The sequence below is a fragment of the Eleutherodactylus coqui genome, chromosome 2, assembly GCF_035609145.1.
Source record: "Eleutherodactylus coqui strain aEleCoq1 chromosome 2, aEleCoq1.hap1, whole genome shotgun sequence".
NCBI classification, from domain to species: Eukaryota; Metazoa; Chordata; class Amphibia; order Anura; family Eleutherodactylidae; genus Eleutherodactylus; species Eleutherodactylus coqui.
The window spans coordinates 5,599,791-5,671,879 of NC_089838.1; positions in this window are offsets into that span (position 1 = coordinate 5,599,791).

Genomic DNA, 72,089 nt, shown 5'->3' on the forward strand with positions numbered 1-72,089 from the left:
GTACATAAATCTGCATAGATTGCCCTATATTTATTTAGATGGATTGCCTCACAATTAGAGCATATAGATATCCTAGAGGTGGTTCCAACATCAGGAACCTCCTCTATCAACCAGTTCCGAAAGTCATGGCCGAAGCCAGCCCAACATGACGGCCCTTTTTAGCTAGGAATTCCAATAATTGAGCCAGGTTCATGGCTGATTTCAGAGCTGTCCAAGGTTCTGATGGGAAAGAATCCAATGCTTCATTTGATAACACTATTTAGCGCACCCTAGATAATATTTCTATGAGGGACTCAAGTGTTAACGTTTTTAAAGTGGCAGTCCTCAACATTGGCATTTATGGCATAGTCACTAGGTATGCTATAAATGTCTGATAGATGCGGGTCCCACCATAGGATTTGGACCTAAGAGTCTAGCAAAAGGCCCCAACTTTAATTCTCCATTCTCCACCTAGATATGGTGGTTGGCAGCTCGCTCACCGGGCTGGTCAAGAGGCCCCATTTTTAACATAGATGCGAGTCTCAAAGTGGGACCAGCATCTATCAAACATTTATAGCCTTATATATCCAGGTTTGGATACCCCTTTAAACTTTTTAACACCCTTACCTTAAAGTGACCCTTCGGTTTTGGGACAAAGTTCTGTTTTGGGGTTGGGGGTACATTACCAGCAGTTGTTCTCTCCTGCCATCCTTTGGGTCGGCTAGTTCTGGGCCCATCTTTGGCTGTCCAAGCTGGCTACATTTTTTTAACTACCTAATGCACACTATGCATTGCTCTCTGGTTGGCCAGTGCTGATCATGTGAACATCTCGGGCCAATCAGAGAGTACATATAGTGTATTGATAGTCTAACGCTACCTACAGGATTAGTTAATCTAAAGATTGCATTGGCCATATTGGATGGCCAAAAACGGAACCCAGAACTGGTGGATTAAAACGAAGGACAACAACAGCTGCTGCAGGTAATATACCCTTCCTTCCCTCCCTCTTTGGTCCTGGGGCAGAATTTTGCCCCAACACCAGACGGTCACTTTAACACTTTAGTATTCTTTCCCCTTCGCTGGTCTGCTCAGTCTCCCCCACACTGTTAATGACCCCACATGATATCATAAGCCATGACTACATGTATTCTGACAGTAGTTGGTGAAGCTTCATCGCAGCTGCTGTCAGTAGACCTCATAACATGTCTTGATATAGGATTGTCCTGAGTAGCGAGGGACTAAAGAAAAGTATGGGGTCTTCCTAGTGTTATAGAAAGACTGTGCTGTAGCTCAATACAATATCTCCCACCAGCTGTTCTTTTTCCCCTATCACAGCATAGACTCTCACACATATTGATGGAGAGTTACTGCAGCTGCATCTCCCTCCTCTCCCCTCTTCGATATTTTCTGCTTGCTGCTGTACCTTAGATGGATTTAGTTTACTGATTGAGGAGGTTTATGACATCATTTCCTGAGTTTATTCCTATTTAATTAACCCCTCTTTGGCTGTATAATGAAGTAGTGTTTGATTCCAAGGGACACTCCGTGAAGTCCCCACTTCTTGTCCTTCATATAACAAGTCTACATCGATTCAAGGTCCCTGCTCTTTGTGGTTTAGAAGTTCTATGAATGGATCTCTCTTTCACCATTGTCGGAAGGCTGAACCGTATCACTCTGCCGTTGGCGCCCTCTATTTTTTCAGAACTTTATTTGTAAAGTGATCCTGACACCCTTTCCCCACTGCCTGAACTCATCCATTCATCACTTGTGTCATCATCAATTTTTGCCGAATCCCAATTGAAATCTAAATTTTTAAATTATTGTATCTGCATTTCATTTGGTTTGGCATTTAGAGAGTTTGGTTCTTCAATTACAAAGATTCTGTGGGAAAACTCAGCACCTTGTCAAATACTGTACAGAGAAGACCTAAATGGAGATGTATGGGGGAATATCGGCTTCTAGTCTGAAATATGAGATCTTCCCGTTTCTGAGATTTTCACAGGGCCGTCTGTTTCTGCAAAATGCTCAGTAAAGACCAGTTTAAAGCGGTTGTCCATCTACCGGTCACAATCCCTTTTATAGGGCCCCCTGTAGTAAGATAATAAAGTACTTACCTCTCTGCTACCACCAGGGTCTGAATCCCCACACTGGTCCTGGCGTTTGTGTGACAGCTGATATCACAGGAAGTCAGGTTACCACTGCAATGTCACTGCTTGACCTCCTGGCATCGGGGCGCACATCCTGAGCGCCATGATGCCAGACGTTCGGGAACATGACGCTGCAACCTCTGATTGGCTGCAGTTATCACCTGACTTCTATTGATGTCAGCTGCCACAGCCAGCATTGGGACCAGAGTGGGGCTGCAGGGCTGGATCATGGCGGCAGTGGAGAGGTAAGTACTGCTCAGTTTATTGTTTAACTAAAGGGGTCCAATTAAAGGAATATTGTCCATTAACTGGGAAAACCCCTTTAAATTGGTGGGACAGGATTAAAATCAGGATTGTTTTTTAACTAATTCAAGAAACGGCACCACTTTAGTCCAGTGGTTGTACATGGTATTACAGCTCAGACCATTTATGTGAACTACAATACTAGACATAACTAGCAAAAGTGCAAGTCACTTTTACCTACAATTGTGTTTTTGAGCTGAAAATCTCTCTAAATTGCTGGCCACTATGGGTCTTCCTTTTAATTTGCTGTCTACTGCCTGTGTTAAAGTGGTGCCTGTCACTAGCAATAGACACTAAGACTGATTACAGGAAGTCAAGACGGGGTGGGGTCGGACATGTTGTTGTCCAATGCTGCCCATAGACGTCTATGAGAAGAAGAAGGGAGACTCACACAGATGCTACAACTAATAGTAACTGTTTACTGTTTCACAGCTACTGGAATCACATCTACACTGCTCAGTACTGCTATTCAATATTCTTCATGCTACTGTTACTTATGAAGGTGTGCTACAGAGAAATAGAGAAGAGATCCTGCATGTGTGCAGTATATGGAGACATCATAGCAGCTACCCGCTGTCACTTGTCTCATCGGACTTGGGCTCATATAACGAGCAGAGGTGTAGTTTGAATGTCTTAGAACCCAATGCATAAGATTTATCGGGGTCTACAACCTACCCCATGTGATGACCTATTGGGGAGCAGCATTAGTCAATTTATTGGTGATGGATTCTAAGGGCAAAATAAGGACAAGTTGCTAAAATACATACCCTCTCAATATGCTCTATTAGGGCCAATGGGCAACATAGAGGTTGGTTGCCTCTGGCTATTGGCCACAGCAGTGTTTTCCAACTTCAGTGTTGCACAGGTGATGTAATTATTGTCGGGCCCTCAGACATTGCTGCAGTTGTTCTTACAATAGGAGATCCTGAAAACATGACCTGTTGGGGGTCCCTGAGGACTGGAGTTGGGAAACACTGGGCCAGAGCCCAGCCATTAACAGTGTGCAGATTTTGCTGTGACAATGATGGCCACCTATTGTTGTATGTTCCTCTTTTCCACATCCCTCCCCATTATGATTGATGTGAGCCTCATGCCTTTTCAAAAGGTGCAGAAATATTAGGAAACCGGCCTGAGGGTCACACCATATTACTCTCTAGAACGGTAGAAATGGTGATGTAGGGTGGTGGCATGAACTAGCCCAACACAGGGACCCAATTTTGGATTTTGCCTGCCTCTATGTATGCTTCTGGTGATAACTTCTGATATGATGATGATTTTCATTTGAAATCACAGTGAGTCACCCTACACATTGGCTGTTTCATTTGATGCATACAAATCAATAGAGATGGCACCTACCATACCGCAATTAGGTAAAATGAGCCACTGTCCACTGATTTCTGGCTTGTATTTTGCTCATTGCAGTCCCAGACTCCAAACTTTCATCTAGAGAGGTCTGTGTTACCCGGTCACAGAGAGCGGCACCTTCAACGAATGGTCTTAGAATAGATTTTACTTGTTCCTCGCCCATCACATTGACCTTCCGCACTGAACCATTGAGAGATTGTGCAGCACTTGGCGGCCAGTCTCATTGTGTTTTCCCCGTAGCCTCCAGAACACTGTTCTCCTCATGTCATTTTCTTATGGCGATACAAGCTTCTATCCAGTTACATGTTCTGCTAATAAAGCATTGATAGTAAAAGGAAATGTGGTGACATCTTCCTTGTTCATCTACTGGCCATCCAAAGGTCCGCGATGCCTGCAACAGTTGGGCGTTCTGTGCGAGTCAGCATCCACAAGGTTCTCCTCCCATGATAGTGAGTTGCTGCGGTCTGTTCCGGTATCACTCAGTTTATACAAAGAGACGATCCAAATTCACACTCCATGTCTGTACCTCCTCGAATTATCCAGGCGCAGAGTTACTTGGACTTCATATAAATAATAGTCCCTGCTCACTCATCTTCTGTCACTTTAGTCATAGAATCACCCAGGCTTCATACAAATGCACAGTTCTCTCCTTCATTCTCCAATTATTTAGTCACAGAGCTACATTATCCTATCAAAAGTATTTAGACCACCCTATCAGTAGAATGGATCATTGTTACGTTGGTGGGGGCAACAAAGCAAGGGGCCCACACAAACGTGACCCAAGGACACAGGATAGGGAAACTGACCTTATGCTGTAGGGAAGATGACTAAGCCCTACCTACAGGTGGAGCAATCACCGCGATAAAGGCGGCCCCACACTGGAACCTTGGCCCTGGCTCTCCTACAATAGGTGGTACATGGAACCAGGTCAAGTACAGACAAACCCAATGTACAAACTGGTAACTGGCAGATGATAAACACTCTTACCACTCAACCTCGCACACTAAAGCAGATGGTAAAGCTGAATATAAAAATGAGAGATTAGTTTGTACATTGGCCAATGAACTTAAGCCGCAAGGCCGCAATCAAGGCTCCTCATGTCTTGCGGTCCCTACTCTAGCAAGACACAAAACAGGTAGCACAGGACACAAAACACCCAGCAAGCTACAAGCTGACTAGGCACTAACACAGGCAGACAAGACTGAGGAAATACAGCTGCCTCTTGCAGAGGGGCTGGGGTATATATCTACCCCCAAGTCCAGGGGATTGGCTGACCAGAACCAACATACCCAGCCAGATCAATTAACCCCTGCCTGTGAAAGTATACTCCTGGAACCCTGAAATACAACACAGAGTCCAGCAGCACAACCTAACAATCATGTCTTATCATAATGTCATGTCCTATATCATGCTACATAAGATGCGGACCTTTGAAGGTGCCAAATATAATTTGTGATGGAAGCTGCACACTATTGGATATAAGGGTTATGTTGCTGCACACAAGCCGTCCACGATGAAGCGCAATGCATCGGCCCATCTACAGAGGTGCAAGGATGATAGTCATTGGATATTTGAGCAATGGAAGAATGTTCTAGAGTGAAAATCACATTACTCTATCTTCACATCAGATGGCTGTACCCGGATGTGGAGGAGCTTGGGGAATGCTGCCTGCCTGAGTTTGGAGCCAACAGTTAAGTACGGTGGGGGTTCCGTTGTGGTCTGGGGATGTGTTATGTGGCATGGTCTCAGTCTGTTGGTTGTAGTGACAAAAACCATGAATATGGGGGTGTAGCCTGACATTCTAGATAATAATGTGCTGCTGACAATGTGGTAATACTCTGGGAATGGTCGGCCATACTTCCAACAAGACAACGCGCCTTGTCACAAATCAACACTGTTTTGCATTGAGGATACGGATGTTCCACAATTTGACCGACCTGCACAGAGTCCAGAACTGAACATCTTTGGGAAGAACTGGAACGTCGGGTCAGGAAATATGAACAGTATCCATCCTGTTTGAGAGAACTGGCCAGATGTTTGCAGGATGAATGGAGGGAAATACCAGCTGAAGTGTATCAGGCGTTACTACAAGGCATGCCACGGAGACTATCCAATGTTATTAAGGCCAAAGGAGCCCCACAAAGTACTAACCTGTGGGAATAAATACTTCTGATTCTTGCTCAGGTGTCCAATTGCTTTTGGAAGGACGGTGTAGTTTTGATAATGAAGATTCGGCTCCAAAAGAAGTTTCATGAAGGGGTTAAATGTGATCCTATTGCTGCTCCCTTAAGTGCATTACATAACTGAAGGTAAAGCCTTTCCACTTGTTGCCCTGTAGACCAGAAGACCCGATGAGTATCTGGCATGGGGGCGGCCGCTGTATTAGTTGGCTGTACTGCAGAGGACTCCTTCATGACAGGCATGGGTTAGATGGGCAGATCCTCACCGCACGAAGTCTAAACAATCTCCTCAACTCTTGGTGGCTTTCCTACTGTTTGCAATGCCAAAAATGTGCAGCTGCTTCTGTATTTGATCTCTTGAGTGCCACTGAACTCTATCCATGGAAGCCCCTTCTTTATTATGTGGGTGATAACCAGCCTGCAGACAATGAACAAAAGCCCAGCTGAGCTTAAAAGGATTAAAAAAAGAGCCCAGGACCTCAAAAATGTCAGAACTTTTTTTTTTTATTCTTATCGGAACTTTTGTTTTTGTTTTTTTTTACTGAAAAATTTTTAATTAATAAGAAAATTTTCTAGAATTTTTTTAACCACATTTTTGGAAATTCCCCTTTAGATTTTTTTCCTCACACCTGTTTTTTTGAAGTGCCAACTTTTTGACTTCCATTTCAGCACCTATAGGTCTTCTGGGTTTTCTAGATCCAAATTGGCCTTGTTGTAAAGTGGAGTCCAGAGACGTATTGTTTTGTTTTTTAGACTTCCCAGCCTCCTCATTCCAGCACTTTCAGCTCTGGATGTTGGCGCAGGGCGGTACAGTAAACTCAACCCTGCAGGGTGTGCAACCACTCCCATCGTTCTCTATGGGCGTGCGCAGGCTGCAGAGATGAATCCACTGCAATGTCCATGTGACGGCTCGGCAATGGTGAGCCCGCTATGTCTAGAATATTCCACGCAACCCGCCGTATGAGCAGCATAATTTAGTTTAAGGCGCTTATTCCTTTTAAATCCAAGGGTTCACTTACTTTTTCTCCCTACAATAAAAGACATGCAAGAGCACAACTGTTGTGTTATTAGTTACACTGTGTTTGCCAATAAGGCTGTATTCACATAGGAGCTGTATACACAAAACAGAAGGGTATTTTTTAACCCTTTCCAATCCAATTTGTATCCTGGTTTTCCTAGGGGGCTTACTCTTTTTCTGCCGTTATTCAACAGCGCTATCTGCTGGCTAAAGCCAGTACTGCATGAGGTGACACATTGGATAGGCTCCGACAGCAGATAGGCTGGCAATATACAGTAAGAGAACCCCGACAGACGTCTTCCAACATCAGAGCTGTACAGCCTTAAATCATAATGTCTTTAGACGTCAGACAGTGGATTGGAAATGGTTAATAGAGTCCATTTGCAAAGTTGCTTTACTTTTCATTAGAGATGCATTGGAGCCAGAAAAAAATAAGAGTTACTTTAATAAGTCCAGGTGTAAAAGGCTACTGTGAGAAACATTGGTGCAATTTGTCTAATAAAATGAGGTGGACTCCCGTTTTGGTGGAGTCCATGGTATTCACCCATCATATCATGGCAGTGCCCTTTGTTACATGCACAGCCCAGCACCTGGCAGTTGCAGTTACTTACTGGCACAGTGCAGTAGATACCAGGATGACTGGTAGGAGAAGCAACAATAATACTCGCACTGTTGCTGACTTCCAGTTACGCCGTACACTGTTGACCCTTGTGGTGTGAGACAAAAGACCATTTTGGTACAAGTTCATTTTGAGAAAAGGTCTAAGAATCCCCCAAGGATCACATACCCCGAGAGTTTATAATTGTAGGGATTTTCGCATTAAATGTTGCATTACAGACAAGAGGTTTAAGGATTGGATTTCGCTCTGACCACTGAGGGCTTCAATTCCGGGGGGTTGAGTGTGCTCCCCGGTGACTAGTGATAATTACAGAAGCAAGTCTTGGCATCTACTTGAATTCTGATCACAATCTTCAGAAGGAGCTGTGGCTTTCTCTAATGACATGTCTGCTCTGTTGTGTTTATAAGCTACTATCTATTGCAGGATGGGATCAACTGACCTAAATCAAACACACATGGCAGGTTTCGGCTTCTCTCCCTGTATATTATCAGCTTTGTTTTATAATGCTGAAGGACGCAGATAAAAAAATCTACCTATACAACAGACTCTGGGGCAGCATTGAAGCACGTGATGGGTGAGGACCACTAATGGTCGCAACTATTGCAACGTTCATAGGACTGATTGCAGCTTCAAACTGACTTGCTGTTCTACCAGTAGTTTTGGTATTCTGCTCATGAATATGCAAAATATTATATATGTCAGTCTTCTGGAATTCTTGAAAGTGGAGGCTTTTCTCCTCGATGACCTTGAGTGGATGGAGGTTCAGTGGTGGCAGCAGAGGACAGCATTTATTTGTGCTGCCGTCACTAAACCGTCAATGGCGTCATGACCACTAGAGAAGCGGTATTGCCAATGGTGGATTAAGTAGGCCCTGGGCTGTTATCGGGACTTATCCCACCCCTTCCTCACCACCACCACAGGTGGACAGTTATGTGAGGCAAGAGGGAAAGCTGAACACAGCAGCCTCAGGAGGGAATATATGGTGGAGAAAGTGGGCTATTTTGCTTTGATTTGAGAGAGTGCGGGGTAGGTACTGCCAGTCCAGTTTACTGATCAACCGAAGGTCATGTTAGCGTTGGATGTGGTAATGAAGGAGGCTGAAAAAAAAAAAGAGACGGAGGCATCGGCTGGAACGGTTTGTAAGTATCGACTTCAAAAGAATGAAGCCGAACAAGTTAATTAATATGGACTTTATTAATGCAGGTAATGCATTTAGAAAGTTCACAGACCTGTTCCTCAGATGGCTAAATAAGTATGAGATTATATGTTAAAGGGGTTGTCCCGCGGCAGCAAGTGGGGTTCAGCACTTCTGTATGGCCATATTAATGCACTTTGTAATATACATCGTGCATTAATTATGAGCCATACAGAAGTTATTCACTTACCTTCCCTGCGCTGGCGTCCCCGTCTCCATGGTGCCGTCTAACTTCAGCGTCTAATTGCCCGATTAGACGCGCATGCGCAGATGGGTCTTTTCCCTTCGGCTCGGCAGCAGCGGCGTTCTGGCTCCGCCCCCTGTACGCGTCATTGCGTAGCTCCGCCCCCGTCACATGTGCCGATTCCAGCCAATCAGGAGGCTGGAATCGGCACACGCCATGGGGCGGAGCTACGCGATGACGCCTACAGGGGGCGGAGCCAGAACACTGCTGCTGCCGAGCCGAGCCGAAGGGAAAAGACCCATCTGCGCAAGCGCGTCTAATCGGGCAATTAGACGCTGAAGTTAGACGGCACCATGGCGACGGGGACGCCAGCGCAGGGAAGGTAAGTGAATAACTTCTGTATGGCTCATATTTAATGCACGATGTACATTACAAAGTGCATTAATATGGCCATACAGAAGTGCTGAACCCCACTTGCTGCCGCAGGACAACCCCTTTAATTCATCGTGGTCAGATATGCCAAGGCAGCAAAACCTTTGGTGGTCAGCGGTGATAAGATAGCAGCCAAGGGCAATATAGTACTAGCACAATACTGTTAGGATATCAAGGTCTAGAAAAGATGCTCCAAAATTTACTAGTTATCAAAGGTGATGATTTCTCTATTTGTGGATGTTCTCTTACCTTTTTTCTTCTCCAGCTGGCCCAGACCACCATGACAATTTCTCCTGATGATGGCATATTTCCTGCCAAGATATCTTTGTCCCCTCATTTCTGCAAGCCATTTCAAGCCTGCATTCCTTATTGTGGGTGGCATGGTTATGTTTTCAGAGACATTTGGGAGTGTGGTTTGCATATTAAGGGGAGTTGGGTCTTTTTGGAACCATTTTACCATCTAAAGCCAAATTTAACATCGGGTGCTTGTAGAGAGAGGGCCCAGTCTTAGTTGGTCCCATTCCATTTGTTATTGGGTGCGAAAACTGTGCAAGACTCCTCTTTCCAGAGGAAGGGCAGGGTTTCCAAATAGTAGGGAGTGGATTTAGCTCAACAGTCATGCAGAGGGTGTAGAGGGAAAAAAACACCCCACTTTTCAGTCCTAGATAGCAAAACATGGCCTCCTAAAGGAGCACATCTTGATTGTTGCCTGTTAACTTCTGTATGCACTGCTGTAACCATACACACCATTGACCACACCTATTTAAAGGAGATGTCTCGAGGAAGCAGTTAATTTTTTTTTTTGCCCAGTCCCCCTTATTCAGCATACAAAACTAAGCACCCGTTTAAATGACTTTTAAAGCCGGTTTCTACTCACTGTTCCAGCGTTTCAGCAACTTTTAAAAACTTTTCCAAAGATGGCCGCCGGTTCTTCTCCCAAAGTGTACAGCCCTTGCTTCAGCCCGACGTGCGCGCTCCCGAGACGCCGCCAGCTGTGTCTCCATGGCAACCGGACGCATCGCAGCCGCCGACCAGACGCCCACCGCCAGGCAGCAGGTAAGCGGCGCTAGCCCCCGGCTCCCCAGCGCTAGTTCCCCCGGCGCAGCGACAGCCCCCCCGGCCTAGCGCTAGCTCCCCCGGCGCAGCGGCAGCCCCCCCGGCCTAGCGACAGCCCCCCCCCATCGCAGCGACAGCCCCCCCGGCCTAGCGACAGCCCCCCCGGCCTAGCGACAGCCCCCCCGGCCTAGCGCTAGCTCCCCCGGCGCAGCGGCAGCCCCCCCGGCCTAGCGCTAGCTCCCCCGGCGCAGCGGCAGCCCCCCCGGCCTAGCGACAGCCCCCCCCATCGCAGCGACAGCCCCCCCGGCCTAGCGCTAGCTCCCCCGGCGCAGCGGCAGCCCCCCCGGCCTAGCGACAGCCCCCCCCATCGCAGCGACAGCCCCCCCGGCCTAGCGACAGCCCCCCCGGCCTAGCGCTAGCTCCCCCGGCGCAGCGGCAGCCCCCCCGGCCTAGCGACAGCCCCCCCCGGCGCAGCGGCAGCCCCCCCCGGCGCAGCGGCAGCCCCCCCCCGACCCATCACTTACCTGGGAGGCTTCTCGGGGCGGCTGGGCTGGGCTGGTCTTCTCCGCTGGGCAGCTCCAGTTTCTGCACCTTCCTCTAACAGAGGATGGTGCAGAATGGCCGCTTCAGCGCGCTCCCGAGCAGTGACAGCTCGTCTGCGCATGCGCAGAAGAGCTGTAGCGGGGAGCACACTGAAGCGGCTCGTGCTGAATGGAGAAGACCGGACTGCGCAAGCGCGTCTAAAAAAGCAAGCTGCCAGCGAATTTAGACGGAACCATGGAGACGAGGACGCTAGCAACGGAACAGGTAAGTGGAATAACTTCTGTATGGCTCATATTTAATGCACAATGTACATTACAAAGTGCATTAATATGGCCATACGGAAGTGTATAACCCCACTTGGTTTCGCGAGACCACCCCTTTAAGCATGTTTCAGCCAATTAGCATGTAGACATTAATTAATATCCAAACAATATTGGGATGGCAAAACTGAACAAAGTGACAGGAAGCCTTGCTATAGGGTACAGGAGAGAGAATGCTTTAGGCCATGAACCATGGGTGATGGCTTAAGCATTAGATGTGGTCACTTGACTTTCCTATACTGGCCTCAGCCTTCAAGGAGAGACTTGCTATACATTAAAGGTGCCAAGGCCAGTAACATACAGAGCCCTTGTATCATAGCATTATGTATCTGCCTCATCATGGTTTATTTTCACTCTCTGTCTCCTGGTATTAACGATCCCCTTCTTGTGGCTTCTTAGAAGGAAATCTCAGAAGGAGAACAATTCGGTCAGTTTACTTAAAGGTATTTCATCTCCTTCAGTATAAGAGACATAAAGACATTGGCGGAGTGCAGAAACTTCTGAGCACTTTGGTTACTCAGGAAACCTTTAAATATTTGTAAAGATTTACTTGTCTGACTTCTGTCAACCGCAAGTACGGGGAATTAATTAATGGAACAGAGGGAGCTCATTAATATAAGTCATGTCCCCAAGCGCTCCTTGAGAACATCGTGGCCTAAAGAACATAAGTAATGAGAATCTATAGATAAGCAAGAGATGAGATTTGATCTTATTTCTATCTCTCTACGGTGATACATACATACAGTAGATGTAAAAACTCTACACCCCTGTTATAATGCCAGGTTATGGTCATGTTACGAAATCACTTATGAACAGTTCCAAATATCAGTCCAATTTGGCACAAAGAGCTGAAGATGAGGAGGAATTTCATCTTACAGCATGACAACGACCCAAAGCAGACGAATAAATCACTAAGATAATGGCTTCACCAGAGGAAGATCAGAGTTTTGGAACGGCCCATCCAGAGCCCAGACCTGAATCCCAGTGAAGGTCTGTGGGTGACCTGAAGAGGGCGCTACACGCAAGATACCCCCACAATCTGATAGATTTGGAGCGCATCTGCAAGGAAGAGTGGGCAAGGATTGCCAAGTCAGATGTGCCATGGTGATAGACACCGACCCAAAAAGACTGTCAAAGGGTGCATCAGCAAAGTGTTAGTTTTAGGGTGTGATGAGTTATGCAACCGCATTATTTTAGTTTTGGGGTTTTTTTCTACCCTAAAATATTACAGTTTGTTTTTCAGTGGAAGTGCAAAGAGAACGGGTCAGATTGAAAGTGGAAATGTCTATCAAATATCTATTTACCTATCTATCTCCTATCTCTCTATCTATCTATCTCATATCTATCTATCTCATATCTATCTATCTATCTATCTATCTCATATCAATCATTTATCTATCTATCTGTCTCATATCTATCTATCTGTCTCATATCTATCTATCTATCTCATATCTATCTATCTATCTATCTATCTCCTATCTATCTATCTATCTCCTATCTATCTATCTATCTATCTCCTATCTCTCTATTTCATATCTATCTATCTCCTATCTATCTATCTATCTCCTATCTATCTCCTATCTATCTATCTATCTATCTATCTCCTATCTATCTCCTATCTCTCTATCTCCTATCTATCTCCTATCTATCTCCTATCTATCTATCTATCTATCTATCTATCTATCTATCTATCTATCTATCTATCTATCTATCTATCTCATATCTCTCTATCTCATATCTCTCTATCTCATATCTATCCATCTCCTATCTATCTATCTATCTATCTATCTCATATCAATCTCTCTCATATCTCTCTATCTCATATCTATCTATCTCTCTCATATCTATCTATCTATCTCCTATCTATCTATCTATCTATCTATCTATCTATCTATCTATCTATCTATCTCCTATCTATCTATCTATCTCCCATCTATCTATCTATCTCCTATCTATCTATCTATCTCCTATGTATCTATCATCTATCTATCTCCTATCTATCTATCTATCTATCTATCTATCTATCTATCTATCTCCTATCTATCTCCTATCTCTCTATCTCATATCTATCTATCTATCTATCTCCTATCTATCTATCTATCTATCTATCTATCTATCTATCTCATATCAATCTCTCTCATATCTATCTATCTACCTCATATCTATCTTTCTAGATATCTCTCTATCTCATGTCTATCTATCTACCTCATATCTATCTATCTAGATATCTCTCTATCTCATATCTATCTATCTATCTATCTCATATCTCTCTATCTCATATCTATCTATCTATCTCCTATCTATCTATCTATCTATCTCATATCTCTCTATCTCATATCTCTCTATCTCATATCTCTCTATCTCATATCTATCTCATATCTATCTATCTCATATCAATCTCTCTATCTCATATCTATCTATCTATCTATCTCTCTCATATCTATCTATCTCTCTCCTATCTATCTCCTATCTATCTATCTATCTATCTCCTATCTATCTATCTATCTATCTATCTATCTATCTCCTATCTATCTATCATCTATCTATCATCTATCTATCTCCTATCTATCTCCTATCTATCTCCTATCTATCTATCTATCTATCTCCTATCTATCTCCTATCTCTCTATCTCATATCTATCTATCTATCTATCTATCTCCTATCTATCTCCTATCTATCTATCTATCTCATATCAATCTCTCTCATATCTATCTATCTACCTCATATCTATCTTTCTAGATATCTCTCTATCTCATATCTATCTATCTACCTCATATCTATCTATCTAGATATCTCTATCTCATATCTATCTATCTATCTATCTATCTCCTATCTCTCTATCTCATATCTATCTATCTATCTATCTCATATCTATCTATCTCCTATCTATCTGTCTATCTCCTATCTATCTATCTATCTCCTATCTATCTCATATCAATCTCTCTCATAACTATCTATCTACCTCATATCTATCTATCTAGATATCTCTCTATCTCATATCTATCTATCTGTCGATCTATCTATCTATCTATCTATCTCATATCTATCTATCTCATATCTATCTATCTATCTCCTATCTGTCTATCTCCTATCTATCTATCTATCTATCTATCTATCTATCTATCTATCTATCTATCTATCTCCTATCTATCTATCTCCTATCTATCTCATATCAATCTCTCTCATAACTATCTATCTATCTATCTAGATATCTTTCTATCTCATATCTATCTCATATCTATCTATCTGTCGATCTATCTATCTATCTATCTATCTATCTCATATCTATCTATCTATCTATCTATCTATCTATCTCCTATCTATCTATCTCATATCAATCTCTCTCATAACTATCTATCTATCTCATATCTATCTATCTCATATCTATCTATCTATCTCATATCTATCTATCATCTATCTATCTCATATCTATCTATCTATTTATCTATCTATCTCCTGTCTATCTATCTCCTATCTATCTCCTATCTCTCTATCTCATATCTATCTCATATCTATCTATCTCCTATCTATCTATCTCCTATCTATCTATCTATCTCCTATCTATCTATCTATCTATCTATCTCCTATCTATCTATCTATCTCCTATCTATCTATCTCCTATCTATCTATCTCCTAACTATCTCCTATCTATCTCCTATCTATCTCCTATCTATCTCCTATCTATCTCCTATCTATCTATCTCCTATCTATCTCCTATCTATCTATCTCCTATCTATCTATCTCCTATCTATCTATCTCCTATCTATCTATCTCCTATCTATCTATCTCCTATCTATCTATCTATCTATCTATCTATCTATCTCCTATCTTTCTATCAATCTCCTATCTATCTATCTATCTCCTATCTATCTATCTATCTCCTATCTATCTATCTCCTATCTATCTATCTATCTATCTATCTATCTATCTATCTATCTATCTATCTCCTATCTATCTATCTATCTATCTATCTCCTATCTATCTATCTCCTATCTATCTATCTATCTATCTATCTATCTATCTATCTATCTATCTCCTATCTATCTCCTATCTCTCTATCTCATATCTATCTCCTATCTATCTCCTATCTATCTATCTATCTCATATCTCTCTATCTCATATCTCTCTATCTCATATCTATCCATCTCCTATCTATCTATCTATCTATCTCATATCTCTCTATCTCATATCTATCTATCTATCTCTCTCATATCTATCTATCTATCTCCTATCTATCTATCTATCTATCTATCTCCTATCTATCTATCTATCTATCTCCCATCTATCTATCTATCTCCTATCTATCTATCTATCTCCTATGTATCTATCATCTATCTATCTCCTATCTATCTATCTATCTATCTATCTATCTATCTATCTATCTATCTCCTATCTATCTCCTATCTCTCTATCTCATATCTATCTATCTATCTATCTCCTATCTATCTATCTCCTATCTATCTATCTATCTATCTATCTATCTATCTATCTATCTATCTATCTCTCTATCTCATATCAATCTATCTGTCGATCTATCTATCTATCTATCTATCTCATATCTATCTATCTCATATCTATCTATCTATCTCCTATCTGTCTATCTCCTATCTATCTATCTATCTATCTATCTATCTATCTCCTATCTATCTATCTATCTCCTATCTATCTCATATCAATCTCTCTCATAACTATCTATCTATCTATCTAGATATCTTTCTATCTCATATCTATCTCATATCTATCTATCTGTCGATCTATCTATCTATCTATCTATCTATCTATCTCATATCTATCTATCTCATATCTATCTATCTATCTATCTATCTCCTATCTATCTATCTCATATCAATCTCTCTCATAACTATCTATCTACCTCATATCTATCTATCTAGATATCTCTCTATCTCATATCTATCTATCTCATATCTATCTATCTATCTCATATCTATCTATCATCTATCTATCTCATATCTATCTATCTATTTATCTATCTATCTCCTGTCTATCTATCTCCTATCTATCTCCTATCTCTCTATCTCATATCTATCTCATATCTATCTATCTCCTATCTATCTATCTCCTATCTATCTATCTATCTATCTCCTATCTATCTATCTATCTATCTATCTATCTCCTATCTATCTATCTATCTATCTCCTATCTATCTATCTCCTATCTATCTATCTCCTAACTATCTCCTATCTATCTCCTATCTATCTCCTATCTATCTCCTATCTATCTATCTCCTATCTATCTCCTATCTATCTATCTCCTATCTATCTATCTCCTATCTATCTATCTCCTATCTATCTATCTCCTATCTATCTATCTCCTATCTATCTATCTATCTATCTATCTCCTATCTTTCTATCAATCTCCTATCTATCTATCTATCTCCTATCTATCTATCTATCTCCTATCTATCTCCTATCTATCTATCTATCTATCTCCTATCTCTCTATCTATCTATCTCATATCTATCTATCTCATATCTATCTATCTATCTATCTATCTCATATCTATCATTTATCTATCTATCTGTCTCATATCTATCTATCTGTCTCATATCTATCTATCTATCTCATATCTATCTATCTATCTATCTATCTCCTATCTATCTATCTATCTCCTATCTATCTATCTAATATCTATCTATCTATCTATCTATCTATCTATCTATCTATCTATCTATCTATCTCCTATCTCTCTATCTCATATCTATCTATCTATCTATCTCATATCATTCTCTCTCATATCTCTCTATTTCATATCTATCTATCTCCTATCTATCTATCTATCTCCTATCTATCTATCTCCTATCTATCTCCTATCTCTCTATCTCATATCTATCTCCTATCTATCTCCTATCTCTCTATCTCATATCTATCTCCTATCTATCTCCTATCTATCTATCTATCTATCTATCTATCTCATATCTCTCTATCTCATATCTCTCTATCTCATATCTATCCATCTCCTATCTATCTATCTATCTATCTATCTATCTCATATCTCTCTATCTCATATCTATCTATCTATCTCTCTCATATCTATCTATCTATCTCCTATCTATCTATCTATCTATCTATCTATCTCCTATCTATCTATCTATCTATCTATCTATCTCCTATCTATCTATCTATCTATCTATCTATCTATCTCCCATCTATCTATCTATCTCCTATCTATCTATCTATCTCCTATGTATCTATCATCTATCTATCTCCTATCTATCTATCTATCTATCTATCTATCTATCTCCTATCTATCTCCTATCTCTCTATCTCATATCTATCTATCTATCTATCTATCTATCTCCTATCTATCTATCTCCTATCTATCTCATATCAATCTCTCTCATAACTATCTATCTATCTATCTAGATATCTTTCTATCTCATATCTATCTCATATCTATCTATCTGTCGATCTATCTATCTATCTATCTATCTCATATCTATCTATCTCATATCTATCTATCTATCTATCTATCTATCTATCTCCTATCTATCTATCTCATATCAATCTCTCTCATAACTATCTATCTACCTCATATCTATCTATCTAGATATCTCTCTATCTCATATCTATCTATCTCATATCTATCTATCTATCTATCTCATATCTATCTATCATCTATCTATCTCATATCTATCTATCTATTTATCTATCTATCTCCTGTCTATCTATCTCCTATCTATCTCCTATCTCTCTATCTCATATCTATCTCATATCTATCTATCTCCTATCTATCTATCTCCTATCTATCTATCTATCTATCTATCTCCTATCTATCTATCTATCTATCTATCTATCTATCTATCTATCTATCTATCTATCTATCTCCTATCTATCTATCTATCTCCTATCTATCTATCTCCTAACTATCTCCTATCTATCTCCTATCTATCTCCTATCTATCTCCTATCTATCTCCTATCTATCTATCTCCTATCTATCTCCTATCTATCTATCTCCTATCTATCTATCTCCTATCTATCTATCTCCTATCTATTTATCTATCTATCTATCTCCTATCTTTCTATCAATCTCCTATCTATCTATCTATCTCCTATCTATCTATCTATCTCCTATCTATCTATCTATCTCCTATCTATCTATCTATCTCCTATCTCTCTATCTATCTATCTCATATCTATCTATCTCATATCTATCTATCTATCTATCTATCTCATATCTATCATTTATCTATCTATCTGTCTCATATCTATCTATCTGTCTCATATCTATCTATCTATCTCATATCTATCTATCTATCTATCTCCTATCTATCTATCTATCTCCTATCTATCTATCTAATATCTATCTATCTATCTATCTATCTCCTATCTCTCTATCTCATATCTATCTATCTATCTATCTCATATCAATCTCTCTCATATCTCTCTATTTCATATCTATCTATCTCCTATCTATCTATCTATCTATCTATCTCCTATCTATCTCCTATCTATCTATCTATCTATCTATCTCCTATCTATCTCCTATCTATCTATCTATCTATCTATCTATCTATCTATCTCATATCTATCTATCTATATCCTATCTATCTATCCATCTATCTCATATCTCTCTATCTCATATCTATCTCCTATCTATCTCCTATCTATCTATCTATCTATCTATCTCATATCTATCTATCTCATATCTCTCTATCTCATATCTATCCATCTCCTATCTATCTATCTATCTATCTATCTCATATCTCTCTATCTCATATCTATCTATCTATCTATCTCTCTCATATCTATCTATCTATCTCCTATCTATCTATCTATCTCCTATCTATCTATCTATCTATCTATCTATCTATCTATCTCCCATCTATCTATCTATCTCCTATCTATCTATCTATCTCCTATGTATCTATCATCTATCTATCTCCTATCTATCTATCTATCTATCTATCTATCTATCTATCTATCTATCTATCTATCTCCTATCTATCTCCTATCTCTCTATCTCATATCTATCTATCTATCTCCTATCTATCTATCTCCTATCTATCTATCTATCTATCTATCTCATATCAATCTCTCTCATATCTATCTATCTACCTCATATCTATCTTTCTAGATATCTCTCTATCTCATGTCTATCTATCTACCTCATATCTATCTATCTATCTATCTCCTATCTATCTATCTATCTCATATCTCTCTATCTCATATCTATCTCATATCTATCTATCTCATATCAATCTCTCTATCTCATATCTATCTATCTATCTATCTATCTCTCTCATATCTATCTATCTCTCTCCTATCTATCTCCTATCTATCTATCTATCTATCTCCTATCTATCTATCTATCTATCTATCTCCTATCTATCTATCATCTATCTATCATCTATCTATCTCCTATCTATCTCCTATCTATCTATCTCCTATCTATCTCCTATCTCTCTATCTCATATCTATCTATCTATCTCCTATCTATCTCCTATCTATCTATCTATCTATCTATCTATCTCATATCTATCTATCTACCTCATATCTATCTTTCTAGATATCTCTCTATCTCATATATATCTATCTACCTCATATCTATCTATCTAGATATCTCTATCTCATATCTATCTATCTATCTATCTATCTATCTCCTATCTCTCTATCTCATATCTATCTATCTATCTATCTATCTATCTATCTATCTCCTATCTATTTGTCTATCTCCTATCTATCTATCTATCTCCTATCTATCTCATATCAATCTCTCTCATAACTATCTATCTACCTCATATCTATCTATCTAGATATCTCTCTATCTCATATCTATCTATCTCATATCTATCTATCTATCTATCTCATATCTATCTATCATCTATCTATCTCATATCTATCTATCTATTTATCTATCTATCTCCTGTCTATCTCCTATCTCTCTATCTCATATCTATCTCATATCTATCTATCTCCTATCTATCTATCTATCTATCTATCTATCTATCTCCTATCTATCTATCTCCTATCTATCTCCTATCTATCTCCTATCTATCTCCTATCTATCTCCTATCTATCTATCTCCTATCTATCTATCTCCTATCTATCTATCTCCTATCTATCTATCTATCTATCTATCTATCTATCTATCTATCTCCTATCTATCTATCTATCTATCTATCTATCTCCTATCTATCTATCTATCTCCTATCTATCTATCTCCTATCTATCTATCTATCTATCTCCTATCTATCTATCTATCTATCTATCTATCTCCTATCTATCTATCTATCTATCTCCTATCTATCTATCTATCTACTATCTATCTATCTCCTATCTATCTATCTATCTATCTCCTATCTATCTCCTATCTATCTCCTATCTATCTCCTATCTATCTATCTCCTATCTATCTATCTCCTATCTATCTATCTCCTATCTATCTCCTATCTATCTATCTCCTATCTATCTCCTATCTATCTATCTCCTATCTATCTATCTCCTATCTATCTATCTCCTATCTATCTATCTATCTATCTATCTCCTATCTATCTATCTATCTATCTCCTATCTATCTATCTATCTATCTATCTCCTATCTATCTATCTATCTCCTATCTATCTATCTATCTATCTATCTATCTATCTATCTCCTATCTATCTATCTCCCATCTATCTATCTATCTATCTATCTATCTCCTATCTATCTATCTATCTATCTATCTCCTATCTATCTATCTCCTATCTATCTATCTATCTATCTATCTCCTATCTATCTATCTATCTATCTATCTCCTATCTATCTATCTATCTATCTATCTATCTATCTCCTATCTATCTATCTATCTCCTATCTATCTATCTATCTCCTATCTATCTATCTATCTCCTATCTATCTATCTATCTATCTCCTATCTATCTATCTCCTATCTATCTATCTATCTCCTATCTATCTATCTATCTATCTATCTATCTATCTCCTATCTATCTATCTATCTCCTATCTATCTATCTATCTCCTATCTATCTATCTATCTATCTCCTATCTATCTATCTATCTCCTATCTATCTATCTATCTATCTATCTATCTCCTATCTATCTCCTATCTATCTATCTATCTCCTATCTATCTATCTATCTCCTATCTATCTATCTATCTATCTCCTATCTATCTATCTATCTATCTATCTATCTATCTATCTCCTATCTATCTATCTATCTCCTATCTATCTATCTATCTCCTATCTATCTATCTATCTATCTATCTATCTATCTATCTATCTCCTATCTATCTCCTATCTATCTATCTATCTCCTATCTATCTATCTATCTCCTATCTATCTATCTATCTATCTATCTATCTCCTATCTATCTATCTATCTCCTATCTATCTATCTATCTATCTCCTATCTATCTATCTATCTCCTATCTATCTATCTATCTCCTATCTATCTATCTATCTATCTATCTATCTCCTATCTATCTATCTATCTCCTATCTATCTATCTATCTCCTATCTATCTATCTATCTATCTATCTCCTATCTATCTATCTATCTATCTATCTCCTATCTATCTATCTATCTCCTATCTATCTATCTATCTCCTATCTATCTATCTATCTATCTATCTATCTATCTATCTCCTATCTATCTATCTATCTCCTATCTATCTATCTATCTCCTATCTATCTATCTATCTCCTATCTATCTATCTATCTATCTCCTATCTATCTATCTATCTATCTATCTATCTATCTATCTATCTATCTCCTATCTATCTATCTATCTCCTATCTATCTATCTCCTATCTATCTATCTATCTATCTATCTATCTATCTCCTATCTATCTATCTCCTATCTATCTATCTATCTCCTATCTATCTATCTATCTATCTCCTATCTATCTATCTATCTATCTATCTATCTATCTATCTATCTATCTATCTCCTATCTATCTATCTCCTATCTATCTATCTATCTCCTATCTATCTATCTATCTCCTATCTATCTATCTATCTATCTCCTATCTATCTATCTATCTATCTCCTATCTATCTATCTATATATCTATCTATCTATCTATCTCCTATCTATCTATCTATCTATCTATCTATCTATCTATCTATCTATCTATCTCCTATCTATCTATCTATCTCCTATCTATCTATCTATCTCCTATCTATCTATCTATCTATCTCCTATCTATCTATCTATCTATCTATCTATCTATCTCCTATCTATCTCCTATCTATCTATCTATCTCCTATCTATCTATCTATCTATCTATCTCCTATCTATCTATCTATCTCCTATCTATCTCCTATCTATCTATCTATCTCCTATCTATCTATCTATCTATCTATCTCCTATCTATCTATCTATCTATCTCCTATCTATCTATCTATCTCCTATCTATCTATCTATCTCCTATCTATCTATCTATCTATCTATCTATCTATCTCCTATCTATCTATCTATCTCCTATCTATCTATCTATCTATCTCCTATCTATCTATCTAACTCCTATCTATCTATCTATCTATCTATCTATCTCCTATCTATCTATCTATCTCCTATCTATCTATCTATCTATCTATCTATCTATCTCCTATCTATCTCCTATCTATCTATCTATCTCCTATCTATCTATCTCCTATCTATCTATCTCCTATCTATCTATCTATCTCCTATCTATCTATCTATCTCCTATCTATCTATCTATCTCCTATCTATCTATCTATCTCCTATCTATCTATCTATCTATCTATCTATCTATCTATCTATCTATCTATCTCCTATCTATCTATCTATCTCCTATCTATCTATCTATCTCCTATCTATCTATCTATCTATCTCCTATCTATCTATCTATCTATCTATCTATCTATCTATCTATCTATCTATCTATCTCCTATCTATCTATCTATCTATCTATCTATCTATCTATCTATCTATCTCCTATCTATCTATCTATCTATCTCCTATCTATCTATCTATCTATCTATCTCCTATCTATCTATCTATCTCCTATCTATCTATCTATCTCCTATCTATCTATCTATCTCCTATCTATCTATCTATCTATCTATCTATCTCCTATCTATCTATCTATCTATCTCCTATCTATCTATCTCCTATCTATCTATCTATCTCCTATCTATCTATCTCCTATCTATCTATCTATCTCCTATCTATCTATCTATCTATCTCCTATCTATCTATCTATCTATCTATCTATCTATCTCCTATCTATCTATCTATCTATCTATCTATCTCCTATCTATCTATCTATCTATCTATCTATCTCCTATCTATCTATCTATCTCCTATCTATCTATCTATCTCCTATCTATCTATCTATCTATCTCCTATCTATCTATCTATCTATCTATCTATCTCCTATCTATCTATCTATCTATCTCCTATCTATCTATCTCCTATCTATCTATCTATCTCCTATCTATCTATCTCCTATCTATCTATCTATCTCCTATCTATCTATCTATCTATCTCCTATCTATCTATCTATCTATCTATCTCCTATCTATCTATCTATCTATCTATCTCCTATCTATCTATCTATCTCCTATCTATCTATCTATCTATCTATCTCCTATCTATCTATCTATCTCCTATCTATCTATCTATCTATCTATCTCCTATCTATCTATCTATCTCCTATCTATCTATCTATCTATCTCCTATCTATCTATCTATCTATCTATCTATCTCCTATCTATCTATCTATCTATCTATCTCCTATCTATCTATCTATCTCCTATCTATCTATCTATCTATCTATCTCCTATCTATCTATCTATCTCCTATCTATCTATCTATCTATCTCCTATCTATCTATCTATCTATCTATCTATCTATCTCCTATCTATCTATCTATCTATCTATCTCCTATCTATCTATCTCCTATCTATCTATCTATCTATCTCCTATCTATCTATCTCCTATCTATCTATCTATCTCCTATCTATCTATCTATCTATCTCCTATCTATCTATCTATCTATCTATCTCCTATCTATCTATCTATCTATCTATCTATCTATCTCCTATCTATCTATCTATCTCCTATCTATCTATCTATCTATCTATCTCCTATCTATCTATCTATCTCCTATCTATCTATCTATCTCCTATCTATCTATCTATCTCCTATCTATCTATCTATCTATCTCCTATCTATCTATCTATCTATCTCCTATCTATCTATCTATCTATCTATCTATCTATCTATCTATCTATCTATCTATCTATCTATCTATCTCCTATCTATCTATCTATCTATCTCCTATCTATCTATCTCCTATCTATCTATCTATCTCCTATCTATCTATCTCCTATCTATCTATCTATCTCCTATCTATCTATCTATCTCCTATCTATCTATCTATCTATCTCCTATCTATCTATCTATCTATCTATCTATCTCCTATCTATCTATCTATCTATCTCCTATCTATCTATCTATCTATCTATCTATCTATCTCCTATCTATCTATCTATCTCCTATCTATCTATCTATCTATCTATCTATCTCCTATCTATCTATCTATCTCCTATCTATCTATCTATCTCCTATCTATCTATCTATCTATCTCCTATCTATCTATCTATCTATCTCCTATCTATCTATCTATCTATCTATCTATCTATCTATCTATCTATCTATCTATCTATCTATCTATCTATCTATCTCCTATCTATCTATCTATCTATCTATCTCCTATCTATCTATCTCCTATCTATCTATCTATCTCCTATCTATCTATCTCCTATCTATCTATCTATCTCCTATCTATCTATCTATCTATCTCCTATCTATCTATCTATCTCCTATCTATCTCCTATCTATCTATCTATCCCTCTCTCTGTCATACTTGTGTGTTCAGTACAGTTGTTAGAGAATATGGTTCACCAATATGCTGGTTATATGTTTTTTGGGGAATTCGTCCAAGTCTTCTAGTGTTGTGAACGGCAGGACTGCTCAGTCGTACAATTCTATATTTACCACTCGCTTTACTTCTTGTGCCGTTCAGGCCCCTGGGTAAGCTGAGTGACAACCGTGTAAGACCAGTAATGTTTGCTGAGAGCAGATGCCACTTCCTCTTCCTCAGTCCTCTTGGCAAGTGATGCAAGAGCCCATTTACTAATCATCTATGACCAACTGCCTGTTTACTGTGAATGGAGGCGGGCGGTCTTATACGATCCTTGGGCAGCTCCTCCTGCAACATGAAATATGTATTATTTGATGATGGGAATGAAACTCAGAAATCATGAGTGCCAGTAGTCCTGATGTTCACAGTAAGGGACTTGTTATTTGCATAGCACCAACTTATTTTGCAACACTTTTTAGGCAATTTATTTATTACACCCCAGCAAGCTGGGTACTCATTTTACCAACCTTGGCTGAGTCAACCTTCAGCCGGCTACCTGAACCATGTGGGGATTGAACTCACAACCTTCAGTTCGTGAGTGAGAGTTTAGGACTACATACTGCTGGTTTAACACTCTGCACCACACAAAAAATAGAAATTAATGACAGCAGCTTAGACCAGACTTAGGAAAAGGGAGGCCTTTTATAAACGGCTGTATGGAGGATCCCTACTGCTTTGTTCTCCCGTAGAAGGAATCTCTCCCTAATACATCATGTAGTGCTCCTTAAAGGTATTCTCTGCTTTCAACAATCCCTATTTTTTGGGGGTCACCTGCTGATCACAGGATATCCCTCTGCTGGCACCTCAACAATGAACTATACTCTCTTGTGAAACAGTAAGTATTGAATTTTTCTGCAGTGCCTCCACAGGAGAAGTAAGGTATTACATAGTTCTCATTTAAAGCAATAGCCTACTATGTGGGATCAGGTTCTCCACAGAAGAAAGCAATTTTTTGAGTACTATGGGCATGATATTGGTTTCTGTTAATTCACTAACCTTTGAACTTCTCTGTCTAATGGCCGGTAATGTTCTAGTAGGATCTGATTGTTACATGGTGGGAAGGTACAAGGTCACACAGCCCTGGTCAGAGGGGGTGTGAATGATCTGAAGAGCAGATGCATGGAAAATACGAATCCACTTTTTTGCATCTGATCTCAAGCCTATTCAGCTTTATCTGCTCTTGAGACCGAGGTGGCTTCCTTATCGCTCCTACGGAACCGCAAGACATCCTAGTTGTCCAGTAATTCATCTCTTCCTCGGCTGCATAACGAGGCATTCAGGGCTTTGGAAAATCTGGGTGACCACCCATTTGGAAGCCAAAATGTTGACCATATTAATAACTTAACATGTTTGGCAAGATTTACAAGTAATGGACAGAAGGAGTCTACAAACAAGTGAAGGGACCCCGAGCAAAGATTAAAATGGGGCCACCTTCTGGTGCCAGTTAACGCTAACAGACCCATACTTAGCTGGAACAGGTGGGCTTGGTGCTTGCTTGCCACCTCACTGGCTGGGCATGAGATTGCAGCCAAACTAGTCTGAGCCCCCTATCTACAAGGGCCCCATTGCAGCCTCATGGTCACCCTCTATGCTGCCATGTGTCAAGGACATTTTGCTTTCAGAGAGCCGCACATTCCTCATTTCACGCCTTTATAAACTTGCATTGTGTTTTAAACGAGGTAACACAGATTTACAGTGCCGAACCCCCAATCCTATTATTACAGGAGCCTCATTTAGGGGCCACATGTAGGAGTCCTGATTTAACGTAATTAAACATCTGCAGCCCAGATTAGAAAAGGGGCTGCAAGTGCAAAAGGTCAAGACTATTGTGAGTCAACAATCCCGGGGTGTAAATAAGTAATAAGAGACAAAGACATGACCTCTCGGAGACACGTCCTGCAACCGCGGGGAGCCCAGAACAATGGCGGCAGCTTTAGCAGCCATTGATGTGTATTCCCAGTGATATTTATTGGAGGACCCCATTCTGGGCCCATGACATCCTTTGTGGCCCGGCCACCTGACATTCTCTCGCTTTTCAAAGCAGTTAACCTGGAATTAAAAAGCTTAACTATCAGGGTCAACTTTTTCCCCCCCCCCCGCCCCCTCCACATGATATATTGTCCCCATTCATGCTGCTAATTAGTCTAATCTCCATGGAAGGATCGCGGTACAAAGCCACCAACCAAGAATTGTCCTCATCGAGCCAGATCATAACTGCAGGATTCCTTGAGATAACTTGAAGACATCATGTGAAACCCACAAAGTGCGCAGACGAGATTCGGAAATATTTCAACAACAGGGTCCATGCGCTGGCAATAAGTCCTTACAAAGGTCCCAAGGATTTAGGAAAATACAGGGGGGAGGGGGCAGGAATGTTATCCCACCGGGTCATTTAGCAATCTCCATCGAACTGGTTTCTTTCCCATGCTCCATTCACACGGCTGTCGCCGTCTAAAATTGTGAATTTCACTCAATGTTACAAAAAATATTCCTCAAAACTAAATCATTGTATAATAAAAGTTTTTGCAACTTTCTTATATTCTTTGTGTTTCAATGCAATCCAATTTCAAGATCTCTGCTTGCTATCCATGAATGGAGTCATTCTAGTTTGTATTCGGGAGACAATAGTTTGTCCTGACTTAATATATCTCACAGCAGAGAATTAATCAAGTCTATAAGCTTAACTGTCTGAAGTTCAGGCTGCTACATGTTAGAATGGGATGATATATTGTAGTAAACTGTCCGAGCAGGAGAGAGATTTGTGCTGCTGATCTAGTTAACTCTCAGCTGAGAGAACAATCAGGCCTGCCTACAGTTTTCATGTTAATTAAACTGTTTCTAATTGTTGACAGCAAGCAGAGATCTTGAAAATTGGGATAAATTGAGACACTACATTAGTGTAGTAAAATATAGGAGTGACCACAGGTGGTGTTTGCTCTTATTGGAGTCAACAGCCCAATAGTTTAGTTTTGTTTTTCTTCTCCATTTGGCCCAGACCGCCATGACGATTTCTTCTAGCCTCGACTTGTCTCTGCACAGTCTCTCCGTCTTGCTACTACCCCCAATGAAGCTTTCAGTGCCGCCACATAGTAATAGTATCTCTATGTAACCCCACAAAGTAATAATTCCCCCATGTACTGCCATCCAAATAATAGTGCCCCATCTATGGTCCCACAAAATAATAAAGCGCCCTGTGTTACCTTACAAAGTAATAGTGCCCCCTCTGCAGCCCTAGAAAGTAATAATGTGTGCTCTGTGCCCCTACAAAGTAATAATACTTCTTTGTGGCTCCACAAAATAATAATGTGCTCTATGTGTCTATTCAAAGTAATAGTGCCCCAAAGTAAGAATAAAACTTATGTGCCACCCCCCCCCCCCAAGTTATACTGCCCCCTCTGCAAAGTATTAGTGCCCTCTTTGTGGCCTTATAAAGTAATAATGTCTGCTATTTGCCTCTTAAAGTAAAAGGGCTCCTGTGTGGGCCCTTAAAGTATGATTCCCACTGTCTCCCCCCCACTACTCGCCCCCCCCCCCCCATGCCTGCTCGGACCAGTAAGCAGTTACTTGAGAAGAGCAATGCTCGCTCGAGTAACTGCTTTATCCGAGCGTGCTCGCTCATATCTAGTACTGACCTTGGTTCTTCTGTATTCTAGGCTGTTCTGGTGTGAGTATGCTGATATCTTGCTTCATTCTGAAAAAGTATTAGACAGCAGACTGCCCATCAGTGCAATATACAGCAATGTGCAAATGCTATACGCTGGTGTGGAAAAAACGCCGCAGAGTAAGAAAGCTTTCAAAAATAGAAGTGTTAATAAACTCTTTGTCAAAACAACCCCCCCCCCCCTCCCCCAGAAGTTGTCGGAATGGAACTTCCTCTGTGATTGTAACGTTGATGTAAGTGATTCCAATATCAGAGTAAAAGGAGAATTTATTACAGAAAACTGACCCCTTGTAGGGAGGCTCTAGTACCCTGATGTACTCCCTCTAGCTTGGATACAAGATGTGATACGGGCAGGCATGGAGGCTCTAGTACCCTGTTGTACCGCCTCTAGCTTGGATACAAGATGTGATACGGGCAGGCATGGAGGCTCTAGTACCCTGTTGTACCGCCTCTAGCTTGGATACAAGATGTGATACGGGCGGCATGGAGGCTCTAGTACCCTGTTGTACCGCCTCTAGCTTGGATACAAGATGTGATACGGGCAGGCATGGAGGCTCTAGTACCCTGTTGTACCGCCTCTAGCTTGGATACAAGATGTGATACGGGCAGGCATGGAGGCTCTAGTACCCTGTTGTACCGCCTCTAGCTTGGATACAAGATGTGATACGGGCGGCATGGAGGCTCTAGGACCCTGATGTACCGCCTCTAGCTTGGATACAAGATGTGATACGGGCGGCATGGAGGCTCTAGGACCCTGATGTACCGCCTCTAGCTTGGATACAAGATGTGATACAGGCAGCATGGAGGCTCTAGTACCCTGTTGTACCACCTCTAGCTTGGATAGAAGATGTGATACGGGCAGGCATGGAGGCTCTAGTACCCGGATGTACCGCCTCTAGCTTGGATACAAGATGTGATACAGGGGGCATGGGGGCTCTAGTACCCTGATGTACCGCCTCTAGTTTGGATACAAGATGTGATACAAGCGGCATGGGGGCTCTAGTACCCTGTTGTACCGCCTCTAGCTTGAATACAAGATGTGATACAGGTGGGCATGGAGGCTCTAGTACCCTGTTGTACCGCCTCTAGCTTATATACAAGATGCGATACGGGGGCATGGAGGCTCTAGTATCCTGTTGTACCGCCTCTAGCTTGGATACAAGATGTGATACAGGCAGGCATGAAGGCTCTAGTACCCTGTTGTACCGCCTCTAGTTTGGATACAAGATGTGATATGGGCAGGCATGGAGGCTCTAGTACCCTGTTGTACCACCTCTAGCTTGGATACAAGATGTGATATATGCGGGCATGGAGGCTCTAGTACCCTGATGTACCGCCTCTAGCTTGGATACAAGATGTGATACAGGCGGGCATGGAGGCTCTAGTACCCTGTTGTACCGCATCTAGCTTGGATACAAGATGTGATACGGGCAGGCATGGAGGCTCTAGTACCCTGATGTACCGCATCTAGCTTGGATACAAGATGTGACACGGGCAGGCATGGAGGCTCTAGTACCCTGATGTACTACCTCTAGCTTGGATACAAGATGTGATACGGGCAGGCATGGAGGCTCTAGTACCCTGTTGTACCACCTCTAGCTTGGATACAAGATGTGATACGGGCAGGCATGGAGGCTCTAGTACCCTGCTGTACCGCCTCTAGCTTGAATACAAGATGTGATAAGGGCGGGCATGGAGGCTCTAGTACCCTGTTGTACCGCCTCTAGCTTGGATACAAATGTGATAAGGGCAAGCATGGAGGCTCTAGTACCCTGTTGTACCGCCTCTGGCTTATATACAAGATGCGATACGGGGGCATGGAGGCTCTAGTATCCTGTTGTACCGCCTCTAGCTTGGATACAAGATGTGATACGAGCAGGCATGGAGGCTCTAGTACCCTGATGTACCGCCTCTAGCTTGGATACAAGATGTGATACGAGGGCATGGAGGCTCTAGTATCCTGTTGTACCGCCTCTAGCTTGGATACAAGATGTGATACAGGCAGGCATGGAGTCTCTAGTACCCTGTTGTACTGCCTCTAGCTTGGATACAAGATGTGATACAGGCGGGCATGGAGGCTCTAGTACCCTGTTGTACCGCCTCTAGCTTGGATACAAGATGTGATACGGGGGCATGGAGGCTCTAGTACCCTGTTGTACCGCCTCCAGCTTGGATACAAGATGTGATACGGGGGCATGGAGGCTCTAGTACCCTGTTGTACCGCCTGTACCTTTTGTAGCTGAGTTCAGCTGTTCTGGAGCTGTGTTACCTGGGACTGTATCACCCAGATTCTAAGCCTCCTACACATCTGTTTCTGTTTCAGTTAATAACTCGGTTTTAACCAACATATGAAAATAACTCACAGAAAAAGAAGCCAATTATACATTAGCTGGTACTGCTGGGCGGCCCAATCACCATATCCCCTAGTAGCATGCAGAAAGCCAGATTGCAATATGAGGGAGCTAAATGTTTAGTGCAGACTAATGTGCGCCCACTCACCTCAACCCAAGATTAGGGGGTGGGTGACTGCAGACAACATAGTCCGCATGTGTGAACTGATACCAAGGATGCCATAGATAAGTGCGACTCACCATACAGGAGTACAAAGCAGTGGATTGGCAAAGCAGTGGATTGCCCTGTATCACCACAATGTGCCACACTGGCAGTGCATCCTGGGATTAATATTGCACTCACCTATGCATGTACACAGGTGAGTGCAATATTGATCCAAGAATCTTGGACCAATATTGTACTTGCAAATTCATGATTTTTATGCGAGTGCGATGCGTTTTGTGAAAATCGACACTTAATCACTATGGGAGCAAGAATGCATCGCACTCGCATGAAACTCGCATATATATGCAAGTGCAATTTTTCTTTCTGCTCCCATCGGGAAAAATGTTTGATTCTTCAATAGAACTGCCTAAATATAGGACATGCTGCAATTTTTGTCTTGTATTTCTTCTTCTTGCAGCGCTGCGAGATAAAAATAGACCCATTAAAAACAAAGGCTTCTTTTCCCAAGACAAGCTTGAACAGTGGTCGGCGACTAACAGAATTGTATTCAACAAGGAGAAATGTAAGGTCCTACATCTGGGCAAGAAAAATGAAGAAAGCACATACAGAATGGGAGGAATTGGACTAAGCAGCAGCACATGTGAAAAAGACTTGGGTATACTAATAGATCATAGACTGAACATGAGTCAACAGTGTGATGCAGCAATCAAAAAGGCAAACGCAATTCTGGGATGTATTAAGAGAAGCATAGAGTCTAGATCACGTGAGGTCATTATCCCCCTCTACTCTTCCTCAGTCAGACCTCATCTGGAATACTGGGTCCAGTTCTGGGCACCCCACTTTATAAAAGACATAGACAAACTGGAGCAAGTTCAGAGAAGAGTTACCAAGATGGTGAGCGGTCTGCAAATCATGTCCTATGAGGAACGGTTAAAGGATCTGGGAATGTTTAGCTTGCAGAATAGAAGGCTGAGAGGAGACTTAATAGCAGTCTACAAATATCTGAAGGGCCGTCACAGTGCAGAGGGATCAGCCCTATTCACATCTGCACAAGGAAAGACTAGAAGCAATGGGATGAAACTGAAAGGGAGGAGACACAGATTAGATATTAGACAGTGAGGGGGATCAATGAGTGGAACAGGTTACCACAGGAGGTGGGGAGTTCTCCTTCAATGGAAGTGTTCAAACAAAGGCTGGACAGACATCTGTCTGGGATGATTTAGTGATCCTGCACTGTGCAGGGGGTCGGAACCGATGACTCTGGAGGTCCCTTCCAACTCTACCATTCAAGGGTTCTATTATTTCTGTGTGCCTCGCAACGCACAGAAATCATGTGAAAGTCGTCCGTGTAAATGGACCCTCACTCTGCAGCATTTTCTCCAAACCTGCCTAAGGGCCCTTTTACACGGGCCGATAAATCGTTCAGATTCCCTCATCCAGCAAGAGTCTGAACAACTGCTGTTCAGTGTAGATGCGTGTACAGACTGAACGACAAACGAGAATTTGTTCGCTTTTGGTACGTCCCGTTTCTGCACGCATATAACTGACGATGATTGGCAGGCGGTCATCCAACTATGTACGAACAACTGTTTGCTTAATGTGGATGGAGGCCGAACAATCCTCGGCCGCTCCACCTCCTTGCACTGAGCGATGATCGTTCCAGTGTAAAAACTCCTAGTTATCGCTGGACCGACCCTAAAGGCATCTGCGCCCAACAGGTCGTCCCGTGTAAAAGGGCCTTAAAACATTTGCATAGCGCTACATATTGTTTGGGGGCAAAAAAGGAAATCCGCCCAGCGTTCCATGTAAGGCTGCTATTGTTGAGCATGTGGTCGCACAGGTAAGAAGTGTACATTGGGAATCACTACTTAGGCAATTCTCTAATACAGTATGTAAAAAATGTGCCGAGCCTATCGATCCGCGCCTCGCGGCCAAATATCTATGACAGCTGTTTGCATAACGTTATTCTAAGGTATTTTACCCCCTCGGTTGAAAAAGCGCCATCACCCCCCCCCCCCCCCTTTTTCTCCGCCTTTGTGAACACCTTTTTTGGAACGGTCGCTGGAACCTCTCACATTGTACAGAGGCGTATCTAAGTAGTTTGTCAACACGGGCGTTACTGACTTGGCACAAAAGTTTCTTTACCAAAGGGATAAACACCAAACAGATAAGAAGGTGCGGTGCGGAGATGGCATGTCCCTGCAGAGACGTAACCCTGTATACATAGCTGTGCCATAGTGTGCTGAGCTGCCGCATAAACACACACACAAAGCCACGGAAAGACGATGATGAACTTGTAATGGTATATAACACTCGCTCAAGGAGCCGGGATTAGAAACCTTTTGTGATGAAGTGAAATTCCTCTGCGGGTAAATAGCACAGATCGCTGCGCGGCTCTCCGCATAGCAGGAAGCAGAAACGCACCACCGTGCCCATTGTTGGCAGACAATGGAATCTGAGTATTTCCCTTGGGTAACGATACTGAGTCACCGAGCAATGTACCTACTGTACAATACATGGCATGCAGCGTATGAAAGGAATGAGTGGCATGACACTCCGGGCTGCCAACCTAATGCCGCCTTTCAAACAAAGATTAACAACCTGGCTTCACATCCCGAGCCGCGCCGAGGAGGCATCAGCTTCACCGTAACCTTCATGTCGCTTCCTGCACAGACCGGGGAGCTGGAGACGGAGATCGCCCGGGGAAGGATCCGCACTCACATGACACCGCAATATACGCAAAACGGGCTTTTCCGACCGCCCCATCATGGTCTGGACTTGCATGGCAGTGCCTGCTGTGTATTGTTCAGGGACTGCGGTGTCTTTATATCGCACTGTATGGCTACATTGTGGCACACGGTTCTATTATCCATATGCGTCGCGTGTTTCTGACTTTTACTTCCGTTTTTTATTTTCTCGTGTAAAAAAAAAACTAGAGGAGGCCCAATTTTTTTCTCGAATTGCCAAATAAAGTCTTCTTCACGAGTGTACGCGCAAAAGCGCTCGCCGCAGTGTGACGTATTTGCGCATGAACGAGATTGGATGAATGCGTTTGCACACGAGGCTGTGCATATTCCTGTACTTTTTGCGCACGCGACCCCCCCTTCTGTGGATTAAAAGGCTTTTTAGCCAAGTGAGGTCAGATGTGTTGCTGTTGTCACAGTTTTGCGCAGTATTTCATGCTTCCTCTTGCATATTTGCGCCCCTCCCATTGACTTCTATCGAGGCCTTCGCAGCGCCAAACACAGAATGATAGAGCAGGTCCTACGAAACGCGCTCAAGAAAACAAACCCATTGAAATCAAATCTTCAGATTATTTTCTGTCTTTTGCGCACATATATTTTCCGCACACAAAAACACGTGCAAATGTGGTCGTGTGAAGCGGCCCCAATGATCAGTCAGAACCTGAGCGCACGGCGAGGAATTTAACATCTGGGGAATTTTTTACGCCAATTTTCTGTCAGATTTCCTTTTCTTTTCCAGTTTTAAAAATGCAACAAATGTATGAAATGTCGCCCGATGTTGATACATTGTCACATTCTGTGGAGTCACGCTGTACATCCCGCAGCAACTGGACTGATATTACGACAATTTTTGCAACTTTTTAAAAAGTCACATCAGAGGGGCCGCCTGCACACGGACAGATTATTGCTTCGGAATCCGGAGTGCGCGTCCGCCTCCGGATACCGCAGCAAATACCTGCCATGGAAGAGCACTTTTTCCTGCCCATGAGCAGAAATCAGTCGCGATTTTCCACTACCTGGGGGAAAAAATCGCAGCATGCTCTATTTTAGTGCAGGCCATACAGACTACTTCCATTGGAGTCAATAAACGCCGTCCGTCCCACGGCCTTACTGCAATCATCATTGCGGAAAGGCCGTGGGATCTGCGTTATCGCCTAGTGACGGTGTGGTCAAATCTGTACTACGCATGTACGCAGGGGGCACCGGCCAGGCATCAGGTTGGACTCCGCTGCGGGATCCGACCAGGACGCGTGCATGCAGCCTAAGTGTTTCTGAAAACGTCACTCAAACCCCGCCTCCTTTTCTAGACATTTTGGATAATTGGATGAGAGGTGCAACCTGTTGGTGCAAATGAATAGTAAATCTTTTTTTAGTGATTTACACCAAAATGGTGCAACGTACAGCAGAATTCTGCCACATCATCAGTAATAAATGTGCCGATGAATGACAACTGACAGCCCGGCTCCTGCTGTAACAGCCAGGAGCAGAGACACCTCCGATCGTGGCGGCTTAACCCCTCACATCTCACAATCAATAGTAACTGCACCATGTAGGCAGGTGGTAGGAGGAGAGGGCTCCTTCTGTCACCCATCAGCACCCTGTAATGTGATTTTAAGGTAACAATGGGTTCCCACAGCAGCTAAAAGCCTAATAAAGGCCTCTATGTAACTCAACCTATTAGACCCCGCCTCTGGCAGAGTCTGATAGGCTGATGTGATAGGCATTATAGAATGCACAACATAAGTAATGCAGTGTACTATATTAGCAAGACAGTGTCCATCTAGTTCAGCCTGTTTTTGATCACTTCCTTGTCTTGTTGATCCAGAGGAAGACAAAAAAAAACCCAATAAGGCAGAAGCCAATTAGCCCATTTGGTGAAAAAATTCCTTCCCGACTCCATAATGGCAGTCAGAATAATCCCCGGGTCAACCTTTGATAGTTCCTACTTGACTCCAAGACCCGGATCAACAACCCCGCTGGTCACCTAATGCCTATATCCTATAATATCATAGCGCTCTAGAAAAACATCAAGTCCCTCTTAAACTCCTCTATGGATTCTGCCATCACCACATCCTCAGGCAGAGAGTTCCACAGTCTCACTGCTCTTACAGTAAAGAACCCCCTTCTGTGTTGGTGATGAAATCTTCTCTCCTCTAAACATAGGCGCCATTATGAGGATTCATGAGCGTCGCCATGGTGATTGGCGGCTGCTGGTCACCACTCTCTATTCCTGCATTTCTTTTTGCTCTTTCCTTCTAAGCCAATTAAGAAAGTCCTATCAAAAGTGGACAACACTCATGAGGAATTCCAGCTTTCTGGCCAAAAAATGACACAGGTCAGGAGCTTCTTCAGGTCAGTTGGCCTGAAAAGACGTAAAGATTGCGTCATCTGCCAATATACAGGTGAGAGGAGACCAACCTACACAGTAGGTGACATTGACTCCACTTCCACTATTCTAGAAAGTGGAGATGTTCCTGCTGATCAAATGGTTGCACAAGATGCACATGAAGGGCCTCTTATACCACAAGACCTATGCCTAGGAAAAAAAAGAAAACCTGGGAGACTCTCATAAAAAAGACCCCGGGACGGTGATGCTATGGAGCTGTTCTTTGTCCGCATGTCACCTCCTACTAAAAAGAAACACATTTCTGAAAAGACTCATCAAGAAAATACAGCAGAGGAAGCTGATGTCTAAAGCTCCCTAAAATGTGAGATACCTAAAACACTGCACAAAAAATTGGTCAGCCTATTAAAAATATATTCTGCAGATGTCTGGTAATGATGCACAAGCACCAACCTCCAAAGACAGTCAGTCCGCAATATTCCCACCAGCCAAAATAGCTGCACTGGAGACCATTTCTGATCCACCTATATAAGATCTAGGATGCTCAGCCTTAGAACCACCACAAATGGAGGTCCCTGATTTCTGGAGGCAGCAGAACATGAATGAACATCTCCAGAGCATTTATACATCCTAAAGAGCAGCGGGCAGGAGGGCATGCTGGACGATGAGATCATCTACATGCCCAAGAACTCCTGCAGTGCCAGTTTTAGAACTTTAATGGCCTGCAGCCCACTACTGCTCTTCTTGTGGCCGTGCAACGTCCGAGGAGCAAGCCCTCAGCTGAGGAGACAGTGGGATAGAGCATTAACCTTGTCATGGGGCTCTACCATCTCCTTCCTAAGGGTGGCCAAGAACCCGACCTCGTTACTAATTTGGGGAGATCACGTTTAGCAACCTGAGTTACCTTAAGTCCTGTTTCGTCCCTGTCACACCAACGTTCATTCTTCTGCGGCGAATCACCTAGCTGGAATAAAGTAGTCCACACACAGAGAGTACTTTTCAAACAAGAACCGGCAATGTTCGGTCCTGTTCCTTTTTACTTCAATGTTTTGTAAATCAACAAAAGAATAACTTGTACGCATTGAATTATTAGTAGAGGTAGGCTTACATTTGTCACCTGTTACCTTTCATTTGTGCAGTTCAGGTTTCCCAAAGTATTTCATCCACAGTCTCAGTTATCTGTTGGATCTCTCTCTCTCTCTCTCGGATGAAACTCTCTTAACTGGACGGAACTCTTTCACACGACTTGAACATCAGGCAGTTACTCACTATTCTCACTTGACTTGCAGTTTTTGTTGACTAGATACATGCATTTCTTGTGCTCTCACACCTACGCATACTCAGCATGTCCTGGGTTCCAAAACCCCTGAAAAGGCAAACTTCCTTATATGGAGACTCTGGCATGGCTGCACTCCGGCAGGACCAACAGTCCATCTCTCCTCATCTCCATCACCTCTCGAGCTCCACTCTACTCAACCTCCGGCTCTCAACTCTCTTCTAGACATCTCACCGACAACACATCACGTCTACATCCACCAATCCATGACTAAACAAAATGATACATTTTCCAGACATTAGCAGACATTAACCTCTTCTTGCCTGCAGGTGCTAATACACATAACATTGATTCATTCAACACTTATGACAATGACATGAGACATACATATAACATGCATTTAGTACTAGAGGGGACCTGCAAACTTTAGGCCACTGCACCCAGGTACAGCGTAGTAAGGGAGGCCGTGCAAATCCACTATGATGAGGAAAGGCAGCACTGTCTGACAATCTGCTTTAAAGATGGCAAGATCCTCGTGGCCGACAGCATCAAGACCTGCAATCTGTCTCAATCCATCCATGAGCAGATAGTTTAGTGCCTTCATATTGTACAAGGAAGACATGTAGAGTCTCTGATGGGCCAAGACATCGCCCCGACCTACAACCATCAACAGACCAGGATCCTCTACATCACCAGAGCAGCAGACTCCACCCAACCCCTGACTACCACCGCAGACCCCTGGTACGGGCCCAGGACCTACAACCATCGACAGACCAGGACCCTCTACATCACCAGAGCCGCAGACTCCACCCAACCCCTGACTACCACCGCTGACCCCTGGTACGGGCCCAGGACCTACAGACTTCCTGGCACCAGTAAGTAATCACTGACTTTCCTCGATCGCTCTATATACCATGTACTGATTTGGGGGTTGTGTGCTGCTATTACAGGGAGGTGTCTGATCTTCATTGCGTTTACCATTTGTTCCAGAAAGAGTAAGAAGCAAGTAAAACCCAACCGTCAAACGCAGAGCCGGAAGTAGTTCCCATCGGACGCCATCACAAAACCCTGAATAACGTAAGATCTTTCTAACGCAATTACTATAATGTCTTCTCATGTGATAATATAGGTTTGTATAATAAGCACAGTAACAACTGAAGATTGTGGATACTCAAAACACCACAAAAGTGGCCCCTCAGCCTCTGGGCCCCAGAACTGTGCTGTCTGTAGTTCTACCTATACCAAAAGAGGATTTTTTATTTCTTATCTGATACCAGTCCCAGATTCCTGATTATCAAACGGTTGTGTGCCAGCAACATGTGCCAGATTATTAGACGACAGGGACCGCATCCATGAGAAGACATCGTATCTTCATTGAACACTGGTGATTTGTCATCTTCCGGATTCTTGATGTTTTATGGTGTTTTCTGCTTATTTTGGATATAGCAATGTGACCTGATAAGAACAAGTGGGAAGAGGCCTGCATTCTCTGATCGTTTTCTAATAGGTGGCTGAGGAGCGGTGTCATGGTGGTGATGAGTGCAATGCGCTCTATGTAATCTTGTGCACAGATGAAGGTAAGCAACAGGATATAGATGACTAATGGAATTAGGTGAACGTGACGCCAGTGCCTGACTTAGAAGAACTTGGTAGAGAAAAAAAGACTAACACGTATTTGAGTAAACTGCAGGCACACCATTTACTGTAAAAGTGGCAGTCTGCAGGAACTACACATGCATATACACAGTTGAACACTTGATACACTGATAAGCAAACCCTGGGCGGCATCACCTGACATATGGGAGGTAAGCCATAGAGAGAGACTGACTATGACTGAAAACCCCTATCAACCCCACTAACAGTTTTTCAAACCATGAAACACTAGATAAGATTTCTCCAGAACTCACTCAATGGTCCTATGGAGAGTCTCTGCTGTCTGAAGCTTGGCTGTGTTGTGCCTATGTTGGCTGTTTTGCTGAAAACAGTGTTGAAAGAATTTCAGATCTTGACGACAAACACGGACTTTTATCAGTGTAATGGGCGATCGCTGAGCCGCACACCGGGTGTCTTGGAGTGATAGTTAAGCTTTTTAAGCTACAGGACAGGGAGGAGGGAAAGCCAAAACACGGCTTCATTCCTCTGCTCGGTCAGGTGATCTATGACATCATCCCAGGTATTACAGTGAAATTATAACTACCACTTGTAAATGAGCTGCAGCTAGGACAATGCTCCTGACTTGCAGTTAAGTACTTTTATACTGCAGTGTCACACTTTAGGTCATTGGACCAAAATACATCGCAGGTAAGAGGAATATGACGACCGGCAGTAAATAGTATATCACTTATATGTAATACTAGCTGCTATACCCGGCTTCGCCTGAGTTAATTTGGTACTGGTGTTTATCTGGTGTTCACACGGAAAATCTTATGAAGTCGTCGTTACTTTAGAGATACTGAGGAAAAAAATATGTTCACCATTTTGCATAGTTCTCTGCGTTACCCAGGAAACACCACGTGGAGGTAACCATGCGACGTTTCTTTTATATAAAATGACATCGGGAAGTAAGAGAATTAGATTCCGTATGTAAAATTTGGACGCTAATTCTTTTGCGCTTAGAATTGAATAATCGAGTTGGGACCCATAAGCTTTTCCTATTTTGGACATAATCTATGCTTGTGCCAATTTCAAGTTTCTACGACATCGGGAAGTTGGAGAATTAGTGGCGAGTCAGTCAGTGAGTCAGTCAGTCAGTGAGTCAGTGAGGGCTTTCGTCTTTATATATATATATAGATTCTGCTGCTCCATGTTCACTGCTGTCTATTGTATCTGCAGATCACTATTCCAGAGAGGGGGTCTCGCTGTGTGCTGACAGTGAATATGGGGTACAGCCGGAGGTGGCGACCCTACCACGTCAATGACATAGTGCCCAAAATAGAGGACCAGAGGACCCGCGCTTCAGCAAGAGGCAGATCCAGGCTTGGTTTCCGCTCTCATCATCGGACTTGACTCACTGGACTTTCTGCAGTTGGATATAGTCACAGAAGTGGGTTATCTGCTGCATCAGGAGGCAGATTCCATGCTCATCTGTATCTGGAGGCAGATTCCATGCTCATCTGTATCTGGAGGCAGATTCCACGCTCCGCAGCCCAAGGGAGGGCTGTCCACCAGCCATGGTTCCCTAGAGGTTTCCTCCACTGGGGTGGGGGTGGTGGGGGTTCCTCTCATGCGGGCTGAACTTACGACTCTTCGTGAGTCAAGGGCCCCTCATCATCATCATCATCAGGCCAGAACTAAGTCCCGTGCCCAGACCTCTGGGACCATTTACCACCTTGAATAAAGAAGTCATTGTATATAAGGTGCAGCCGATTCATTCATCGTTCAGTCGGGGCATGGATTTTCACTGGATGGTAATCATTCTGATTCCTGCTGGATCGGAGGAATCTGAATGATTTATCAGCCTGTGTAAAAGGGCTCTAATAAACGGTCTAAACTTACACTAGACAGTCTTAAAATTCATGCTTATCTCGTAGCGCACTTGACCTCCTTCACCCTCCAAAACTGCAGCAATTCATCATGACCTCTGCCCACAGGTATTCAAATACAGTTTCCATGACTGCGCAGCACCTGTTCATCACAATGATTCCTGACATCCTCCTCTGACCCCTTTTTGTGACGAGTTGTTTCCTTTCACAGAATCCTCTTTTGCTGGATGTTTTTCCTCAATCGCGCCATTCTCTGTCTACTCTCCACATCGCTGCATGAGACAAACCTCACAAGGGGCCACTCAAGGGCCACTCAGTTTACATAGGATCTGTATACACAAAATGGTGTGATATTTCTTTTTTAATGAACGTTTCAATGTAATTTGATTCCTGCCCTTTTTTCACATACGGGTTTGTCCCTAAATGGGATTTCATCCAGCATATGTCTCATTTTAGAAGCTGCTTAGAATATTCCATATCCCATAGAATGTCTGTAATGTGGCTTTGTTTTCATCGAATGTATTAAGTCATCGTAGAAAATGGAAAAAGTTATGGCGGATGCCACCGAGCTTCTCTCACGCTGCTCCAAATGGTGCCGTTTAGCTCCTATGTTATTACACGCACCACATCAAAATGCTCCTTTGTGTGTTATTCACATTAGAGTCCCCAAAAACATTATGGTTACCGCGCCGCCTGGTTGCCAACTCGAAAAATATCACTAATAAAATCTTAACATATGCTGTAAGCTAAACAATCACATAAGTGAAGGCCGGCGCTGAGACCACAGAAATTTGTACCAAACACACAGAATTCTTGAGCTCCTGTCAAGAATTGCATTCAGCAAATGACACAAACTGATGTAAACGAGAAATGTTTATTTGGGGAATCGGTGATAGGATTTTTGGCTTAGAGGGGAAATTTAAAGTTGATGTTGCAGAGGTGGACATTTTAGGGGTGCGGAAGATATTTGTCCAAAAATCAAAATTGGGCCCTACTCTAAGTGGTGGTTGGTCCAGGCCTCGACTCGAAAAGTATCCTTAATGGCTGATGAATATCTATTTCCCGTCATTCCCCCAACTATTCACCTGAGCGTTTATGTGTTTTTCAGCTCTGCCAATAGACTATCTCCGGAGGGAACAAAAGGTCTGTCGAGGAAAAGCTGAGAGGACCCCGTATGCATTGGAGAGTTGTCTGGTCATGCCAAAATCTGAGGGGTTGGACGGCTATAGTTTGTGTCTATGGCTATGGTCTAATCTTTACCCCATCCTTGATGGAAGTGTCCACTACTTTTTTCCTGGACCAGTTCCTCTTCCTTATTGTGGTTCCATTGGCTGTGAAGGCCTACACAAGTTCACCTACCAGTGGAGAACCCAGGCCATCACTTTACAGACTCATTAGATTAAACCAATGGCTTTGAAGGGATATTTAAAATGGATTTTACAGGGGCAGCCATTGTGGAGGTGCAGAAGATATTTATCCGAAAATGAAAATTGGGGCATACCACTGATTCTTGGTCCAAGACTCCCCCAACCGTTCAACCGAGCATTCATGTAGAAGAGGCGGGTAAGCTGCAAACAGACTGCTGTGCCAATGGCTTATATCTACGATGAACAAAAGGATTACTCATTGAAATTCAATATGCCTGATCTTTCTTTACATCAAAATCATCTGTCAGGGAAAAGTTCAGAATACACATAGGATAGCCCTCTGGTCATGCCAAAATGGGCAGGTTCAGATGACTATAGTCTAATGTGTCTATGGCTAAGGTCTAACCTTTGCCCCATTGCTGGTGGAAGAGTCCACTGCTTTCTGCTTTGGCCAGACCCTCTTCCTTATTATAGTTCTATTGACTGGAGAGGAGAAGTCTACACCAGCTCACCTACCTATAGGGGATACTGAGCAGTCCAAGTTCACAAATGCGTTGTGTTAAATAAGGGCATTGTCAGGACGTGAACCGGGAACCTCTTGTAATGCAAGCACTGACCCTACTTATTGAGCTTTCCAGCTTGTGAACATTGTCCCTAACTTTCAGCCTGTTCTCTGATCCCAGTTATCTAGCTCCTGCCTCTTGTTTCTGACCCCGCCTCTTGCCTTGATTGCATCTCCTATAAAAGCCTGGCTTTGCCACTCCTTCAGTGTGTGATCATTGTGTTCCACCACTTTGATCAAGCTCCTCTTCCTTCTGCTCCTCTACAAGCATACCGATGATACCTCCTGTTGCTGAGCTTTGACTTCAATTTGACTACACTTCCATCTCATCCCATTTGTACTGCATACTGGTACCTCCTGCTACTGACCTTTGGCTTCCATCTTGACTACACTTCCTTCTCATCCCATTGTACTGCACACTGTGACTTCCCGATAACAACTCCTGGCTATTCTGACTACTCTCCAGTGACCGGCTTGGCTCCTACACCTGCAGCTCCATCTCAGCATCGGTAAGACATGCCAGGTATGTTCATGTAAACAAATGTCCTGTATTGGGTGAGTTGGCACTCAGGTGATACTCAGGTGAAAGCCAGTCAAGAGCATAGGCAGCAAAATTGTGCATGCGTGTGCCATGCTATAAGGAGAGTGAGAGCTATTGAGCCAAGAAGAAGCAGTGTACTGGCACAGTACAAGGGTTACAGAAACCCTGGCCATTTAGATTTACATCCATGATGGTGGAACATGAGACTACCGGTACATGAGACTACCGGAACTTCCGGTGACTAGTCATGGGAAGAGACTGTTCTGTTGTGTCTGCCTCCAGCTTGCCAAATTATGTACCAACTTTGTTGAATTTAGTGCAAATGATTGAAGTATTGTTACGGTATACTATCCTTGATACGCCAGCCCGGATGCCCTAGATCTCACCCACAACCCCTGTCCCTGCCTGCTTGCCTCCACTCCTGGCTAACCCCAGGCGGGCAACTGGGCGGCAGTCCCTACTCTAACTAGGGACCGAAAAAGGGACGCTGGTGTACCTGGATGGAAAGGGTAGAATACCGGCAGGAAAGGCAGATGTAAATAACCAACACAAACAATACTAAGCAGAACCGAGGCAGATGGAAAAACCTGGTGGATAATAGCAAGTATAGCAGACAAGATGACAGAAGCAGGAGACCAACAGAGGCAGACTAGCTAGCACACTGAGGGAAACCAATAACTGGCAGTGATTGCCAGTCTCTGCCCGACCTTTAAACAAAAGCCTCCGCCCAAGGGCGGAGAAAGGGAGATAGCTAACTCCCAACAGAACAAAATAAAAGGGAGCTCATGCACAGCAGCTGCACTCACAGGTGCGCACACGCACGGCGCCGCGCTCCACCAGCACCACGCCGGCCAGGCACCCGCTCCCCCGGCAGCCGAACAACAAGCCGGAGGGATGCGCCCCGACTGCTCTGAAAAAAACCACACAGCGTTCCTCCCTGTCTATTTTGAAACGGCCTTGTTCTTTTATAATATCATAGGTCGTGATAAGCCCCACCCCCCCTGACATGTTGGCACTTTGCGATAAATAAGTGGGTTTTGGGTTGCATTTTGGGCACTCGGTCTCTAAAAGGTTCACCATCACTGGATTGGGTCATTAATATTTAAGTCCCAGGAAACACCTTTAAGGTTATCATCGAAAACACAATATTTTGAAAGGATGCAAAATGCCCTGAATCTCATCTGCAATTGTTATGACTACAAAAGCCGGTGACAAGAGAGATACTTAAGAGGTCGCCCAACAAAGACGTCAGTAATTTGTTGTTGGGGAGGCAAAATCAATGGCTGAACTACAAGGCTTGATTGCTAGACATAAATAGGGGTAAATGCTTTATAATGATTGTTCGGAAGGGAATGTATGGTTAGTATGCAAATAGAGCGAGTGACACACCGACAAGTATACATGGTCAGATACAGATAGTTGGAGGCATTTCTATAAAGGTTACATTGATGGGTTCCCGATCTCTGTGACACTCGTCTACCAGGTCTGCCCAGAGGCCACTTCAGAGGATTGTCTCAAAGGATCTTTCATCCCCCATAAATGTACACAATTTTTATGTGCCGTCTGAAAGATGCAATCAGCCAATGAACGAGCATTAGATTGTTCATTGGGTGATCAGAAACCTCTTCACATAGGCCGATGGTTGGGCAATTGAACTTTCCTAGGAATCCTCTTGCCTCATCTTCGGCCCATGAAAAATGGACATTAAGATGAATAGTACTTGAAGGAGCCCAAAGCCATTTCATACCGAAGGCTAGATTTCCACAGTGAAATTGGTCGTATAATGGACCCCAATGTTTACCTATAGGAAATAGTTTACATGAGATTGGCAACAATCACAAGAATTACAACAATTTTACCCATAGGGAGGAAAGTATTGAGGTCGTGCCATGGTTGCTGTAACCCATGATTTTACTATCACCAATCATTGTTGTAGAGCCATAATTTTAATCAATCCCACCGACTAAGGCGGAGGTTTTACGGGTTTAGTAGAACATGGCTTCTTTAGTCTAGAAACAGCTCCACGTTGGTCCATGAGTTGTGTCTAGTATTGTAGCTCAGCTCCCCTGAAGTGAATGGGACTAACTTGCAATCTGTGGACCGATGTGGCACTGTTCTTGAAAGAAAGCAGCCACCTTTTTCTAAAAATGTACAACACCTTAAATTTTCAACTAAAAACACACTATGTGTAACTTCTCTCCACTCTTGTCAAGGGGTAAGGCTCTTGATCAAAAGACCTCCTCTATTAAGAATCCCACAATAGAGTGTATGAAAATGAGTTTTCTAAACATGATGTATGGACACCACTACATGGCAATCTCACGATCCCTACAGTAGTCTCTGGTCAATGGCAGGTGCCAGACAGACATTGAGCTAATGCAGGCAGAATTGTAATAAGCAGAAAATGAGCTGAAGCATAACCACAGCCAAGCTGTTGGACAACTGGGGCGTAGTGGTAAGGACTAGCTGGAATGAGAAGGGCAAGGTTAGAGTGGTGATGCCAGGGAAGGCATGTGGATTCTTGGGTGATTCACAGTGAGACACAGGTCTCCCATACTCTTGTCTTAATAAGTATAAAGCATGTTTACCCAGGCTGTCATTGGCCCTCAAGTCCAAAAGGCCCTGGCATGTGCCCATCATCAATGGGCCAGATGACAATGGCAATGAGATGTGGTTAAGAAGATCTGAATGTAGCTCAGGGGCAGGGATAGTGATTGACAGGTTGCATGAAGACATCATCATGTGCTAATTTACTGGGGAGGGGACACCTCATGTCTCCCCCACCTCCTAAAAATGTTAACCACGCTAGTTATGTTGGTTGGGACTGGAGGTAATCTTTAAGGACATGACCTCTTTTTGAAAAAGGTAACTCTGATGGTATTTTCATACATTCCAAAATGAACATGAAAAGACCTGAGATTTCCCACCTTCCCCAGACATATACGATTGTCGCGTTTCAGATTAGATCATGTAGATGGACGATAATCTATGACAGCAACGTCCTGTTATATATATCTCGTTATCCACCCATATCACTATATATACAAAATACTGTCTTAGGTGCGGACAGAATATCTGCTTGATATGCAGGCGGCGATGGAACCACTTGTTGTCTTCGTTTATTTGCAGATATTCCGAAAATGCACTTCAAGTGTAAACCAAGAATTTCAATGATTAGTAGGTCTGTCACTAGTATGTGTATGTTATATGGACAACGTATTTATATGGTACATCCCAGTCGCCAATCAGACATTGCATGATTCGTAGGTATATGGTATCCCTGAAGGATCTACTACTGATTTATGATGTCCTGACAGTGAAAAAGTAAAGTAGGAGTAAGACCTCATGTCCACTAGCAAAAGTGAATTGCGGATTCCGCATGCAGATCTCGCCACATTCATATCTATAGGTGGGGATATCCGCATGCAAAAAAAATACCATTTAAAGCAAATCCGCGTGGTATTTTTCTAGTGGACATGAGGCCTAAAGGTCACCAGCTGTTTATATGCCCAAGTGATATGGCTTTTACCCTACTGTTACCTTCCAGTGATATTGCTTCTACCCTACTTCCAAGTTGTAGCACAAAATAGTATTTGCCTCAATCAATATTGGGGAAGCATCCTGTAGGGTTTCCGAGAGCCACCTGAAGCCCCCAAACCATGGGTCAGGGAACGTTGATCTAAAGGGAGATCTGAAATCAGTGAAGTTTGGACATTTCATTTCACAGCACTGCCAAAAAGTACTTTATAGAGTACTGTGATCCCTTGTTTTGGAAATCAATGGAGGTCTGACCTCAAAAATCACTACCAATGCCATCTTCTTATAATGGGCCGGTCGCATTTGTGAATGGAACGAAATGGAGGAAGGACGATGTAGTAATGGGAGTGCTTATTGGAGGCAATGACACGGTCTGAGGGAAGAGCTGGAAGAAGTCCCGATTACATGGGTTTTTAGATTACATGGGTTTTTAGCAACTGGTTCGGTGGTAAACAAGCAGGAGTCGACCACAGGCTTGCAACACTTTACTTATAGAGTCCAATAGTGACAGCTTTGGCTTCACAGGCCAGATGGTAGAGTAGCAACAGGTGATGGCGGACGGCACTCATGTTGGCGCATTCTTGTAGCTGCTTCTTGTTGCCTATTCTGCTCTCAGCTACTGTCTCTCTAACCACGGCCCCCCCGAACTCTCCCATTCTCGAGGTGGATGTGTTCTGCAGTGCTCATCTACTGTGTCACAACTCTCTTTCACTTCTTCTCCATGTGGATACTTATATAGATGTGTAGCCAACACTCAACACTGCATCACTGCGAGGCCGTGCGCCATCACACAAAACGGCTGCTGAATTAAAGGGATATAACCCACAAAGAACATATATCAAAAAAACAATACGACACAATTGAAAACCCTCTTACAGGAGACACCTCACAAGATCATTGTAGGCAAGGGCGTAACTGTAGGGGGTGCAGGGGGTGCGGCTGCCCCTGGGCCCAGGAGTCTTAGAGGGCCCATAAGGCCTCTCTTCTCCATATAGGGAGTCCAGTACTATGAATAAAGCATTATAGTTGGGGCCCCTGTTACAGGTTTTGCATTGGGGCCCAGAAGCTACAAGCTACGCCTCTGACTGTAGGGTATCCCAAAGCAATTCACAAATAGCCAAATGTGAACCTACACTTTGGGGACAAAATATCGAAAAAAATCTTAGAACTTTTGCTTTGTCTAGTGCAATTTTTACTAATATGTACCCTCTGGGTTACTTAAAAGAAATCCCTTTAAAGAACCCTCATATTTCACTTTTTTGTTCTGGCATTGATGCAAGAGATGTTCATCCATTAAAGAAATGATTAGATCTTTACATGTTCCGACCCCATAGAAAAATCTGTCTTGAGGAGCATCAAAGAAGAGAAAGACCTCTAAACAGGAACAGCACGGGTCCAACAGCCACCAAGTATAGATTACATAGGGGCAGGCTGTGAGAATGCCAAAACAAGACCATTGTGAGGTATCCTCAAGAGTCTTCTACTAGAAGGGATCACACAATACAATTGCATTGTGCCTTGGTGTTCCAGCTAAATAGTTGGTTCAAAAGCCTTTAAAGATAGAGAGAGATGAAGAATGAGCCGTTTCCAGGCATTGAGCATCATACAACTAATATAATACAATTAAGAAGCTTAGATGAACAGCAGTATATGATGGAGATCTAACAAGATTGTATCTTAATAGATCATTTGAGGCATTATACAGGAAACTTGGCTGCTTTCTTCCAAAAGCAGCGCTCCTATACCTTTCCATGGGTTCTGTCTGATATTACAACTCAGCCTCATTCACGTCAATGGAGTTGAGTTCAGGGGTTCCTCTACCATGAGCCAACCTGAGGCCGGCTGCAGGACCTCAGAGGAGCCGCAGTTTTCTATCTGGTCGGTAATTACTTTTTGCAGCCAGTGACTTTATGACTGCATTACAAGTCCAGGTACTAAAGATGCTTCAGGCGCTCCGAGATCTTAATTTATTGAAGTCAGAGCACCCGAAATCCCCTATTTCCATAGTGATATGTGGTAGGCACTTTGCACATATGTATTTAAGCTAATCATGGACTCTTTAAAGTAAATCATTGCAGTTGTATCAAGGTGGGGCTCAGGCCTTAGAATTTTAAGCCATTTCATTTATAGCAATTTTTTAAAAATCGGTATTACCCTGTTTTTAACCCATAGGGGGCGTATTCCTTATGACATCTTGCTGACATTTAAGTGTCCCTAGAAATGACTCTTAGAATTTGGCCACTAAGTGTGATACGGAGTGGAGAAGAGCTGCTGGTTGTAAAACTCTGAAATTCTAGCTGGAAATCAGCTCTGCGTTCCTGGATGAAGGCAAGTCCCGACCTGAAGACTGAAGAAATGTTTTGACAGATTCACAGGCCAGAAATATTTTTATGTTGGAAGCGGCAGACTACATTTAACATTTCCTCTTTTGTACTGTGGCCATGTAACTCTGCGAAGTACTTAAAATTAAAGGGGTTGTCCCGCGCCGAAACGGGTTTTTTTTTTTTTCAATAGCCCCCCCGTTCGGCGCGAGACAAACCCGATGCAGGGGTAAAAAAAAAACCACGGATAGTACTTACCCGAATCCCCGCGCTGCGGCGACTTCTTACTTACCTTGCTAAGATGGCCGCCGGGATCTTCACCCACGGTGGACCGCAGGTCTTCTCCCATGGTGCACCGTGGGCTCTGTGCGTTCCATTGCCGATTCCAGCCTCCTGATTGGCTGGAATCGGCACACGTGACAGGGCGGAGCTACGAGGAGCAGCTCTCCGGCACGAGCGGCCCCATTCAGAAGGGAGAAGACCGGACTGCGCAAGCGCGTCTAATCGGGAGATTAGACGCTGAAATTAGACGGCACCATGGCGACGAGGACGCTAGCAACGGAACAGGTAAGTGAATAACTTCTGTATGGCTCATAATTAATGCACGATGTACATTACAAAGTGCATTAATATGGCCATACAGAAGTGTATACCCCCACTTGCTTTCGCGGGACAACCCCTTTAAGGACAAAAAGGGAAAGAACAATTAGAGAAAAATTCTTTAAAAAGTTGTGCCTACTTTAAAAATTGAGGAGATAGAAATATTGATGGAGCCAAATGTGTTCTTGCTGGCAGCAGCCCTGCGGTGTAGTGGGGTAAGAGCCTTGGTTTCCACAGAAGTAGAGGTCCAGCTGAGTCTACCTCTGGGGGCTGCATCCTCTTATCACTATCAGATCCTTTAAGAATGTTTTTGTGAATTTTTGAAAAATTCATATCACTTTCCAGTTTGGATTTGTATGAAATGTTGAATAATTTTTTTTAAAGTTTTGGTTTACTTTTTGTACTGATTTTTAGTTTTTTGTGATTGAGATGAAATGTAGAATTCTGCTGGTTTCTTGTTACAGAAGCCCAGGACATTACATTCATTTTAGATGGGTTACTAGAAGGGGCCACTGGATAGTGATACAAAGGGGGAAAGCAACATGAAATGACTAAAACAAAACTAAAAGGTTGTGTAGATTTAAGGGGTTGTCCTATCAGGGACATGAGTGGCCAGACAGAACTTCCACAGGTGATATCAGCCATGAATTAGAGAAACTAGGTGTCTTCTGTCTGAAAAGCGTTTACAGATGGGACATCTCCATCACATTGAATCCCACCGACCTTTGGTGGCCACTGCAGGAACACCATACACCAATTTTTAATGTATAGACCACACTTTACTGCTTTCAGCCTCAGTCACATTAATTTGCAATATCTGATACACCTCTTGGTTCTGAAGGCTAAACATTTGTAAAACTAGTGCAACTAGGATTGAAATATATATATATATATATATATATATATATATATATATATATATACACACCTTTCACTGATAGGCATTCTGTCTGTAGTTGGCTTTTTTGCTTTTGCAGGAAGCAGCATACCCACACCAGAACAGTTCACTAAATAAATACTGTAGCAGAACCAAGCTCATAACATGAATACAGCACCAGAGTCAAGCTCATTACATAAATACAGCCCAAACTAACCTCAGTATAAAACACATCCCCAAAACAAGTCCATAACATAAATACAGCCCCAGAACTAAGCTTAGTTCATACATAGAAACACCAAAACCAAGCTGGTAACATAAATACGGTATCAGAACTAAGTGACAGTGTTGTGAGGGCATTGATGTGCTGACAGTGCCTCAGAACATCAGAAAGAAGGAGATAGAGTCAGTAGGATAATTCAGCTAGCATCAAAAGACACTGACGCATGAAGGAAGGACATCATCTGGCCAGGCAGTCCCAAAGGGGCAAATTACCCCCCAACCTACATCCATCTGGTGCCCCCTGTACAACGTGGTAGCCAGAGCCCTGTGTGACCACATGGGTTCTGCGTAGCTAAGGCTGGCCATGGACCTCATCAAGACTCCTACAGCTGCATAGTAAAAGGTTCAACTTTATTGAATTTCCAAAACATCCATGAAAAACACATAGGAGCTGCACACGGCTTACATGCTTCAAGCATCAAAACCCTTTGAATTTGTATTTGGAAATATCAGTGCTCTCGGTGCCTCTGTGCATCCTTATGCAAGGTGAGGTGGAACATGTTAGTCTCCTACAGCTGGAGGGTACAAGAAAATTGACTTGGCCAACAAAAATGGCTGCTTCCACTAAGTTCAAGCATCATGTTCACCATACGGTACACAAGTAAAACCAGGACCATTTCTAAAAAAAACAAAAACTGTGACGGCCATGTTGGTTGACACCCGTCAGTCATCTAATAGCAGATATAAAGAAAATATAGCTAAACCAAATTGTCAAAAACTTGATCAAAGTGGGCAACTCAAAACGTGTCCATTTATTGGTGGTCTTTTTGATTTGATGGCTATCCATCTTACATGAGCTGACCTCTAGAGCTTGTATCATACATCTATTTGTAATCCCGTCTCCCTCTTATACCTCCACAGGACCAAGGACCCACCTGCAGTGTGTCTATCAGCACCTCTACCTGGCCAGCTATTTCTTAGTTACACATAACAGAGTCGAGAGGCCGGCTTTCAGCCTCATGTATGTGTGCGTCTTACAGAGCCTAGAGCCATATGGGGGGGGGGGGGGGGGGGAGACGAACCCTTCAAGAAAAATCTGCTCCTTAAATTAGGTCTTTGTAGCCCGGAGCTTAGAAAACTCTAGAACTTGTGCCAGGATTTGTCTTTCTTGACTCGCAGCCAGCTGAAGACTGATAGATTTATGAAGGTTACAAAAATGTTGAGGCATGTTTTTTTTTGTTAAAGGGAAGCTATATGATTTTCACACAATGCAAACCTACATATTAACAAGGTATTTTTTTTTTAGATTTTTTATGTGTGTTTTTAGTTTCAGTTCAGGTACGGACTCTTCTAATTTTCCAATAATAGTGGGTCATAATGACTGCGGTATTATTTATTTGGTTATTCAGTAAGCATTGTATGGTTTTTACGTGTGCACTGTATGACACTACTATTTAGTATTGTGCGGTACTGTTAATTGGTATTGCAGGGCAGTATAATGTATACTCAGTATGGCATCGTTATTTCAGCATATTTGGGCTGCATGTAAAAGACTCACAGATGGCAAATAAAAATGCCATGCAATCCGAATAAATCATCCAACTCTGGTGGCAAAATACTGAATTTCTTCTGTTTTACACCAAATTCACTGGTTACAGAACTTGGGTCGACACTGCACTGAGTTTTGACACTACCCACATCAGGATGTAGTGTGTGTCATCGGGAAGTGGACCCAGAGGACTGGAGCGGCTACAACAGCGGCATGCAAAGCGGTGGGAGGGGGGTCTAGGCGGAAGGAGAGAGGAGTGGTAATTTTTTTTAAATTATCCAATTCGAGGTCCAAAAGGAAATTGGGGGCATCTGATCTGGCGTCTCTTTTAATTATGGCATCTGATCTGGTCTAGGGTCTCTATTAATTATGAGATCTATTCTGAGGTCTGTTTCAATTATGGGGTCTAATTTGCAGATCTGTTTTACATATGTCTAATCTATGGCCAATGCAGAATCTGCAACAGCCCCCCCCCCTCCCCCCCTCTCTCCCAGCTACCATGTGTCATTTATAATACTGATGTCTTTTTAAAGAGGGGCCTTTAAGCTCCATCAAGCTTCGGGGCTGAGAAGCGACTGCTACTTCTGTACCAACTATAGCTACATCCAGGCCACAGATGTTTCAGTAACAAACTCTGCAGTCTTCAGGAGAAGTTGCCAGGATGGTCTGGGGTGATTGGAGAAGAAGAGTAAGCGAGTCATCCCATTAAATACTTATTCTGTACTTACCTGTTTCTTTTAAAATGTATTTAAATCTCTTTCAATAGAAAGTCCGGTGGTTTTCAATTAATTCTATGGGTTGAGAGGGGGACGCAATTTACCTAACCTGTCTAGGGTACCGAATCTATTTGACCTGGCCCTGTCTAGAGGCTGAGAAGAAAGTTCTTATACAACTTCTGTGGTAGAAGAAACACCATGGCAAAAATGTATCCAGTGTCACAGTACTGGCGAAAGCCACGGAGCTTATTGTTTGTGGAGGCAACGGAGAAGTTGTGGATGAAAGAATTACTTAGCCCTCAACTACAGTATCTTATGTGTCGGGTCAAATTTAAGAGGAAGGTGGCCAAATTAGTTTTCAGCTGGGGCCATCTATTAGTCTTTGATAATTGTTCACTAATTTTTTGCAACTTTTCCAAAAAGTTGAAGAACCCAAGAAAATAACAGGTTATTCCTAAAATACTGTGAGAATATCTTCTAGTGTAAAGACTTCACCAAAAGTTTTGAATGCTTAGTAATGTCCGAGATGGAATTCTTGTCTGATCCTTTCTTCTGCGGCACTTGATCAGCGATACCGATGTCTGGCTTAAGTGCCCGGCATTAAAAGGTTTAATTTGAAAGTGGTGAACATTCCTAAGGCATCTAGAAATCACGTGCCCACATTAGCACATACTCTCTGTGCTTCCTCATGCCAATTTGGACGCACTACAACCGGGAACAGATGCTCTGAATTCTAGGTTTCCGATTACAAAGCCGCCTTATCTGTGTTTTGTGTTTCAACACCATTTGTTCAATTACCTGCAGTTAATATTTTACATTGAATGCGCCTGTGTTCCCGTGAGGTCTCACCAGGGCTGATAATGCACCAACAAGTATATGGAGTGCACATAAGAGCGCGCCGTGCAAATGTCAACGCTGCAATGCGGCCCATTCCCAACAGCTGAAACCGCTACTTGTGCTTGGGTCCTTGTATGGGAATTCACACAGGAGGGGCCCTTTTCCGCAGGAATAACTGACCAGGTACCATGGCACCAAAAATAATCATGATCTTTATTTATATAGCGCCAACATATTCAACAGCACTTTACAAACCGGGGGAAAAGCAAATACAAAAAAAGTCACAACATAAACCAATGTGCAGCCTGAATAATAGGGGTGAGGGCCCTTCTCACAAGGGCTCACAGACTATAATAATGCTAAAATGAAGAATCACCCTTATATAGCACATACATATTACGCAGCACTTTACATCACTTCATACTATGTGTTCTCTCCCCATTGGGGCTCACTATCCATATTCACCCATCTGTATGTTGTTTTTTTTTGAAGTGTGGGAAGGAAGTAGGGGTGACACGAGATATAAAAGTGTGTTCTATACAGCTTAGGGTATTATACATACTCACCTACCTCTGTGTGAGTCAATCACCAGCCGTGTTTGTGTATAAACAGGTGACAGGTACAAGGTGTGGGGGATGCAGTGGAAAGAAGGGGATCAGGTTTCCAAATGGGAGGGTAGAGACAGGGTAGATGTGGAAGGGTTTAGATTGGGGGCTATATAGTAGGCCTCCCGAAAAAGATGTATTTTAAGGCACATTTAAAGCTGTGGGAATTGGGAAGTTACCTGATTGTCTGGGTAGCATGATCCAGAGGACTGGTGCGGGATAGTTTAGTGAGGGGAAGACGGAACAGTAGCAAGTTGCAGTAATCAAGCCAAAAATGGATAAGAGCAATAATAGCAGTTTTTGATGTCTCAATAGGGAAGAAAGGGCAGATTCGGGAGATGTTTTTTGAGGTGCAGGTGACATGAGCAAGTGATTAAATATGGGGAGTGAAGTAAAAGTCAGAATCAAATATGAACCCAAGACAGCGGGCGTGATGCCAAGGAGCATGGTGGTACTGTAGTGGCCTGAAGTGTGGCACTACAATATAAAAGTACTTAACTGCAAGTCAAGAGCAACTGTCCTAACTACAGCTCATTTAGCAAAGGGTAGTTATGCTGGATTTCATTTAATAAGAAGATGGAGTCAGGATAGGGAACTAAATAGTTAATTTAGCTTAGCCATTTTTACTTTACTACAAAGGCTGAAGGAGCTGGGGAAAACCCCCTAGAGGGCAAAGGAGCTGCCACTGACATAGATTACGTTGATGGGTGGAGCTAACCGCAGCCGAGATAAGGCGAGCTGCCTGAGTGGAAGAGAATGGGGAATTTCCTATTCCTCTAATCCGTGACATAGTAGATAATTATAAAAGTGTTGCAAAGCGGGGAACGAGTCCCGGTGGAGACAAAGAAAAGGAGAAGCAGGAGGGAGGATGTTTGCAGCCAGATGAAATCATGTGACTGGCTTCCCACCCCTGTCTTGTAACTAGAGCAGTGAAATTCCAATTTCCAGAAACCCTGTGTGCAGCTGATCAATCATCCACTATGCAGAGAGACGCCTGCACTTGTCTTCAAGACCTGAAATCTTTTCAAGCCGTGCTTCTACCAAACAGTCAACACAGTCATAGCATCACAGGCTGCAAAGATCACAGAATTTCCAGAGGATCCCACGGAGTGAGTACTGGAGAATCTTAGCTTGTGTTTCATGGTTGGTAATTTACTATTAGTCATGGAAGGTAAATAATGCATTATTTTGATAGATCGGGCTTTTACGGAAACGGCGATACCAAATATGTATTTTTGTTTTATGATTTAGAATCTTTTATCATAAAGATGGCGAAACGGGGGTGATTTAAACTTTTATTACTTTTTTAAAATTAAAACTTTTGACTTTTATTTTAGTCCCCCTACGGGACCATAACTTGCGATGCTTTGATCACTCCTGCAGTATGATGTAATGCCATAACATTACATCATACTGCGATCTGATAGGCAGTCTATCAAGCCACCCCACAGGGATGGCTTGATAGGCATTCTGCCGTGACAGCCCTGGGGCCTTTCAGAAGGCCCTCTGCTGCTATGACCCCTGCATGGCTCCCTACAATCTTAGTTCTTCTAAGTCAGGCACTGGCGTCACGTTCACCTAATTCCATTAGTCATCCATATCCCAAACAAATCCAGCAGCCAGCATCACACTCTATAACCCTAGCTGGGTCGGACAAATGAAGCTGAAAAAAATGTCTGAGAAAGATCATATTGCGTGATCGAAACGTCGCTGGTATTTTATGGAGGAATAAAAGTCTTCTTACATCACTTTGGCACCTGTGCATGCTGCTGCAGGACTGTCTCTGACAGTCATCCATATCCCGTTGTATACCTTCATCTGTGTGCAATATTATATAGACAGCACAGCTCTCATCGCCACCATAACACGACTTCTCAGCCACCTCTTAGAAACCACTCAGAGAGTGCAGGCCTCTTCCCACTTGTTGCACTTTGCACTATCACAGACTGAGATGGAGATTTCAACTTTAGGTCGGTTAGTAGATGGTGGAAACACAAGAAGTTCAGTTTTTGAGATATTCAGTTTTTGATAGAGAGACGACATAATAGATCTAAACATGAAACAACATACAAGGTCAACAAATACTTGAACACTGCTTGGGGCACTTAACTAACTGTAATGCTAAACCACCAGATACCAGGGTACTAGGGCACTTACTCACTGGTCAATGGACTATTAAATACCAGTGACTGAGTGCAAGAAAGTACCAAACATCAGGGACTTAGGAATGAAACTTGTAGACATCTGGGACTGTGTAATAAAAACACTAGACACCAGGGAGTAGCTATTGAAGAAAACTAAACTCCAGGGGCTAGAGAATAAATCCAAAATACACCAGGGATTGGGAAATTAACTTGACATGAGAGACAGGGGAATAAAACTATGAGCCTACAAGGTCTGGGGGATGAATCCATAAGACATGAGGGACTAAGGAAAGAAAACTGACAATTTGGGGAATGAAACCAAGAGACATTAAGAACCTGGAGTGAAAACGCTAGACACCATGAACTAGAAAATAAAGATTCGAGGGGCTAGAACAAGGGGATGAAGCCACTAGACATCAGAGACTGTGGAATGAAAACACTGGTCAGCAAGGATTGGTAGATGACAAGGCTGGCCAAAGAAAACACCAGACAGCAGGGACTGGGAAATGAAGACACAAAACACCAGGGGCTGAGAAATGAAGCTACAGGACACCAGGGGCTGGGTAATAAAACCACAAGACAACCAAGGGTTGAGGAATGAAGCTACAAGATAACAGGGACTAGGGAATGAAACCACAAGACATGAAGGACTGAGCTATGAAAACCAGAGAACCAGTGTAGAGAAGGAAGCCATTACACAATGAGTATGGAAAATAAAACCATTACACACCAAGAACTTGAGAATGAAAACTCCACACAGTAGAGCCTAGACAATAAATGCAAAGGCACGTGGACTTGCATGTGGACTGGAAGATGAAACTACAAGACAACCAGGAATAGGGAAATGAAGCCACAAGACATCAAGAACTGGCGAATGAAAACACTAGAGGCCAGAATAGAGAATAAATCAAAAGGACACCAGGGGCTGGAAATAAAGCCACAAGACACCAGGGACCAGAAAATAAAGCTGCAAAACTTTACGAACTGGGGAGTGAAGCTACTAGATACCACACACCGAGTAAGGAAAATACTAGTCGACAGGGACTTGGGAATAAAAACACTAGACATCAGAGACTGTTAGACACCAAGGCTGGCTAATGTAGACACTAGAAGCCAGGAACTGGAGAATGAATCCAAAATATACCAGGGACTGGAAAATGAAGCCACAAGATAATTAGGGATAAGGGAATGAAGCCACTAGACATCAAGAACGTGAGGATGATAACAATAGACACCAGGAACTAGAGAATAAACCAAAAAGATATCAAGCACTGGGAATTGAAGCCACAAGACTCCAGATGCTAGAGTTAGGCTTGGAAATACCAAGAACTAAGGAGTCGAGCCACTGGACACCAGGGACTGCGATAGTAAAGCACTGGATGCAGAGACTGTAACACAAGAGCTGTGGACTCTACTCTGTGGGCACCGGCTCCCAAGAACTTGGTCCCCATTTCTTTATCATTTCACGTTTTGGGCCACTGGAAATCTTTTACTTTATGATTGCTATTGCTTAGGTGAAACATTTATTTTCACACCCTTTATTTTCAATAACTTTTCCTCTCTGCCCCAAATCCAAAGGGATACATAATATGCAAGTCTGTTATATGTTATTACTGCGTGTGCTACTCCTCTGCCTCCATCTCTTACGTAACCTCTCTGCTGCAGCGTCTGCCAACTTTTGATTCAACCACTAGTGACAGAATAGTGAAAGGTATTAGAAAATTATTATGGGATTAAGACAGAGAATATTAATTTGATCTCAGGAAACATGTTGGTTCGTTGTCCTGGGTGGATAGTTCAAGAAATGCGGCAGGGAGGAAGGTGCCGAACAATGACGAGATTTGTGCTGTAAATGTTACAAACTGACTGTGACCCTCCACCGTATTATCGTCGCTAATTAAGAGATTATCGCGTGATGATCATTTTAAGCTACGAAAAGCGGGTTGGTTGTAATTTGCATCCAATGTGATAACAAGAGCTGAATGTGAGCCACATGAAGAGTACGGCTACGGAACATAGAAGGAGCAATACTCACGGTCTAGATACATGATGGAATACATTAACCATAGTCTACAATATCCACTAGTCAGGGATGGATAGATGGATAGATAGATGGATAGATGAATAGCTGGATAGATGGATAGATAGGAGATAGATAGATATAAGATAGATAGAAGATAGATATGAGATAGATAGATAGATATGAGATAGATAGATAGATAGATAGATAGATAGATAGATAGATAGATAGATATGAGATAGATAGATAGATAGATAGATAGATAGATAGATAGATAGGAGATAGATAGATAGATAGATAGATAGATAGATAGATAGATAGATAGATAGATAGATAGATAGATAGGAGATAGATAGATAGATAGATAGATAGGAGATAGATAGATATGAGATAGATAGGAGATAGATAGATAGATAGGAGATAGATAGATAGATATGAGATAGATAGATATGAGATAGATAGATAGATAGGAGATAGATAGATATGAGATAGATAGATATGAGATAGATAGATAGATAGATAGATAGATATGAGATAGATAGATAGATATGAGATAGATAGGAGATAGATAGATAGATATGAGATAGATAGATAGGAGATAGATAGATAGATAGGAGATAGATAGATAGATATGAGATAGATAGATAGATAGATAGATAGATAGATAGGAGATAGATAGATAGATATGAGATAGATAGATAGATATGAGATAGATAGATAGATAGATAGATAGATAGATAGATAGATAGATAGATAGGAGATAGATAGATAGATAGATAGATAGATAGATAGATAGATAGGAGATAGATAGGAGAGAGATAGATATGAGATAGATAGAATGATAGATAGATAGAAACTTATCTATCTATCTCCTATTGAAAGAAAGAATGGAGCCAGGTAAAATCCAACTCTGGGAACAGATGCCAAAAAGGTCTTTGATAGCGTAAGTTGGGACTTCATGAAAAACTCGCTGTTGGGATTTGGTTTTCCTAGCCAATTCATAGCAGCCATACTCACTCTTTATTCAAACCCCTCAGCTAGAATTCAGATAAACTGAACTTTTTCAGATCCCTTCCCTATCACAAATGGGACTAGACATGGCTGCCCACTATCTCCGACTCTTTTAGTCTTGGTAATGGAGACACTGCTACAATGAATTAGACATCATCCCAACATACTAGGGCTGAAGATTGGGAATCTCACACATATCACATCTGTATTTACTTTTATTACTTTTTTTTCAATTAAAACTTTATTGATCTTGTTTCGACTTTTTTTTTCTGTCCCCCTAGGGGACCATAACTCACGATGCTTTGATCACTCATGCAGTATGATGTAATGCAACAACATTACATCATACTGCGATCGGATAGGCAGTCTATCAAGCCACCCCACAGGGATGGCTTGATAGGCATTCTGCCGTGACAGCCCTGGGGCCTTTCAGAAGGCCCCCTGCTGCTATGACCCCCGCATGGCTCCCTGCAATCTTAGTTCTTCTAAGTCAGGCACTGGCATCACGTTCACCTAATTTCATTAGTCATCCATATCCCAAACAAATCCAGCAGCCAACATCACAGTGTATAACCTTCTGGTACTCATGACCAATCCGAAAAAAGCCTTCCCTGCAATCTTAGAGATCTTGGAACAATTTGGCAAAATATCAAACCTCAAAATGAACTATGAGAAATCAGAAGCATTAAACATCTCAGCCCCAACTAATACAGTTAAGTCCATACAAGAGAAATTCCCCTTTAACCCCTTGAGTGGCACGCCCGGAAATTTTCCAGGACGAGCTCCACTGCCCATAGTGATATACCCCGGAAGATTTCCGGGCTATGTATCACTATGGGAGCTGCAGATCACAATGCCACAAGCTGTGACAGTGTGCTCTGCCTGCACAGACCCACAGAGAACAAAGCAAGGGCTTTGAAAAACCAGCAGAAGATATTGCCGACATGTCGGCAAACTCCTGCACTGGTTTGTTTACAGGTTGCCATAGAGACCATCGGCTTGTCAGAAGCAAGCCGATGGTCTCTGTGGCAGGGAGAGCTGGTTGTTAGCTGTCAGAGGACAGCTAGGTACTAGCTCTTACAGCAGAGATCAGAGAAAACCTCCGATCTCTGCTGTGTTAACCCTTTACATGCTGCAGTCTATGTGACTGCAGCATGTAAAGGGCTGTCACTGCAGCATGTAAAGGGCTGTCACCATCGGACCCCCGGAATGTGATCAGGGGTCCTGATGGGTCCCTGTGGAAGTCCCCTAAAGGGACAAAAAAAAAAAAAGTTAAAAAAATAATAAAAAAAAATAATAAAAACACTTGTCTCCCTTTACTTTGTAAAAAAATCAAAAATACAATTACACATTTGGTATCCATGCGTCGTAATGACCCAGAGAAGGAAGTTAATACATTATTTAACCCCTTAATGACATGGCCCCTTTTTTCTTTTTTCCCCATTTTTTTTTTCTTCCCCCCTGTTTAAAAAATCACAACTTGTCCCGCAAAAAACAAGCCCTCACATGGCCATGTCAATGGAAAAATGAAAAAGTTATGACTCTTGAGACGCAACTGCAAAATTAGTTGAAATTCAATGATTAGACCATTTTTAAAAACCTGCCCTGGTGGGCACGACAGGGTGGTAGGAAACCCGCCACTCAAGGGGTTAAATGTCCCGCGTCTAACATCAAGTACTTAGGTACTACTCTAACATCTGGTCCTTCTCTCCTTTCTAAAGCAAACTACTCCCCTCTTCTCCAAAACGTACAACACCCATTATAACACATTCATACCCCCTTCCTATCTTGGATGGGAATGAAAAATGTGATCTCCACTTATGTCCTGCCATATATTTTATATACTCTACAAAGAGTTCCAATAGAAACCTCTGGCCACTTCTTTTCCAGTCTGCATCGATTATTTGGAAAGGTCATATGGAATAAACAAAAACCACTCCTAGCATTTTCCTACTTAACACAAAAAAAGCCACAGGGAGGTTTCGGTCTTCCGAACATACTCCTATATTATAAGGCCATTCATATTGCCAGGTGGATTTCCTTGGTTGACCACAGACTGGAACCACCCTCACTTAACCTAGAGAGAACCATGATAGACCTAAAGGGGAAATATCTCCTTTGGACCAGTGACAGCTCCGTATATAGATCGCAAGCATTAAGCCCTATTACAAAAGGCATAAGTTATATGTTCCATTCGGCTTGAAGGTGATCTCCACATACTGGCACCAATGATACCTGCATCTTTAGTCCCTAACATCTTAGCTAGCAAACTACCAAAAACAGTAAACCCATGGCCAAAGCCCGATTCCCTGACACTTCATGATATTGTTAAAGGGTCCAAGGTTACTGGCTCGTCTCACATCGATTCACCAAATAGTTCCTTAAATTCTCTTAAAACTTTGAACATTTATTCTTCACTATGATAACCTCAGTAAAGGCACCAAAATAGGCTGCGAGACCGTCTGTGGTTCGGAACATATCTCCCTTCCTGAGACGCCACGGGAGCTCTTGACGCACCTTTACGGGGCCTACTGCTGGGTCCTCCTCTGACAAGCCGGGTTTTCTTAGGGTTTGGGAGGGGCAATTGGACACCAATTTCAGTAGGAAAGATACCAGGAAAATTTTAAACAATTCTTATGGTTTTTCCAAATATATCCGCAGACAAGAAAACTGGTATAAATGACTCCCTGAGAGTAGAGTCGGGAGACCCTCCATATGAATGAGATCAGCCGACCTTCATCTCATCTATACGGCCACACTAAGTGTTTAGCCATCCTTGTACCATATGGAAATACTGCGTATTCTTCGAACCAAGGCGTCTCACACGGGGTTTTCATAAGGGTGCGTTCACACATTGCTGATTTGCTACAGATTTTGGGGCAGATCTGCAGCGGATCTCATCCTTTCTATTGAATTCAAATCGAAGGCGTGAGGGCTCACACAGACGAATGGGATTTTCACGGCCGCATAACGGGCTGAAACTAAAGCATTGCTTTCAATGGTTTCGTTTCACAAGCTCTTTTCTCGGGCGGGCGTACTCTGGCTAAGAAAACGTAGGACTTTCCCACATGTAGTTAATGTGGCGCGGAGTTTGAATGGCCCAGGAAAGAGAAAAAAAAGCTTTGCTCTGTAGTGGCGAGTGTAGTTGTGCATACGGTCGTCTGAAACCACCCAGAATCTGATGCCTCCAAATACGTGACAAAATCTGCAACACATCAGCAACATGTGAACCCGGCCTTATAATAACACCTAATGATTCCTTGAGTGCTGCACGGGGTCTGCTGTGTACACAGGGCAGCCTGGAGATATTAGCGATATTGATTTACTGCACAGTCATTTATTCTAGGAGTAATTCAAAATATTGAATATGTGTTCGAAACGGCAGAAATGATGAGGTTTCAGCTTTAAAGGGGTTGTCCAGTTGTAGGGTATTGTAGACTATTGATAGTCTATTCCCACCGATGAACAGTAGATTGGTGGAGTTCCACCACACTGATCCCCCACTGATCAACTGTTCACCAGGCTGATATGCTTATTGCACAGAGCTGATTTCTACAGTAAGCAGACAGCTCTGTTTTCACTGTAGTGGTCAGACTTGGTATTGCAAGCATTGAAGTGAATGGAAACTTTGCCTGCAATACCAAACCCGGCCACTGCAATGAGAACGGAGCTGTTTGCTTCCTGCAGCAATCAGCTCAGTGCACAAGCACTTTGGCCTGGTGAACAGCTGATTAGCAGGGATCATTGGCTGCAGACCCATGCTGATTTGCTATTGATGGCCTATTCTGTGAATATTCTATGAGTCTCAATGCCAAATCTGTACCAGGGCACCCAACTACCTTGTGTCACATATAATACTGGTATCTTATGCATTGGAGGGGCATATGGCTTCTCTCAGGCCCCAGGGACTGCTAGTTTGGCGCCAGCTATAACTAGGGGTTATTCACAGATCACTTCTGCCAAGCAGCCTTCTCGTTTTTGTGCCGATCTTTGCTGATTGAGACACTTTGAAGCTCCCAACACTGGTGGGAATGTGAAGTTAGCATGTTTTATAAGTATTATGGCTGACACTAAGGCCCTTTACACTGAAAGATAATCGCTCAAAAATCACTGAAACTACAATTTGAGTGACAGTTTTGAGCAATCATCTTTGCATTAAGTAGCTAATTAGCTACTTAAGAGTTAATGCAGATGGACTGGAATACCAACGCGATAGCTCCGAGAACAAGGCAGCTGTTTTGTATATGCAAACAGCTGCTTTGTTCTCGGAGCTTCCAGCTGGTGTCCCACTGAGAACTGCCAGCGGGATACCAGCTGAGAGAATACTATCAGTGCCACCCGCTGAGAAAATCAGCGTGCGGCGCTGATAAGAACAAACACTGTACGAACAGTGCACGATGGCCACGTGTTCAGACACAGCGATTATTGCTCAAAAGATGGCATTTTGAGCAAATTTTGAGCGATAATCGCTATGTCTAAACGGGCCTTAATTTACAGGCGCTATGGGTAATTGTATTTATGGGCAGTATGACTGCGTATCTGGTCACTATTGTTGGCACAGCTATTGTTGCCACTTTTGGCACTGTGGCCGGTACTATTGTTTTCAAAGTTTGGGAGGTACAAATGTGTGCATGATGAAAGGGCCCTCTTATAATGTGCCATGGCTGGCACTGTTATATCTGTACTACTATGTTGGTGCTATGGCAGACACTAAGATTCGGGGGTCGCTGGGGGGCGTGGCGTGGTGGAGCGGGGGAGCCCTCTCTCTCTCCCTCTCCCCCCCCCCACTCCCCTTTGCAACCCCCCGCTCACCCACAGCGCCCCCGAGTACTTTTCACCCGAGTAGTGAAGTACTCGAAAATCGCGGTGCTCGATTGCGAAATCGGCCTTACGGAGTACGTTCGCTCATCTCTACTTACAACCTTACTGCTGGCACCATCTTTTGTTCTGTAGAATTTGTACTAGGGGTGGGAATACAAGTAAAGGGAAATAGTTGCACAATATAATTATCAATATGGTTGTTAATATTATATGGGCATTAAAATATATAATAATATGTGGACTATTATAAGAGCATGGGATAATGTTTAAACTGAATTGCAGGGTTATCTGGACAGTGTGTGGAACTATTATTTGAGGACTCTATGGCAGTATTATTAGAGCTGTGTATGGCGCTTTTATATGGCGACTCGATGGCAGTATTATTTGAGGTCTGTATGGCATTGTTATTTGGGGATGCTACAGCCGTATTATTATAACACTATTATTTGGGGGCTCTATGGCAGTATTATTAGAGCTGTGTATGGCACTTTTATATGGTGACTCGATGGCAGTATTATTTGAGGTCTGTATGGCATTATTATTTTGGGAATCTCTGGCAGTATTATAAGACCTGTGTATGGTACTATAGCACTATAATTTAGAGACTCAATGGCAGGATTATTTTAAGCTCGGTATAGCACTATTATTTGGGGTCTATATGGCCCTATTAGTAGTGTGTGTATGGCATTGTTATGTGCGATCTGCATGGCATTGTTATTTAGATACATTTGATACTTCTTCAAGCTGAAAGGGGGTCAATATTGTTATTTTTTATTTCGAATTGGTCATGTGTTGGGTTCTCGTGGCCCATGTGGTCAGGGGTGTAGTCATTTTAACCGGCAACAGAAAAGAGGGCCCCATTTAATCTTTACTCTGGCCCCCCTCACCTCTATGGACACGGCTGAACTTTATATTGAGTTTTTCTCAGAACTTTCTTATTGAATAATATTTAACAGCTGATTTTTTTCTCATTGCCGCGTCGACCCGGGAAGTGGGAATCACACAAAGAGTTTTATTCATGACATCCAAATGGTCTCCCCAGCAACACATTGTGATGAAGACATACAGCTAGGTAAGGTCAGAAGTCACCTTTAAGTCCAGATAGGTTGGGTTGGAAATATAACAGAATTGACATCAATATCCATCATCTCGGATGATTAACTATGTCTTACGATTAGGAGGTTATCTCGCCTGTAGACTTATTTTAGTTTCATGTAATGATTTGTCCTGTTTTTGGAGTACAGGTAGAAACTAGAATTCCCTGGAGGAAATTCTAAAGAACATGTGGGTACAATCCTTCTCAAGCCTCAGAATAAATATCTGGGGTACCTTGGCATGAATGCACTTATTACAGTCATTGGTAAGAGCTCTTATAGGGTTCCTCCAACATAATCCCTGTTTGGGAAAGGAAATGTTTCATGAAAAGTCCCAAAACCTGCAGACCATTCTTTGTAGGCATTGGAAGAAGGTTGGAGATGTACCCCATCCTCCATTCACCAAACATTGATGGCATCACTAATTTTAAATGACCTTAAATATATAAATACATTCCTTCTATAACAATACACTCAATGTAGAAGAATATTACTACTGCAATACTGCCTCCTATGTACAAGAATATAACTACTATAATACTGCCTCCTATGTACAAGAATATAACTACTATAATGCTGCCTCCTATGTACAAGAATATAACTACTATAATACTGCCCCCTATGTACAAGAATATAACTACTATAATACTGCCTCCTATGTACAAGAATATAACTACTATAATACTGCCCCCTATGTACAAGAATATAACTACTATAATACTGCCCCCTATGTACAAGAATATAACTACTCTAATACTGCTCCTATGTACAAGAAAATAACTACTATAATACTGCTCCCTATGTACAAGAATATAACGACTATAATACTGCCTCCTATGTACAAGAATATAACTACTATAATACTGCCCCCTATGTACAAGAATATAACTACTATAATACTGCCCCCTATGTACAAGAATATAACTACTATAATACTGCCCCCTATGTACAAGAATATAACTACTCTAATACTGCTCCTATGTACAAGAATATAACTACTATAATACTGCCCCCTATGTACAAGAATATAACGACTATAATACTGCCTCCTATGTACAAGAATATAACTACTGCAATACTGCCTCCTATGTACAAGAATATACCTACTATAATACTGCCTCCTATGTACAAGAATATAACTACTATAATACTGCCTCCTATGTACAAGAATATAACTACTATAATACTGCCCCTATGTACAAGAATATAACTACTATAATACTGCCCCCTATGTACAAGAATATAACTACTCTAATACTGCTCCTATGTACAAGAAAATAACTACTATAATACTGCTCCCTATGTACAAGAATATAACGACTATAATACTGCTGCTATGTGCAAGAATATAACTACTATAATACTGCCCCTATGTACAAGAATATAACTACTATAATACTGCCCCCTATGTACAAGAATATAACTACTATAATACTGCCCCCTATGTACAAGAATATAACTACTATAATACTGCCCCCTATGTACAAGAATATATCTACTATAATACTGCCTCCTATGTACAAAAATATAACTACTATAATACTGCCTCCTATGTACAAGAATATAACTACTATAATACTGCCCCCTATGTACAAGAATATAACTACTATAATACTGCCTCCTATGTACAAGAATATAACTACTATAATACTGCCACTATGTACAACAATATAACTGCTATAATACTGCCCCCTATGTACAAGAATATAACTACTATAATACTGCCACTATGTACAACAATATAACTGCTATAATACTGCCCCCTATGTACAAGAATATAACTACTATAATACTGCCTCCTATGTACAAGAATATAACTACTATAACACTGACTCTATGTACAAGAATAAAACTACTATAATACTGCCTCCTATGTACAAGAATATAACTACTATAATACTGCCCCCTATGTACAAGAATATAACTACTATAATACTGCCACTATGTACAAGAATATAACTGCTATAATACTGCCCCCTATGTACAAGAATATAACTACTATAATACTGCCACTATGTACAACAATATAACTACTATAATACTGCTCCCTATGTACAAGAATATAACTACTATAATACTGTCCCCTATGTACAAGAATATAACTACTATAATACTGCCCCCTTTGTCCAAGAACATAACTACTATAATACTGCCCCCTATGTACAAGAATAAAACTACTATAATACTGCTCCCTATGTACAAGAATATAACTACTATAATAATGCCCCTATGTACAAGAATATAACTACTATAATACTGCCCCCTATGTACAAGAATATAGCTATTATTATACTGCCTCTATGTACAAGCATATAACTACGATAATACTGCCCCTATGTACAAGAATATAACTACTTTAATACTGCTTCTATGTACGAGAATATAACTACTATAATACTGCCCCCTATGTACAAGAATATAACTACTATAATACTGCCTCCTATGTACAAGAATATAACTACTATAATACTGCCCCCTATGTACAAGAATATAACTACTATAATACTGCCTCCTATGTACAAGAATATAACTACTATAATACTGCCTCCTATGTACAAGAATATAACTACTATAATACTGCCCCCTATGTACAAGAATATAACTACTATAATACTGCCTCCTATGTACAAGAATATAACTACTATAATTCTGCCTCCTACGTACAAGAATATAACTACTATAATACTGCCTTCCTATGTACAAGAATATAACTACTATAATTCTGCCTCCTACGTACAAGAATATAACTACTATAATACTGCCTCCTATGTACAAGAATATAACTACTATAATACTGCCCCCTATGTACAAGAATATAACTACTATAATACTGCCTCCTATGTACAAGAATATAACTACTATAATTCTGCCTCCTACGTACAAGAATATAACTACTATAATACTGCCTTCCTATGTACAAGAATATAACTACTATAATACTGCCCCATATGTACAAGAATATAACTACTATAATACTGCCCCCTATGTACAAGAATATAACTACTATAATACTGCCCCTATGTACAAGAATATAACTGCTATAATACTGCCCCCTATGTACAAGAATATAACTACTATAATACTGCCCCCAATGTACAAGAATATAACTGCTATAATACCGCCCCCTATGTACAAGAATATAACTACTATAATACTGCCCCCTATGTACAAGAATATAACTACTATAATACTACCTCCTATGTACAAGAATATAACTACTATAATACTGCCATTATGTATAAAAATATAACTACTATAATACTGCCTCCTATGTACAAGAATATAACTACTATAATACTGCCCCTATGTACAAGAATATAACTACTATAATACTGCCCCTATGTGCAAGAATATAACTACTATAATACTGCCCCCTATGTACAAGAATATAACTACTATAATTCTGCCTCCTACGTACAAGAATATAACTACTATAATACTGCCTTCCTATGTACAAGAATATAACTACTATAATTCTGCCTCCTACGTACAAGAATATAACTACTATAATACTACCTCCTATGTACAAGAATATAACTACTATAATACTGCCATTATGTATAAAAATATAACTACTATAATACTGCCATTATGTACAAAAATATAACTACTATAATACTGCCCCTATGTACAAGAATATAACTACTATAATACTGCCCCTATGTGCAAGAATATAACTACTATAATACTGCCCCCTATGTACAAGAATATAACTACTATAATACTGCCCCCTATGTACACGAATATAACTACTATAATACTGCCTCCTATGTACAAGAATAACTACTATAATACTGCCTCCTATGTACAAGAATATAACTACTATAATACTGCCCCCTATATACAAGAATATAACTACTATAATACTGCCCCTATGTACAAGAATATAATTACTATACTACTGCCCCTCCTATGTACAAGAATATAACTACTATAATACTGCCCTCTATGTACAAGAATATAACTACTATAATACTGCCTCCTATGTCCAAGAACATAACTACTATAATACTGCTTCCTATGTACAAGAATAGAACTACTATAATACTGCCTCCCTATGTACAGGAATATAACTACTATAATACTGCTCCTATGTACAAGAATATAACTACTATAATACTGCCCCATATGTACAAGAATATAACTACTATAATACTGCTCCTATGTACAAGAATATAACTACTATAATACTGCCCCCTATGTACAAGAATATATCTACTATAATACTGCCCGCTATGTACAAGAATATAACTACTATAATACTGCCCCCTATGTACAAGAATATAACTACTATAATACTGCCCTCTATGTACAAGAATATAACTACTATAATACTGCCTCCTATGTCCAAGAACATAACTACTATAATACTGCTTCCTATGTACAAGAATAGAACTACTATAATACTGCCTCCCTATGTACAGGAATATAACTACTATAATACTGCTCCTATGTACAAGAATATAACTACTATAATACTGCCCCCTATGTGCAAGAATATAACTACTATAATACTGCCCCATATGTACAAGAATATAACTACTATAATACTGCTCCTATGTACAAGAATATAACTACTATAATACTGCCCCCTATGTACAAGAATATATCTACTATAATACTGCCCCCTATGTACAAGAATATAACTACTGTAATACTGCCCCTATGTACAAGAATATAACTACTATAATACTGCCCCCTATGTACAAGAATAGAACTACTATAATACTGCCCCTTCATGTACAAGAATATAACTACTATAATACAGCCTCCTATGTACAAGAATATAACTACTATAATACTGCCCCCTATGTACAAGAATATAACTACTATAATACTGACCCCTATGTACAAGAATATAACTACTATAATACTGCACCAATGTACAAGAATATAACTACTATAATACTGCCCCCTATGTACAAGAATATAACTACTGTAATACTGCCCCTATGTACAAGAATATAACTACTATAATACTGCCCCCTATGTACAAGAATAGAACTACTATAATACTGCCCCTTCATGTACAAGAATATAACTACTATAATACTGCCCCCTATGTACAAGAATATAACTACTATAATACTGCCCCCTATGTACAAGAATATAACTACTATAATACTGCCTCCTATGTACAAGAATATAACTACTATAATACTGCCTCCTATGTACAAGAATATAACTACTATAATACTGCCCCCTATGTACAAGAATATAACTACTATAATACTGCCCCCTATGTACAAGAATATAACTACTATAATACTGACCCCTATGTACAAGAATATAACTACTATAATACTGCACCAATGTACAAGAATATAACTACTATAATACTGCCCCCTATGTACAAGAATATAACTACTGTAATACTGCCCCTATGTACAAGAATATAACTACTATAATACTGCCCCTTCATGTACAAGAATATAACTACTATAATACTGCCTCCTATGTACAAGAATATAACTACTATAATACTGCCTCCTATGTACAAGACTATAACTACTATAATACTGCCTCCTATGTACAAGACTATAACTACTATAATACAGCCTCCTATGTACAAGAATATAACTACTATAATACTGCCTCCTATGTACAAGACTATAACTACTATAATACTGCCTCCTATGTACAAGAATATAACTACTATAATACAGCCTCCTATGTACAAGAATATAACTACTATAATACTGCCTCCTATGTACAAGACTATAACTACTATAATACTGCCTCCTATATACAAGAATATAACTACTATAATACTGCCCCTATGTACAAGAATATAACTACTATAATACTGCCCGCTATGTACAAGAATATAACTACTATAATACTGCCCCCTATGTACAAGAATATAACTACTATAATACTGCCCCCTATGTACAAGAATATAACTACTATAATACTGCCTCCTATGTACAAGAATATAACTACTATAATACTGCCCCCCATGTACAAGAATATAACTACTATAATACTGCCC